This window comes from Durio zibethinus, chromosome 3 (assembly GCF_047325235.1).
Source record: "Durio zibethinus cultivar Kanyao isolate XHJ-2024 chromosome 3, ASM4732523v1, whole genome shotgun sequence".
In the NCBI taxonomy this organism is placed as follows: Eukaryota; Viridiplantae; Streptophyta; class Magnoliopsida; order Malvales; family Malvaceae; genus Durio; species Durio zibethinus.
The window spans coordinates 34,231,533-34,303,621 of NC_143164.1; the positions used below are offsets into that span (position 1 = coordinate 34,231,533).

A 72,089-nucleotide genomic window follows, 5' to 3' on the forward strand; every position below is an offset into this window, starting at 1 on the left:
CTCGATAATAATCAAATCGAATTTGAGTTTTTTTCGAATCGAACCCGAATAACTTGTGAGTACTAATGTATCATTTACACCCTTAAATAAGACAATTTAAACACTATATAAAACTTTATATGCAAATAAAGATTCTCAAATTTTTTCTCACTTCCATACTAATTTTAAGTAAAATACTATCCAGTCCAAGGCTGTTAATCATAACTTTGAATATAAAATTATAAAAAATTAAATATAATTAAAAATATAAGATAATATCATTTTAACATGACTTAATTTCGTGTAGACGTTACTACTACTACTCATGAAAACTCAAAAGGGGTGTAATCCCAAGCCTCCATGTAGGCGTAACCATCAAGTATTAGAAAAGATGACTTTGATACAATACTAATTAATTAGCAATAAATGAAAAGGCTAACTTAAATAAGAACCACCGGTGATTCAAAACTTAAGATAACATGGTATAATACCACTTTAATAAAAGTATTTGAGGCTGACGTAAATGCCTTGTCCATCTGATATAACTGGTATAAGTCTATAATTGCTAATTAGGATCAATCTTAATGGTCCTGCACCTAATTAATTCACAGCATGCAGCTGCACTATTTAATTAATTTTCTCCATACAAAATTCTCTTATAAATTTCTTCAACCTGATCAATTCTTCAATAGGAGGTTCACTTAATTTTTCATCAATTAAGATCGAATGTTTCTTCTTCTTTTTGAGCACTGCGCATTGTTTGCTTCATGAATAACTAGCTATCTCTCTTTTTTTTTTCTAATCCATTAGTCCACAAGGTAATTTCTCCATTTTTTTTAGTTTAAATCTTTACCCATTTAGCTAATTATTCTTTCTTTAATCTTTATTTGTTCAAGTAATTAGTCACTTGGGTTCATAAAAAAAAATTAATTAATCACCTAGGTTCATAAAAAAAAAAATTAGTTACTTGGGTTCTAAGTTTTCATGTAAATAGTAAAAACATTGAAAAGTAACAAGTTTATGTTTTTTAAAGCTTTTGACATCACGAAAAATAGGGTTTTTAATCTCATAAATTCTATTCGAATCAATCAACGTCATGAATGATTTTTAAATTGTTTATTATAATATTTAAATTTTAAAATTTTTTAATACGTTACTTAAATTATAAATTTATTAATTAATATTATATTTTAAAGATTATTTATTCATTATGTATTATTATTTGAAACTAATCATATTATGTGTGAGCATCACAATAATAAACAAAATCATATCTCGAATACTACATTCAAGATTTATAAAGTTCAAATATTAGATTAAACATTTCATTATAAAGTGAAAGAATTTATGATATGAACTCATTTCATATTTACCTTCTAAAGATTCGAATATAAAATTTTTAGGTTAAAATTTCAAATTCTAATAATTCTTTTGAAGATATTTTGATTAAGTATTTGTAATCATGATTAAAATTTAAAATTTCTGGTTAAAATCTCAAATTCTGGCTAGTAATCTTTTTGAGGATATCTTGATTCATATTTGAATCTAAAATTTCCAAGTTGAATTTGCTAACATCTTGACCAATAAGTATTTGTAATCATGATTCAAATCTAAAATTTTCAAGATAGAAATCTCAAATTCTTACTAGTAAGTTTTACGAGGACATTTTTCCTAAATATTTGAACTCAGGATTGGAATCCAAAATTCTAACTTTTAATCGAACAAGTCCAAACTTATTGAAGGGGATTAACTAATTCTTGTCCTCTTGACCCCTTTTTTCTTTCAAAAAGAGAACGAGAGATTACTGATTTTGTAAGCAAATTATGAACAGATTTCATGCTTAGTGCTTGGTTATATTATACATGTTACATGTAAGTAAAATTCAAACTGCTTATTCTTCCTATAATACAATATTCCCCCTATTTGTAAGAAAGTCATATGGACTAATAGATTTTTACTGCTTTGCTACCAAAACACTCCATTCTTTTCTGAGTTTAGAATTATCAGCTAATCAGACGTTCAAATGGCATATAGTTCTTCATTAATTTGGACAAAAGTTGTTTCATATATTTTGAAAGTAATCAAATTTGGGTGTTTGACTTGTCCCTGACAACTTTTTCAACCATGATTGGTTGCTGTAAATTTGGTGACGCATCTCTTCCTGGCTTAAAAAAAAAAAAATATTCAATGCTTTGTTATTCACCATTGGCAATTCAGCTCAAGTGGCAAGTTTTTTCTCAAAAATGTTTTTTTGGCTTCAATTCTATTATTTACCTTATTTAAAATCCCACAAATTTGCTTGCTGTCCATTCTTAAAAACATACATTGAATCAAATTACAACCCCAAAATTAAGCATTCGTGTACCATTTCCACTATATGGAAAATTTTATTTTTGGATAATTAGTAATTTTATTGCCTAAATCAGTAATTCACTATTACCAATGTACAACTCATATAATTTCATCTGCAACTCTAGCTTTTATACAAATATATCCCTTCTTAAATCCCATTTCTCACATAAATCTTTATTTACACTATCAAAAAGAATATTTTTCGGCCCCATCAATCTCAATTGTATCACTTCTTTTATCATTATAAGGATTTGCCCTTCATTACTTTCCGCAGCAGCAAACTGCTTTTTATTTCTTTCATTTCAAATCAAATAAATGTATGCACCCCACGTCTTCCCTCTCAACCTGCTTACAACCCAACGGAATTCCTCTTCCCAGCCAGATACCTCTCTATGTAAGTTGCAGAGCTATAAAACCAGTTTCCACACAACTTTAGAGTAATTGCAATTAAAGAAGATATGGCTCCTAGTCTCATCCTCTTGTTTGCATAGCACACAGCCTTTTTCATTTGAAATCCCCCATGCGTTCAATCTATCCTTGGTAAGGAGTCTATTTAATATCGCCATCCAAGCTATGATTGCATGTTTGGGCACGTGCAGCTTGCACCACATAAGCCTGTGCCACACCACCTTCATCTGTTTTGATCCCAATTCTTCCCATATAGCTGTAACTGAGTTCCCAGTTTCTCCCACATTCCGTCCCATGCCTTCCTCTGTTTGCACTAAAAATCGAGTGACATGTCTCCTCATTTGTAATAGTTTTTTCATGCTCCAACTGCTACTTTGTGTAATAGGCACTTCCCATATGTTGCGTCCTTTAAGCACATAATTGTGCGCCCATGCAATCCACAATGAACCTGCTTGTGAGAAAATAGTTTATAGATGCCTAATCATACTGTAGACACCATTTTACTTATTTTTTCTATTTATTTCTTTTTTTTTTCTCTTTCTTTTTTTTTTTGGCAGCGGCTCTAATAGCCATCTATAGCTGCGTTGCCAGCAAGCTTGACAGCCACTGACAGCCATTCTAACAGCCGGTAGTCGTCCTAATCCTAGACTACCAAAATCCCAGATATTTTGGGATTTTGGTCTTCTTTCTGCTCTATAAATAGAGCAATGAATCAGAAGAAAAAAAAAAAGGGAAAAAGCCAAAAAAACCCTGCAAAAAAAAAAATAGAAAAAATAAAGTAGATAAAATAAAACACATTGCCAGATTCCAAAAAAGAGCTTCCCTTGAAAAAAGAAAAAGAGGATCAAAAACAAAAAAAAATAAAATAGTCCCTGGAACGAGAACGCAACGCCAGCAAAAAAAAAATCACAAAAATAAAAAAATTCAGTTTGGCCGAACCGTCCTAGCTAGATCTACGTAATTCAAGGCTTTTTTTTTTTTTTACGAAACTAAGCTCGGATTCGTGTTTAGGGGGTGAAGAGAAGATTCTTGGAGATTGTGGATTTTTTCAATAACCGACAGACAGCAATCGACGACCACTGACGGCAGTCGACGCGACAGAGCAGTCACCAAATTTTGGGTTGCTAGAGAGAGAATGAGAGAGTCTAAAAGAAAGAGAGAGAAAGAGGAAGAAGAAAATAAAAAAAATTAGTTGATTTGGCTTTTAAATAGGCCTTCAAAATGACGTCGTTTAGGAAAGAAGCAAAACAATGTCGTTTCGACCCCAGAGGATCCGTGCATTGACTGGCCATCTGACTCGGGATCCGTGCACCCGATCCGATGATCCGTTCTCCCTTTGTCTCTTGACCGATCCAGTTGAATCGGCCCAGATCGGACCAGACCGATTCTGAACCGCTAAACTCGAGCAACCAGATTAGACCGAATCGAACCGCTGATCGGCCTAGACCCGCGTTGATTGGACCATTGACCGGTCCGATTCAAATAAAAAATTTTTTTTTTTGAAATATTTATATATTATTTTAAATTTTATTATTAATATTTATGCATATTAAAATGTTTACATATGTTAGAATAAATTTTTGTTGAAATAAATAAAAATATATGATAAAATATATAATAAAGATTTTTTTTATAATTTTGTTAATTTTAGAATAAAACTTATAAATTAATAAAAAAATATAAGAAAAGAAAATTTTTATCAAACGATGAGATTCAAAGTTACTCCGAGTAGTGATACTTACAAAATCTCTAGGTGAAAAGATTTTTTTTTGAATACTATCAGTGTATTGGAGTATTTATAAAAAAAATTTTGATACAATAAAATTTTTTTTTTATAAAAATTGATAAAAATAAAATTAACTAATTTATAAAAAAACTAAAATAAAGTAATAAAAATGAGAAAAAAGAAAATTTTATCCAGTGATGGGATTTTAAATGTATTCCGGTGGTGATGCTTTACAAAATCCTTAAGTGAGAAGATTTTTTAAAATATTACCAGTGTATTGGAATATTTATAGAAAATCTTCAATATAATAAAAATTCCTTTTTCTTCAAAATTTAAATTAAAAATAAAATATCAAATAAAACAATTAATAAAATTTCTAAAAAAGAGAATAAAATGTGTGCATCAACATGACAACATTTTACATTGCATGCATGATATAGTTTTTTGACGAAAAGTAAATTTGAGCCTCCGAGGATGAGATTCTAAGGTATTCTAAGAAGCGATACCTAAGAAATCTCTAGGTGAGAAAAAGTTCTTCTAATGTTACCAACGTACTGGAACATTTTAAGAATTATTTCAATAAAAAGATTCTAATTTATTTTTCTCAAATAAAATTGAAGCACTAAATAAATTAAAATTCCAACAAATGAAAAAATAAAAAAAATTGTTCAAATACTGAAAATAAGACTGTTTTCTATCAAAGTCAAAGGATAACACATAGTTAAGTGGTACCGTTTTTAAGCAGACGCTATGGGAGTGCTAATCCTTTTCCACGTGTAACCGACTCCCGAATCCAGACTATTTTACAAACCATAAAATTATCTTTTTAATAAAATTTTAATTAATTTTAAAATTTTATTAAAAGGATAAATTTTAATAGATGGCCAATCGCGCCTAGCCAAAAAAAGATTGGTGGCGACTCCGTTATGTTTTTATTTCATTTTCAAATTCGTCGAGCAGACAAAAAATCATTACGACAGCTTGATGACTCCACTGGGGAGGTCATTTGTTTTCGAGAGTCAAGTCAAAATTAACTGTATTATCCTCAAATTTTGATTTAAACAGTCTTAGTCAGTATTTAGTTTTTTAATTCTTTTTTACTTTCAATAAAAAAGAAGAAGGTTAAACAAATAAAAAACAAACCACAAAATAAAAAAATTTTCATATGCATTTCTCTTATTATTTTTTTTCATATGTATTATTCTCAATAAATTAGGAAACATATACACATACAATGACGTGATGCATCTTATGTATAAGCTCTATATCAGGGCTCCGTCCCTCATAAGAGAAAGTAAAGTACCTATGCTCTCGTGAAGTGATAACCTCTGCAATGGCAAGTGAAATATTTTCACTCAAATTGAATCTTTTCTGTTCGTAACCTGTAATGGGTGAGGATCATGGTACTTTACTAGTCCAACGTGAACAACAGTAAAGAACAATTTGAGAACTTTTAAACGCATGTCAACCTAAACCAAGCATGTAATAAGCTTAGGAAGCTAACCGTAGGTAGAGCCTTACTCACCTTTTTGTAAAAAATACCTAAGTCCAAAACGTATAACAATAAAAGTTGTGTGTAATACAAAATAAAACAAAATAAAAAATCTCAAAACACAAAAAAGAACATTTTTTAAATCCAAAACCTCACGCTAACTTGATTTTGTTTTCTTTTTCTTTTTACATAAATCATATCATACCGTTCTGCATTGAGGTATTTATTCTAGGGCATCTTTTTCTCAAGAAGTTCATCATAGATCCCATAGAATTATAAATTCATTCAAAACTCATGTAACAAAAGTTGTATGGAATTAATGAGAATTTTTAGTGCTAAAATTGTCCAAAAGCAAATATCTTCTACTTGCATTCATGCATCATGTGCACCATTTTTATTTTTATTCAAAAAATCAAAAATCAAAAAATAAAAATTTTAATGAATGGCATTTTGATTTATGGTAATAAAGGTTCAAGAATAGCTCGCCCACCAAAATTTTAACTCAACCTACCTGCCAACACCAACACTCAAACAAGAATCATGGAACAAAATAGGCTACTCGATTTGAAATGATGAAAAAGGCTCAAGAAGAACTAAAAAAGTATATTGATAAGATCTTGGACATGCTCAAGAAACTTGATAAAGAAAAAACGGTGAAAGAAAATTTTAGCTTTTAAGAGTAATTGCCAGACATGGTGAATCCTATTTACCCTCTAAGGTTTGAGCCACAATCGATCCAACCTTCTAAGAAATTAGAGTACAAATTCTTACTCCCGATGGATATTCCAACCTTTTTTCAGGAATGATATCCACACTTGTTCCAAGATAATTCTAAAATTTTGTTAATCCTATTATGACGAAAAAACCACCAAAGTCAATCTTAGTTCTTAATTTGGATGATCCCAATGAAAGAGAAAAGCTAGGGATAAAAATACTTGAGAAAGTGAAAGATACCAATGCTAGAAAGAAAATGAAGTTATTGGAAGAAAGGCTTAGGGCCATAGAGGTAATGAATTTTTATAACTCCATAGATGCAGTTGACCTTTGTTTGGTCCCAGATGTGATCATTCCATAAAAATTTAAGGTCCCTAAATTTAAAAAATATGATGACATAAAATGCCCAATGACTCATATCACTATGTATTATCGTAAGATGACAGCACATGCTCATGATGAGAAATTATTAATGCACATATTTCAGGATAGCCTTACGAGATCTGTAGCCAAATGGTATGTTCAACTAAACAATACTTATATTCGTTCTTGGCAAGAGCTCATAAGAGCATTCTTTACACAATATTGACATGTTATGGATCTAGCTTCGAATCATCTTTCTTTACAAAACATAGAAAAGAAGGCAACAAAAAACTTTAAAAAGTATGCACAGAGATGGAAAGATGTGATTGCATAAGTACAACTTTCCCTCATTGAGAAAAAAATAACTATCTTGTTTGTGAATACCCTAACAGTACCATACTATGAAAGGCTAATAGCTAATGCAACCAAAAATTTTATAGATATGATGATATCATGTGAAATTATTAAAAATATCATAAAGACTGATAAGCTCAATGCATGAGAGACAAGCAAAGTAAAAAAAGATGAAGCTCTCAAAAAAAAAGAAAATGAAGTCCAAGCAGTGAACTACATTAGGCATCAGTTCAAAGGTTTCACTTCATGCCTTACACCAGTGTATGAAACCCATTACTCTTTTATAAACAATGTTACATTTATCTTTTATCCTTATCAGCCATATCAACTACTACAACAACCAGCTTATACTTTTTATTTTCAGCCATCTTTTTAGACACCTACCAAATCAGAACAAAGATCCAATCCAAGTAGTGGTTCAAGAACTTCAAGAAATACTAAAGAAAGAACCACTTTTGACCCTATTCCTATATCTTACATAAAATTGTTACCCCAACTTATTTACAATCAACTCTTGGAGCTTGTACATCTTGAATCCCTTCAACCCCCTTACCCAAAATGGTATGATCTTAATGCAAAATGTGATTATCATAGTGAAAATTAGGGCCACTCGATAGAAAGCTATCCCGGATTGAAATATAAGGTTAGAGATCTCATTAAGGCTGGAAAAATAAGATTTGAAACTAACAGTGATCATTGTGTCCTTGATATATAAGAAAAAAAGTGAACTAAGGATGTTAAAGCATTGATATGAATGGACAGATGAGGAATTAGAGAATGGTTTTATGGCTTTTCTAGGAAAATGATGGTTCCCATGGTGTTGCAAAGAGGTGGATTGATTCAAAATAAAAAGTAGGCCCTTTTTGTTTTCTTTTTCACTTTTGTATTAGACATGTATACGAACTTCTTGACTTGTATGAAAGTTGAATTTAAATGCTAATTGAGAGAGTTTTTTCTTTCTTTTTTTTTTGGCGTAAGATAAAAAAAATAAAAAAATTCTTTTCTCTTCATAATAAAAGGTCTCAAAATTTGGTGGTCGTTATTATGAACCTATCCAAATAAAATATTCCTTTGTCCTTTTCATGTCCTAAAAATCACCTGAAAAAAAATATTTAATGCTCCAAAGGATACAAGTTTGAACTTTGTAATACCCCTCGTCAAGGCAACAAATACTGAAATGATCAATTTGGAAAAACCTTCTGAGTTTTTTAAAAATTAGATGAATATGATGCTTTGTTATCTATATGTTGGTGAGTTAATAGGTGTCAAGGCTATGCTTCAAACAAAAAGTCACTCAGATAACCACAAATACACAAATGCACCTTTTTATCTAGGGGCATATTGACAGAAGAGAATGATTCTCAATTGTCCCAAAATTACCAAGTTCATGCCACTATCCAATTTGGTGATGATGTGCACAATTGGGACAAAAAAAAATCCTTTCAACATGATTTTCATTGATTTATCAAAATAAGGCAGAGATTGGTTGTCATATGAGTTGTGAAAAAAAAATAAAAAACAAAAAAAAAGGAAAATTTGTTAATGGTTACATTGTATACTTTAGATATTCAAATGATCCTAAAAAGAAAAAGTGAAAAAATTATAAACAAAAGAGAGGTGATAAAAACAAAATTTTGATTTTTCAAGGAATTACTCTTCAGCGTAAGTGGTCAGGCTTGAAATGATGAATGGTCATTTTTTTTTCATAAATAAGAATTATCCATTTGCTACCCCTTTGAGCCTAGTGAATTCTTTTTAAATGAACCTTGATTAAGGATCACCTTTTACATTAAAGAAAAAAAACAAAGAAAGATCTATTTGATGAAGCCATGCTTTGATAACAAATGAAGAATACCTTAAGTTGTAGGAGCAGATGTGAAACAAATTGAGTTTTGAACATATGCAAGAAAAAGCAAAAGTGGAAGCAAAAACAAAAGAAAGAAGAAAGACAAAGAGAAAAAAGAATAAGATGATTGGATGTTACGACTGAAGAAATAAAAAAGAAGAATGTCCAAAAGAAAATCCTTCACATGATATGAAATGATCCTTGGTCTGATCACCTTCAAACACATGTTTTGGGCCTATTTATCCATTCATTCAGAACCTCGAACCCTAGCCTATGTTACATATCTTGAAAGTCCATTTTGATTAAACATGGACACTTGAACTAAAGAATATATTCCTTGCAAAATCCTCATGACCAACTTTGCTTTTGTTTATTTTCTTTGTAAAATTTTCTCTTTCACAAGAGTACTGGAGTGCATGATGAAATCGTAAAAAAAAAAGAGAAAAATAGAAGAATAAAGCTCTAGGGTGAAAATCCAAAAATAGGCAGTCTAGAGTAAAAATAAGATTGCAACATGAAAACTCATTACAATCAATGATTGAGATAGAAAATCTTGGCATTTCCCAATATGATATTGAATTTACCACAGCTAGTCTTGACATCTTTTAAAATACCACATTTTGATAATAAAAAAGGTGTCAAATATGATTTTACTACAAAAGAACCTCCCAAAAGAATTTGTTGTTGAGCCTGGATAAAGATTCAATTTTTTATATCAAGTTGTAGACCTCAATTTGACAATTAATGATCCAAGCCATTTGAAAAGATGAAATTGCTATTCTGTTCAGACATGTACATAATAATTATCACCATTTTCAGAGACTTAAGAGTCAAGTTATTTTATAAAGGTTGACTAAGGTAGTTTTTTGTGAAAATTTTATCACTAAAATAAAATTTTTTGAAGGAAAAAAAAATTTGAGGAAAAGAAATGGCATTATGGAAAACACTTTTTAATACAAAAGTATGTTTAATCAGTTGAGTTTCACCATAGTTCAATGACTTATTTTCATAAATTCACTTTCACCAAGTTCAAATTGATCATATGCATGTTTGATTTGAAGATGAAAAAAATATGGAAATAAAAGTTAGTAAATCCAAATTGTAAAGAAAAAAAAGCAAAAATTAATGAAAAATAAGCAACAAAGAAAATGATTTGGAATTGAAATGAGATGAATGATTCGAGTTTGAAAAGAACTTTGGAAAATTTAAGAAAAGAAGATTTTTGGCAGCTGCATATCTTGACTTGGCGATTTTTGAAAAGAAAATTTTGAGCTTTTGAATCTTTTGACTTTGTATTTGCTTCATTAGCTTGTTCAACATTGATAGGAAAGTATGCATTAGTTTTTTTGAAAAAGACATTTACATTTCATGTGTATTTTTTTAAGAAAAGACATTTGCATCTCATGAGCATCATTTAAGAAAAGACATTTGAATTTCATTTGCATCATAATAGTGTTCACCAATTTTGGAGACATTAAAGAAGAAAAAAGAAAAAAAAAAGGCAAAAACATATTCAAAAGATTAAAATTTTTTAAGAGTTTCAATGAGATAGCACAAGATAAGAGCTTTAAGCCTAATCTAGCTAGCAGTAAAGTTGTTGACCTAGTGAAATCGACATCAATCAAGAAAAATATTATGATAAATTATTTTCAAAGTTCTCAATGGTGATATCTGAGTATTAAAGTATGAATTTCATTTTCTTAGTGGTGATATCCAAGACATTTTTCAAACTACTTGATGGTGATATCCGAGTTTAAAGTTTGAATTTGCACTTACATTTTCTTGGTAGTGATATCTGAGTGTTGAAGCTTGAATTACATTTTTTTCGAAGGTGATATTCGAGTTTCTTTCAGTGGTGATATCTGAAGTCATTTGCATATTCTCGATGGTGATATTCAAGTGTTAAAGTTTGATTTGTATTTTTTTATGATAATATCAGAGTGTTAAAGCTTCAATTATATGTTCTCGATGTTGATATTCGAGTTTCTTTTGATGGTGATATCCGAAGTTATTTGTATATTCTCAATGGTGATATCTGAGTGATAAGGTTTTATTTGTATTTTTTCGATAGTGATATTCGAGTTTCATTCAGTGACATTATTCGAAGTCATTTGCATATCTTCAATGGTGACATCCGAGTATTAAGGCTTAAATTACATTTTTTGGATGGTGATATTCAAGTTTCCTTCGGTGATGATATTTGAAGTCATTTGCATATTATCGGTGGTGATATCCGAGTGTTAAGGTTTGATTTACATTTTCTTGATGGTGATATCCGAGTGTTAAAACTTTAATTTCATGTTCTCGATGGTGATATTCGAGTTTCTTTCGGTGGTGATATCCGAAGTCATTTGCATATTATTGGTGGTGATATCCGAGTGATAAGGTTTGATTTACATTTTCTCGATGGTGATATTCGAGTTTCTTTCGGTGATGATATTCGAAGTCATTTGCATATCTTCGAGGGTGATATCCGAGTATTAAGGCTTAAAGTATATTTTTTCGATAGTGATATTCGAGTTTCTTTCAGTGGCGATATCCGAAGTCATTTGCATATTCTCGGTGGTGATATCCGAGTGTTAAGGTTTGATTTATATTTTTTCGATGGTGATATCTAAGTGTTAAAGCTTCAATTGCATTTTCTCGATAGTGATATTCGAGTTTCCTTCGGTGGTGATATCCGAAGTCATTTGCATATTCTCGGTAATGATATCCGAGTGTTAAGGTTTAATTTGCATTTTCTCGGTAGTGATATCCGAGAGTTAAAGCTTCAATTGCATTTTCTCGATGGTGATATTTGAGTTTCCTTCGATGGTGATATCTAAAGTCATTTACATATTCTCGGTGGTGATATCCGAATGTTAAAGGTTGATTTGCATATCCTTCGATGGTGATATTCGAGTTTCTTTCAGTGGCGATATCCAAAGTCCTTGCATATTCTCGATGGTGATATCTAAATGTTAAGGTTTGATTTACATTTTCTTGATAGTGATATTCGAATGTTAAAAACTCATTTACATTTTCTTCGGTGTCGATATCCGAAGTCATTAACATCTTTTTGGTGGTGATATTTGAGATTACTTATCCTTCGATGGTGATATTCAAAGTTATTTTTGGTGGTTTAATTTCTTTTTGAACATCTACCTAGGATAGGTTTTTCAAGATATAATTTTAAAGTTGTTGAGTATATGCTGAGAGAAGCTTTTTCAAGATAAGAATTTTTAAAGTTGTTAAGCTTATGTTGAGCGGAGCTTTTTTCAAGATAAAATTTTAAAATTGTTAAACCTCTACTTAAATGAACTTTTTCAAAATGAGATTTTAAAGTTGTAAAGCCTCTGCTGAGAAGAGTCTCTTTAAATTTTCAAAAGTCGTTAAGCCTCTACTTAAAGAAGTTTTTTTAAGATGAATTTTTAAAGTTGTTGAGCCTTTGCTTAGAGGAGCCTTTTCCAAGATGAATTTTAAAGTTGTTGAGCCTCTGTTTAGAGGGGCTTTTTTCAAGATGAATTTTTAAAATTGTTGAGCCTCTACTTAGAGGAGCTTTTTCAAGATAAATTTTTAAAGTTATTGGGCCTTTACTTAGAGGAGCTTTTTTCAAGATGAATTTTAAAGTTGTTGAGCCTCTGTTTAGAGGAGCTTTTTTCAAGATGAATTTTTAAAGTTGTTAAGCCTTTGATTGGAGAAGCTTCTTAATTTGAAAAAAAAAAAGTTTTATGCTCAATGTTTCTTCTTTACGAATAAAATGGTTGTCTATTTGTTTTTACCTTATTCTTGATTCTCAAAAATAAGCAAAGAGGGGCAGCTATAGACACCATTTTATTTATTTATTTATTTATTTTTTTGGCAGCGGCTCTGATAGCCACCTACATTCGCTCTGCTAGTAGCCTTGACAGCTATTCTAACAGTCGGTGGCTACCCTAATCCTAGGTCACCAAAATCTCAGACTTTTTGAGATTTTGGTCTTCTTTTTGCTCTATAAATAGAGCAATGAATTAGAAGAAAAAAAAGGGAGAAGCCAAAAAACCCTGAAAAAAAATAACAAAAAAAATAAAGTAGATAAAAAGAAACACACTGCCAGATTCCAAAAAGGAGCTTTCCTGAAAAAACAAAAAGAGGATTAAACAAAAAAAAAAAAAAAAACAGTCCCTGGAACTGGAACTGCAACGTCAGAAAAAAAAACATAAAAATAAAAAAATTCAGTTTGATCGAACCTTCATGACCAGGTTTACGTAGTTCAAGTCCCATTTTTGCGAAACTAAGCTCGAATTCATGTTTAGGGGGTGAAAAAAAGATTTTTGGAGATTATAGATTTTTTCAACGATCGACAGATGATGGCTGGCGACCACCGATGACGGTTGACGCGATGGAGTAGTTATCGGATTCTAGGTTGCTAGGGAGAGAAAGAGAGAGTTTGGAGGAAGAGAGAGAAAGATAAAGAAGAAAATAAAAAAATTAGCTGATTAGGCCTTTAAATAGGCCTTTAAAATGACACAATTTAGGAAAGAAGCAAAACGATGTCGTTTCGACCCTAGAGGATCTACGCATCGACCCGTAACCTGACCCGAGATCCACGCATTCGACCCGACGACTTGTTCTCTTTTTGTCTCTCGACTGTTTCAGTTGAACTGAATCAGATCAGCTCCGAACGGCTAAACTCGAACCAATCGAGTTAGACTGAATCGAACCATTGAACTGGCTGAAATTAGCGTTAACCGATTCGGTTTAAGTAAAAAAAATATTTTTTTTGAAAATTTTTGAAATTTTTATATATTATTTTAAATTTTATTATTAATATTCATGCATATTAAAATGTTTATATCTGTTAGAATAAATTTTTGTTAAAATAAATAAAAATATATGATAAAATATATAATAAAGTTTTTTTTATAATTTTGTTAATTTTAGAATAAACCTTATAAATTAATAAAAAATTTAAGAAAAAAAAATTTTTATTCGACAATGAGATTCAAATGTACTCCAAGTGGTGATACCTATGAAATCTCTAAATGAGAAGATTTTTTTTTTTAAATACTACCAGTGTATTAGAGTATTTATAAAAAAATTTTGATACAATAAAATTTTTTTTTATAAAAATTGATAAAAATAAAATTAACTAATTTATAAAAAAACTAAAATAAAGTAATAAAAATGAGAAAAAAGAAAATTTTACCCAATGATGAGATTCTAAAAGTATTTCTAGTAGTGATGCTTTACGAAATTTTTAGGTGAAAAAATATTTTAAAATATTACCAGTATATTAAAATATTTATAAAAAATCTTCAATATAATAAAAATTATTTTTTCTTCAAAATTTAAATTAAAAATAAAATATCAAATAAAACAATTAATAAAATTTCTAAAAAAGAGAATAAAATATGTGCATCAACATGATAACATTTTACATTGCATGCATAATATAGTTTTTTTATGAAAAATAAATTTGAGCTTTCGAGAATAAGATTCTAAGGTATTACAAGAAACGATGCCTAAGAAATCTTTAGGTAAAAAAAAGTTCTTCTAATGTTACCAACGTACTGAAACATTTTAAGAATTATTTTGATAAAAAGGTTTTAATTTATTTTTTTCAAATAAAATTGAAGCACTAAATAAATTAAAAAAGAAAAATAATTTCCAACAAATGAAAAAATAAAAAAATTATTTTTCAAATATCGAAAATAAGATTGTTTTCTATCAAAGTCAAAGGATAACATGTAGTTAAGTGATACCATTTTTAAGCGGAAGTTGTGAGAGTGCTAATCCTTCCCCACGTATAACCGATTCCTGAATCTAGACTGTTTCGTAGATCATAAAATTATCTTTTTAATAAATTTTAATTAATTTTAAAATCTTATTAAAATGATAAATTTTAATAGGTGATCAATCGCACATAACCAAAAAAAAATTGATGGCGACTCCGTTATGTTTTTATTTCGTTTTTAAATTCGTTGCATTGACACAAAATCGTTACTACACATAAAAACCTGATTCCAAATGAACAAGTCCTTTAACCATAGTCCTCTTTCGGATTTAGGCCTACATACTATATGGAAATATTTTATATATGTTCAAATCACAAAGTTGACAAATTTTGGATACAAACAACAAATATCAAATACATACCTGAAATTGAATCCAAAGTTCAGTTTATTTAGTTCATACTGTCGTATTTAAACGGTGATAATTACTCTCAAACTACAATCTTCTTTATATATATATATATATATATATACATATGATTGAAATTATAGTAGTAAACTAATGTAGGCGAATAAGTTTTTAAAAAAGCATAGGAAGCGCATTTTTTTTTTATGGGGGGGGGGGGGGGAATTCAAAAGTTTGTGAACTCAAATCAAGCAATCACTTGTCAATTCTTTGAACATATTACAAATTTTATATGAAATCTTAACTAAAATATCTCACCATACGGTATTATATATAACTTGAAATTAACATCCCAAAAGGAAAATTCTATAAATACCTGGAAAGTAAAATTGTTAATGCAACTATACGTATACCGGAAGCATTTTACATGTGCAGCTCACCAGCAAATAAAAAGAAAAAAAAAATGGTAGTATTAGAAAAGTAGTGAAGAGAGAAAGGAAAAGGACAGGACTGTCCTCAATTCCATAAATTTTGATGATCCCATGCACCTATTAGCCGGAATCTCTTCGGAAGTCGGTTCTATCACTTGCCTTGTTTCTCTGTACTGTTAAATGCTGTGGTTTTGATACTTGTCTCTCCCTCTCCGCAGCAAAACAAAACATGTTTTCCCATTCCCTTCACCACCACCACCTCTTCTTCATCTCCTTCTCTCCTTCTCCTTCTCCTACTTCTCCTTCTTCTCCTTCTTCTGTTTCCTTTTCCAATAATCATCCTCCCATACCTTTTGCAGGTTTGTTGATTACTTCCACTTTGTATTATTATTATTATTTTGATGTTCGGAATCGTGGTATGTAGAGAGAGAAAAGTATTTGAACTCCTTTTGGTTTTTTAGTATCTGTTTCTTAATTTGCCTTCTGGTTTTTGCAATATTGTTCTGTTTTTGGTTTCTGGGATAACACACATTAGAAGAAAAAACTGTCTGGAAAATTCATAGTGATTGATTGATTGATTGATCATCTTTTACTTTGAAAATCTCGGATGAAAAACTAACATGCAAAACCAGATCATTTTTCTTATCTTCAATCATAAAACAACATGCAATGAATTCATGTTTTTTCTGTAGCAGGGACAAATAACATTGTTCATGTTTCTCTTCTCTCTCTCTCTTTCTCTCTCTCTACCCTCTTGTTGGAAAAACTAATACTATAACTTTTTTTCCCTTTTAATTGTTTTCAATAGTAGTTTACAAAAGAACGGTGTTAAAACATTTTATCAAAGTGGATTAATTATATATATATATATATTAATCTAATGATTTTAATTTAACTATAGGCAATTGGCCGTTATGGGGAAAAGACAAAGGAGATAACTTTGATATTCGCCCCCTATGCTGTGCTATATCCAAACCCCGCACTAAAGGTTCGATGGTTAATTACAATTTGAACATTTTGCATTTTCGATTTTTTTTTGACTATATCGTTATCATTAGATTTGATAGTAATTACAAGTAATATTTGTTATGTGTAGAATATGCTGGCGTGTTTCAAAACGGTCTGCCAGTGATAAAGTGGAAGGACATTGTGGATGATGACATAGAAGAAGGGGAAGCTCTTAAGGTGAATAATAATTTCAACAACCCCCCAAAACATTTTTGTTCTTATATAATCATAAGCAGTAGTGATATACTGATTTATATAAATATATATACGGTGATGTGATGTGATTTGTTTGTTTATTGTCCAAAAAGGTTTTGGAATCGAAAAAGATTAAGGAACGTGTTGACACCATTAAGTCCATGTTGGGTTCCATGGAGGATGGAGACATAAGCAGCTCAGCTTATGACACAGCCTGGGTTGCTCTCGTTGAAGACATTCACGGGACTGGTGCTCCTCAGTTTCCTTCTAGCCTTGAATGGATTGCCAACAATCAGCTTCCTGATGGATCATGGGGCGACAGACAAATATTCGTGGCGCATGATCGATTGATCAACACTTTAGCTTGTGTTATTGCCTTGAAAACATGGGATATTCATCCTGACAAATGCCAGAAAGGTATTGTCAAAATTTTCTATAATTTTTTTTTCTGGTCACAGTTCGGTTTAACCTAACTTCTGTCAGCTTTTGGTTCCTTTTTTTAATGAATACTTTAGGAGTGTCATTTTTCAAAGAGAACATAAGCAAACTCGGAATTGAAAATGCTGAGCATATGCCTATCGGGTTTGAAGTGGCTTTTCCTTCGCTTCTCGAAATAGCGCGAAGTTTAGAAATTGAAGTACCGTATGATTCCTCTGTCTTTCAAGACATCTATGCCAAGAGAGATCTAAAGCTCACAAGGTTGAGTTTTAACAGTTAAATTCTCAAGCTTCCACAATTATTATGTTTGTTACTTTTGACAAATTTTATAAACTAAAAATGAAGTAAAACTTAAAAAAGGTAGCTTGTATAATTTTTTTTAAATTGTAGGACCATTATTCATGATCTTTACATGTATGTAATGTAATTATTATGCGTGTGGGATAGGATACCAAAGGAGATGATGCACAATGTGCCCACAACACTGCTCCATAGCCTGGAAGGAATGCCAGGCTTGGACTGGGTAAAGCTTTTGAAGCTGCAGGGCAAAGATGGGTCATTCTTGTTCTCTCCATCCTCCACTGCCTTCGCACTCATGCAAACCAAAGATAAGAATTGTCTCAGATACTTAAAGAAAATTGTTCAAAGATTCAATGGGGGAGGTAAAGTATATTAGTGCCTTTGTCTATTCATATTTAGAAATCTCACTTTTCGACCTTTTCGAATGTGTTTTGTTTATAATGTAATTTTGCTTATACCTATTTAATTTAGTCCCCAATGTGTACCCCGTTGATCTGTTCGAACACATTTGGACTGTTGACCGCTTACAACGACTCGGAATTTCAAGATATTTCCAGCCAGAAATTAAAGAATGCCTAGACTATGTTTATAGGTATGGCCAGCATATGTTAAAGACACGAAGAAATTAACTTTCCCAAAGTCAAATTGATCATCATGTTTCATAAATTTTCAGATACTGGTCTGAAGATGGAATTTCTTGGGCAAGAAATACTCCAGTTTATGACATTGACGATACAGCCATGGGTTTCAGGTTGCTAAGATTACATGGATACGAGGCTTCCGCTGGTATTAATTAGCTTTGGACCACCATCCCTGCAAATGGATCGTAACGTGTTTTATTGGTTTTTAATACCCGATTCTTGGACTTTATATATGTAACAGACGTTTTCCGACGATTTGAGAAAGGCGGCGAGTTCTTTTGCTTTGTGGGGCAATCTAACCAAGCTGTAACCGGGATTTTCAACCTGTACAGGGCTTCCCAGCTGCTGTTCCCTGGAGACAAGATTCTTGAGGATGCCAAGCGGTTTTCTTACAATTTCTTAAGAGAAAAACAAGCTGCTGATGAACTTTTAGACAAATGGATCATAACCAAAGACTTACCTGGTGAGGTAATATATCGTCGAAAATTTCCTGCCTTTTCTACTCTTTGGTTTCAATTTTTTCATTAACAAAGAGCTCGGACTAAATTTACTTGCCTATTTGTTTTTTACTCTTAGCAGGAGCCTTCATTTATATTTCTTTACACTAACAAAGCAAGGCTTTTGCCACAATTCAATTTAATTCAATTCGTAGTTTTTTTCCCCCTTTTAACTGTCTTTATGTTCTTAAGCCCCACCAATTTTTTATTAAAAAGGCGTACATCAAGTCAATATTAAAAAATTTGAACTTGAACCTATTTTTGAAGTTAACGTGTAGTTAGAGTATGTATAGAATTTTATATTTTGATATATTATTAATATATAAATATCATAAACTGTCACTGAATTATATAATAATATTTTATTAAAAATTTAATTTTAAAATATATTTAAAATTAATTTTTTTTATAAATATTATTATATGATCCATAAAAAATATATAATATTTATCTACCCATAATATATCACTTATAAATCCGTAAGAATTTAATTAATATATTTGACTACTTTTAAAATCTATTCTCACTACTAAATCCTTAACTACTCTGATCTCCTTGTTTCCTTTTTGTTTTCTTTGGCGCACACATTTATGTAGGTGTGTCTTTTATTAAGGGAAATTATAAAATGCGACAAACTTCTTGTGAAGTACCCGTTCGCATCCCCGAGCGACCAGCCATAGAATTAACATCCTGGCCACATCGGTTTTCCAAATGAAGTAGTATTAGTACCAAAAAAGAAGAAAAAATAACTTTGCCACTTCCAAAAGTTAAAAAAAAAAAAGTCATCATCGAATAACAGCACACATTCACGCTTAAGACAACTAGCACTTATTAGTTTATTTTTGCTATGTATATATGGGGCACACATTATGACTATTAGCAGCATATATAGTGGACAGTAAAGCCAAGTTAACTATAAAGACTTTCTGCTTTTATAGATTAAATTTGTTAATCTTACTCGCCATAAAACAAGCAAATTTTCAATATTAATGTGGTGAATAGTCATTGAATCTGAATGATGGAGAAATTAATCAGATAGTTAGGAATTTGCAGGTTTCAGAGTATCATCGAATACCATGATTTTAATTAATTAATTGTGAATGTTAATTAACAGGTTGGGTTCGCATTGAAGATTCCATGGTATGCGAGCCTACCTAGACTGGAAACCAGATTTTACATTGAACAGTATGGAGGCGAGGATGACGTATGGATTGGAAAGACTCTTTACAGGTGGGTTTTCTTTTTCTTTATTTTATATACATATATATATGTATATTACTTTTTCCGTCCCATTTTAAGGTTTGATAAAGTGAAATGAAAGTAGTAGAAAAAAGGAATTATATATTGTTAAGAGATTATTAATTGCTGCAATGACAATTGTATATATCTATGTTGATGCAGGATGCGTAATGTGAACAATAATGTGTACCTTGAGCTTGCAAAACTAGACTACAATTATTGCCAAGCTTTACATCAGTTGGAATGGAACAGTATGCAAACGTAAGCAATGCAATCATAATTATAAACGATATATAGTATTAATTCCCAGAAAAGTGGATAAATATATGGCTACGATTTGTGCAGGTGGTACTCGGAAATGAATCTCGGTGATTTTGGGGTGAGGAGGAGATCCCTTCTCTTAACTTATTTTGTGGCAGCAGCCAGCATATTCGAGCCAGAAAGGTCCCAAGAGCGGCTGGCATGGGCTAAGACCGCCTTCTTGGTTGACACCATCGCCTCTTCTTTTGACGATGAAACAAAACCTAATGAGCTGAGAAAATCATTTGTCCAAGTGTTCAGAAGTGTGATGGATACACGATTTAGCCACATTAATGGAAGGTAAATTAATTTTTAATAATCACATTGTTTTAGCAATTTTATTTTCTTGCCTTACATTACATGGGAATAAATGTTTTCAAATTGGTTAGAAAAATGAAATGCAACTGTATAGATCTTTTTTATTCTTAAAAAAAAGTAAAAAACTGTATTGAAATACTTGTCAACAAAAACAAAAAGGTGTACTTTAACGTAAGTATTTGATTTAGAGGCAGGGTTTTTTCCAAGAAAGCCTGATAAAGAAACTGATGTTTACATGTGATTTTTGTTGCAGGAAGTTGGACTCAAACAGGATAGTACAGATGCTGATAGACACATTGCTCCGGACCCTGAACCACTTATCATTGGACGCACTTGTGGCTCATGGTCGAGATATTAGCTGCAGCATTCGCCGTGCTGTAAGTAATCATTTTATCCCTATGTCCTGTTTCAATTTTGAATCATAACCAGAACTGCGGAGACTTTTGACTGATTATGACAGTAAATTTCACATGCAAACAGTATTTGGTGCCAGAAACTACCAAGAACTCATTCCAATGTGTTAATTTGGTCCTTTCTAATTTCATTTTTTTTTATGGGGAGGGAAAACAGTGGGAAAAGTGGATGCTGATGTGGGTAGAGGAAGGTGATAGGCACCAAGGAGTAGCAGAGTTACTGGTGCAAACGATAATTCTCAGCTCTGGCCGTTGGTCCTTGGAGGAGCTGTTGTCTCATCCCCAAAACGAGCGACTCTCCAACCTCACCAATAGCGTTTGCCATCAGCTTTGTCACTACCAAAAGCAAAAGGTCAGTAGCGTGAAACCAAGAAAATATTGTACCTTAGCTTAGCTACGACAAATGCATCTCTCTCCAATTTTTCTAATCCTTTGGCTGCATTCATTCAGCATCTTCCCCTCCCACTTTTATACTATACTACTACTAATATTCATTTATTGGTCAATTTCTTGAGTCAAGATTTTGGTTTCGGTCCCCCCAATACTAAATAAGAAAGCTTGTACTTCTACCCTCGATCATCTTCTTTCTTTGTTATTTTCTTTTTCACATGGTGTTGAGTTTGGATGACGCCATAAACAACTAGCTAGTGGTTGTGTCCCAACATTTGCAGATAGATGCCAATTGTGTGAAAACAGCTCCATTGGGCTATACATGGTAAATGTGACGCTTCCATTAATATTATAGGAGCAATTCATGTTAAGAAATCCATCTGTTGATGAATTGACAGACTCCCACCCTAAGTGGATGAAATGATAGACTCCCCCCCCCCCCCCCCCCCCTAAGTGGATTCCAAGAAGACTCCCAATTTCAATCGGAAAGGATAAACCATTAGTAGTTGTTACAATTTTGTGAATATAGATTTCCACTTACCAAGCTGATTAAGGTGATTCCATGCATGGGTACTTGTCATCTTTTTCTTCATAAAAATCCCATTTCACCTCAAACAATTAAGCGTTTAGTCATCATTTTTTGTAATAAAATATTTCAGGTGCATGGCAATGGCTGCTATAATACTGATACAGAGCACACCAGAACCCAGAAAATAGAGTCGGACATGCAAGAACTTGTTCGATTAGTGCTGCAAAATTCCTCAGGTGATGTCAGCTCAGATATGAAGCAAACATTTCTTACAGTGGCACGAAGTTTTTACTATGCTGCACACTGTGACTTGGAAACGATCACATTTCACATTGCTAAAGTACTCTTTGAGAAAGTACGCTGATCAATCCTTTTTTTTAAAGGTTGATGTGATAATTCTATCTTGAGCATAAATTGCATTTATGTGTAAAGCCAAGTTGGAAAAGAAAATATGATCAATTAGATCTGATTTCAAGGCCACAGAAAAATGAAGCAAATCTTTTTAGTTTTGAAGTAAAGCAAATAGATAATGATAAAAGCAATGGCTCACAGATGTATACATGCCATTGACAAGATCCACGGTTTGTCGAATTATACAAAATATTTGTCATAAAAGTTGGCGATTAATGAAATGACAATACCAAAATGAAAATTTTTATCATTGCAAAATCCAAAAAATGAATAATTTGATCAGCATAGATGATTATAAAATTCCAAAAAGAAAAATCTGATTTCAATAATATTGGCACAGCAAATCCATAAATTTTGCCAAATAAAGCATGTTTAGATGTCTCCCTCTCCAACCACCAAAATCAATTTCTGATATAACTCCAGGATGAATGAGGTTAAAAGAGATTAATACAAAACTTTGCATAATTTATGGTCTTTGTGATCCCCTATATCTAGGTACCTTTGAGATCAAGACCTCAATTATGAGAACAAAAGCATATGTTTCAACCTCCAACTAATCCAACTCAAAGCTAGTGAAAATGGAAATTCAGTTTTACCTTTGAAAGAATACTTAAGACAAAAGAAACCCAAATCATTGTTCCTAGGAACCAAGATATTTAAGCTTAGGAGACAAAGGAATCACACCTTTTTTACTGATGGCTTTCAAAATGACCAATTGGCAAGTCCACAAGAAAACAACAGAGATTTGCACAAATTTAGATAGTGGATACATGGAGTTAACCACAATAAATTGTTTCACCTCCTTGAGCTTTGTTTGATATAATGCCTTCCCCTACAGTATACCACAGATGGCAGACAGCATGAGATATGAACACATGGCAAGGTCGGTGTTACTTTCAAACATGTGGTGGAAGGAACTTCAAAAATCCCGCAATCCTAGAATAGTTTGATGTATCTGAATTGGAATTTGTAATCAGAATCCTCCCCACCTTCGATTGCTTTTTCGCACATTTTAGTAATAGTAATGCTATAACTACATTTTGGTTTGTCTACATCTAGGTGTCAATATGAACATTTGGTGCTGCGACTTCTTGATTTATTGTCACTCAGTTGTTGGAAATAATGATGATACATAAACAGGTTGTGAGCTTGATCTTTTGGTAATGCAAGCTTTAGTTGCTGCATATAGTGATATCACTCAATTTCGGTATAAAAAAAAGTTTAAAATCTTATTGGAGATTAAAAATTGGATTGATTGAACATGTTATATTTCTTTGGCTTCCACTACTATAAAAAGGTTTTGATTGAACTTGTAAATCTCTTCAGATCAAGCAAATTGCTTGACTAAACATTATCTAATTACCAGTCACATCTTTCTTCTCACAAGAGAAGCTTTCACTTTCAACTTAATTTAAAAGAGGTAATACTATTTTTTTTTTTTTTATTGTGACAGAAGGTTCTTGAAATTTGTTCAATAAATTATTTTTTGGGTCAACAACTCCGCAATCAACTTTTTTTTTTTTTTAAAATACACTCTTCTAAACATTCAAATCAACCGTGATTATACTATTTCCTAGTAAAGTACTCCAGGCAATTATTGAGGAATATCAATCGAAACAGAGTAGCCAAGGTGAAGCAAATGTGCATGGAGTACACATTTTAGATTGTCTCGCATTTTCCACTATGCTGAAAGAAACTTCTTAACAACTTGGGGGGCACAAAATAGGTGCAGGACCACATGATGAGTATCAAAGGGATTGCAAACCCCACAGCCAGAATCCAAATCAAATAATTTGTACGGAGCAGATGTAGCACCTGGAATTGACAATGGGCAGCTCAAATGAAGGAATCAGGATCCTAAAACAGGACAGGTCTACGATTAGAAATGCACACAAATCCCTTACGCATCAACTTTTCAGTGTTTGGCATTTGTGTAATAATGAAAAAGAAAAAAATTGTTAAGCAAAACGTCTCTATCCAATCAAGTTAGTGAAAATAAAATCGAACAATCAATTAATCACACAAAAAACAATAATTTTACGTGATTTGATCCAACTGATAAATGTTTACGGATGAGAAAAAAGATCTACTAGTTATAAAGAATTACAAACATACAAATAAATCATGCATTCATAATTAATATCCCTAGACCCTCTCAATCTCCTTTAATCTTATAAAATATTCTCAATCTAAATATACACATATCTATATGCACCCTTTTAATACAAACAAATACATATCAATATATACTTATACATCATACCTATATGGACCCTTCGAATTTTCTCTAATCGAGTCCCATGTACTATACCTATATAGACTCTCTTAATTTCCTCTAATCCACTCATAAATATTCAAATATCACACTTATAAGATGTAAATCTCTAATAGTCTTATGGGATGTTTATCTTATAAAATCCTATAACTCTCTTACATCTTTTTTTATATCTAACCCTATAGAGACTTCACATATTCATAAGCATATAAATTTACCTATTAAGAATCTATTTCATCTTAAAATTTCTCTTTTACAAGTTTTTTTGTTCATCAAGTAATATCTAACAAATTCCAAATAAATTTCTTATGAGATTTGAGTTATTATTCTCAACAATCTCCACCTTAACTCAAATTCCATCAAATCATCTATTTTCATACTAGATATGCTCGGCTCTACCTGTAATGAAAATCTCGTAACAATCTTCTCTATATGTCGTCATGCTTCTTGCAAACCAATTTATCAAAGCATTAACTCAAACTCTTCCTTGAATTGAGCTCCTCTAAGCGTTCTTCTTCTCTTGTCTTGAACATACTTTGATACTACTTGTTAGGGATCACTGCAGCTTTTATATCACTTGTTAGGCAAAAAACCTCTATCCAATTAAACCAACGGAAGTAAAATCGAATAATAAATTAATCACACAAAAGATAACAATTTAACATCCAATTAAACCAACGGAAGTAAAATTGAATAATAAATTAATCACACAAAAGATAACAATTTAACGTGGTTCGATCAAACTAACCTATGTCCATGGATGAAAAAAAAGATTCACTAATTGTAGAGAATTATAAATATACATTCAAATTATGTACTTACAATTAATAACCATAGACCCTCTCTATTTCTTTTAGTTTTATAAAATATTCTTAACTCACACATACACATATCACTATGCATCCTTTTAACACAAACAAATGCATAACCGTATGCACCTATGCATCATATTTATATAAACTCTTTTAATTTCTTCTAGTCCACTCACATGCACTATCCATCGCAGTCTCTTCTAGTCTACTCATCCACTCATAAACATTTAAACATACACATTCATAAAATATAAATCTTCAATAATTTTATAATATGTTTATCTTATAAAATCTTATAATTCTCTTATATTTTTTTCTCATACTTAGTCTTATAAAAACTCTATCTATTTATCAGCATATAAATTTATTTATTAAAATTTTTTTTCACTTAAAATTTGTTTTTTTGCAAGTCTTAAGCATATTAGCTTTTTTATTAAAAAATTTTTTCCTCTTAAAATTTCATTTTTATAAATTTTTTTATCATCAAATAATATTTAATTAATTTTAAATAAATCTCTTAGGAATTATTCCGCCTTGGCCATGTTGGCTAGAAGACAAAGATACGGAGAATTTCGATGGGTGGAAAACAAATAAAAAGCAAGAAGCGATACAAGCAGAAATGAGTGACGGAGAACCCTCGTTTGGACGAAAAAGCCATATTAGAAATGATCCACCAATATGTGATCCGCTGCTTTGTGACTGGTTCATAATTCTTATTCGATCGGAAAGAGGGCACGTGAGAACCCTGATCTTGCTTGTTTCTTTGTTGTCCAAGCGGCGAACAAGCAGATGAGACGGGACCCATCTCGCTAAGAACAAAAAAGTTATGGCGAACTTCTTACTGGGTCCTCCCACCATTGTTGCCCCAATTTGGACCTCAAAAATAAATCATTTCCTTTGGATAAATATAGGCAGGTAATTTAACTTTTCGTCCTGTCAAACTTTTTTCATGTTTGGCAACTATACCAATCTTACTAGAATAACCAGACAACATTTACTGCTAACGATTTCATTTCAAAGAAGAGATGCATTGGATATTTTTGGCTCATGATAAGTGTTAGGCTCCTTACCTGAAAGGATCATTGGCCCATTGGACGGTGTTAGCAACAACATAGTTTCCAAATGCTTTCATGGCTGTTCAAAGACATGCTAATTTTAAATTTTAAATATGATACAGTATAAAAAAAAAACAAAAAATAGCATAAAATTTTAACATATATAAATTTAATAAAATAAATATTTTATATTTAATGTATTAATATAAATTATGATAAAATAATTTTTATTTTTATTTTTTACCTATATTTGAAACGAATCATACATGGCATTATTACACAAAGTCTTGTGCGCATTTACCCCACAATACTCCAAGTACACACTTGGGCTAGTAAGCCTCTTATGTCATCAACCCCTCTCAAATATGCACACGAACTAGAATGGGCATTGACGGGAACAGAAGTGTTATAAACACAAAGTGATTCTTGATATGCTCACTTAAAGGGGAGCTTTAAGAATCTAATCTGAACTTTAGAAATATGCAAAGCCGGGTATATAAAAGATCAGCAGCATGCACTTTTAATCATGAAAATTGCAAAGCTAGAGATATCAGGAAAAGGAAATTTTGTAGTATTGTAATTTGTAAAGGATAAGATTTGTATAAAAGCATGACCAAAGAGTTAGAAAAATACAAGGTACAATGAAAGATAACGCTCACAACCACATACGAAACACTGAATAATTCATTACTAAGAAAATGTTCTTGTTCCTCATGTTTGGCATACCTAAAGCTCTCTGGTGTCCCACATCTGCATTTCAAGAAATACATGAACATGTTCCGAAGCATCATCATAAAAAATAGTTGGTAAATGTTCCATAGAAAGCGGATCTAATCATACTCCAATTCATCAGGTGTAACAGGTCGTTTGAGGGGTATGATTGATTTCTTTTCAACATCTCTAGATAATGCTTTCCTCATATCTGAAACCAAACCAGAAAATGGAAGGTAAGAGGCGGAATATGCGGACCAAAAAAGAAAAAACCAACTTACCTAACCCATCCTCCTCTCCTGAATAATAGCGTAGCACCCTTCTGTATATTACATACCCAAGCTGTAAAAAAGAAGAAGGTAATTGAGCCTTTCTTGCATTTATACACATTTTCACAGACACAAACACATGGAGACATGAGAGAGAGAAAGAGAGAGAGAGAGAGAGAATCGTGGATACTGGCACTTTCAGATACATGGTGGTTTCCGTTGAAACAAACTGGTTTAATGGATGTCTTCTAGTCATTAATATTTTTCACGTACACAATATATAGAACCCTCTCCATCTCTCGCACTGTCATCCTATGGAACAATAGAAGCATCCTGGCAAGTTCAAATTTTAGGACATGGTCCCCTACTTGCTTGAGGAGAATGAGAAACATCGTTTTCTTAAATTCAAGCAATCTTTTCGTAGGTGTTTGCTTGGGTCAAACTACAAGTGCACACATCGTACAAGTAAATAATAATAATCTTTTGGTGGTCAAGATATCGTTCCATAGAAATTAGGTAAAGATATTTCTAGACTAAATATCTATTATCACCTTACCATTTTAAAGTTGGCTCAATCACAAATTGAGCATGAAAACTAACTATGAGAATAAAAACAAATAAAGTATCAAAATAGAAACTAGTTAAAATGAGAGAATAAACAAAAACAATAGGTAAAATAAATGCTAAAAACGATGTAAAATATAATAGCTAAACTAAAGGAAATAAAATCACAAATCTCAATTAACAAGACAAAACTAAAACTAAGAACAGATCATAAAACTGAGACTACAAGAACAATGAAAACCGTGGGTGCAAAAACCAACCTAAATCTAAATGGCAACAAGACACATGGAATTAAGCTCAAAATTGCAGAAAACAAGCAAAGATCTAGAGTGAAAACAAGTTTGGAGTTCAAATAAGGAACAAGAATTGCAAAAACTCAAAGAAAAAGTTGAAGCCATAACTGCCAAGCAAAATTTTAAAATCAGAATTTTAAGCTACTGTTTTACATCTAAATTGTACTTGATTAAATGAAAACAAGCTGAAATTTTAAAGATCATTGAAAAAACAACATGAGAAATCAATTTGAAAAGCAAAGGTTGAAGAAAAATTGCACCATTCAATAAAAGAACAATAGAACCATAAATAACAACAGCCATGTAATCCGCAGTTCGCTCTACTGTTCCAGGTCTAAATGGTGCAACGACAAGTGATCTTGAGCTGGAGTTTTAAAGATCAATCAAGGAACTAAGAGGAAAACTGATTGGAAAAACAAAAAAATGCAAGAAGATGCAAGAGTTAGCTAAGAAAAACCAAAACAGAATTAGAAATTCCATCCTAAATTCACTAAGTTGATAAGAGAAAAATTAGATCTAAAAGCCTATACTCAAAATGAACTTAAACTGAGCTAAAGAACAATTAATCAACAAGTTTACTATAAAATCTAGCAGGAAAATTACAACAAAATATAGAAAAACCAGCTCATTGAAGTATCTACTCAAGACCTACACAAAACAGAGAAAAACAGATCAGTAAATAAACAATTCATCCAAACAACCAGCAAACTCATGAATTAAATTGTAACAAAATAAAAGTAAGCAAGTAAACATGTAAATATAAGAGATCAAAGGTTAGAAGAAGCAAACAAATCGCCTAGAGGAGAGAAGCTGGATTGCACCTCTTTCAGATTTCCACTGTAACTTGCAAGAATTAACTAGAACGATTGGGAATAAATTTGAAGCTGAAATTTTACTATATTGTAATCTAATGAAATATGAAACTATGAAACTATGAAAAAAAATTGGAGCAAAAACAAGCAAGAAATTAAGGAGTTTCAAACAAAAAACTGGGAAGAGGTCAGGTGCATAAATTCAAATCCAGATTTGAGATCAACAAGAGATCATAAGAATATGAACAGTAAATCAATAGAATTTGCAAAATTCATTGCCAAAATCTTAAAGAACATTGAAAAAGACTTCAGGAAAGTGAAAATTATAACAAAAATCAATTGGAAAATTGGAACTAAAGACTGTTTGGCAAGTAAGAAAATACAGGAAAAAGAAATGCAGAAAATTAAGGAAACAAAAAATGTAAATCCTAACCTTAAGTCAAACAAAATGGCCAACTCTCCTCCTATTTGTAGGCAGGTAAGTGGTCCTTAAACCTCAAAATATCTCTCCAAAATATCTAAAAATGAGGGGCCTTCCGGATCCTTCTTTTCTCCTTGTTGCATCACTTGTTGCAAAATTGTTTTGACGTGCTTATGTTATTCACTAGTTGCAATTTGATTGCACTAGAATTTTAGTATTTTCATGCTTATTTTTAGTGCAATTTTTCTTATATTTTGGCTTATTCCTTGAGAAATTGTGGCAAATATACTCCTAAATACACATTTTTCTCATGTATATGTAAAAATAAAGAAAATGAAAAATTTTGGACAATTTGGACTCAAATTAGAGGATTTTTTATGATGAAAGCTAGCAAAGACCACAACTAGTGCCATTACGGTACTCTATTTCAAGCCTTATTTCTCATAATTTTCATTTAGAACGATCTTCCTTAACTCAAGCTTGCATTAGTACCTTTCTAGTATCTTTATATATGCTTGAAAGGTAAAATGCATTATGGAGATGGAAGTGATTTTTAGTTGATTAAATTTCAGAATTTTGCCAAGATTTATAATGTCAAGATTGTTCTTTCAATGGCTGGAATTGTGGCAGCAAAATGAAGAAAACACCATCTGTATTAGGCACCAAAATGAAGGAACACAATGCAACTTGAGCCTTTGGATGCATGGCTAGGTGATGGATGTAATTGGCGCCACTTCTTGGAGATTCAAAGGAAGCTTTAAGGAGCTGATGACTTCACATTATGGAAAGCTCTTATTGGCCATAATGTGGACTTTTTTGGAGTGACAAAAATGCATGATGGAAGTCACAACTAGTGAAGAGTAAACACATGTCAAAATAATTTTGCAAAAAGTGATGCAGCAAAGAGAAAGGAAGGATCTAGAAGACCCATTTTTTCTAGATATTTTGGAGAGATTTTTTGGAGTTTAAGGCACCACTTATCTTTTTGATCTCAAATTTATATTTGAATTCATGCACCTGGCCTCTTCCTAATTTTTTGTTCGAAACTCCTTGATTTCTTGCTTGTTTTTGCTCCAATATTTTTCATAGTTTTATAGTTAATTAGGATACAACTTAGTAAAATTTCAACTTCAAATTCATTCCCAATCATTCCAATTAATTCTTGCAAGTTTGGTGAAAATCTGGGAAAGGTGCAATCCAGTTCATGTGATCTAGCTTGAGAGTGATTATTTTCTCCTCTAGACAATTTGTTTGCTTCTTTTAACCTTCGATCTCTTATATTTACATGTTTACTCACTTACTTTCATTTTGTTACAAACACAACTTAAGACTCGTCATCAATCTTTTTATTTAGGTGTGATTGGCCTAACTGCGATTGGCCTAGCCTACTAACTGAATATATCCCCTTTTAAAGAGAAATTCTAAACTAGACTCATGTCCCTTAAAATAGTACATAGTCTACAAAATCAAAATGCAATGGTAAATAGTCTACAAAATTAGAATGGATTCAGGAGTACAGTTACATGTAAGAAAAATTATAAAATTCCAATAATGCCCACTCAAAGAATGATACCAGTTGATTTTGTATTTTCTAAAATCTTAAAAGATTTTACCAAATAATCTAATATTGGAAATTGTCTTATAATTACTCTAATATGTTGGTAATAATTTTGACACATTCCCTCACCTCAAGGAGTATTCAAAAAGCCTATTTGTCACACTTGAATAGGTTCCATCGTCAACTTTATTAATTTTTATTAAAAAAAAAATTTTATTCATAAGAAGTAAAAATTTTCGTGAGAATTTTTATGTTAAAATTTTTTTCTAAATTCTGTAATATGTGAGTAAAATTTAAAAAAAAATTCTCTCCTAAAAATTTGCATGGAAATAATTATTTGCAATGTTATTAGTAATTTCATCATTAAGGATTCAAAATCAATTTTTATTTTTGGAAAACATCTTTCAATATATTAGTAAGATTTAAAAAAAAAAAAACCTCCAATATTGTTAGGATTTCATGCAAATTAGTTTCCTTTCCAAAATATATTAATTTTTTAAAATTATTTTTTTAAAATTAATAAGATTTTTCAATATATTAATACAATCATATTTAAGACATTTTAAAAATTACAAAACCTTATAATATGTTGGTAAAGTTTTTATTTTTGTCTTTGTTTTAAAAATTCTTTTCAAAACTTCTAACCTTCAATAGATAGTTAAGATTTTATTTTTCCAAAAAAATTTCTAAATTTCAAACCTTCTAACATATTGGTAAAGTTTTTTTATTTTTACAAAATTCTTTTCAAAACTTCAAACCTTTCAATATATTGGCAAGGTTCTATTTTTATTTTTCAAAAATTATTTTTTTTTAATTTCAAAACCCTCCAATATGTTATAAAGTTTTTTATTTTTCAAATGTTGTTTTAAAATTATCATACCTTTCAATATGTTAGTAAAATTTTATTTTTTATCTTCAAAAATTATATTTCTTAAAAAATATTTTTATTTTTAAATAAATAAATAAACAAACTAAAAATATACATAAAATTTTTTACTTGAGTCAACTTAAGAAATAGCTTGGCTCTAGTGTAGTGACTCGGTTCGACTCAACAATTTGGCTCGACAACACAACTCAGTAGTGGCTCAACAAGTGATGGAGTAGTGGCACGAGTTAGATGCTATGGATCTGGTCAAATTGCATTGACACTTGAAAATTGAAAATTGTTGTTGGAATCTTGAAGTATCATCGGAATCCTATCAGGAACTTCAATGCTCATTGAAAAATGTCACTGCAATATGAAAATCTTGCCGAGCCCTAGAAATCTCACAAGAAAATCACCGGGAACTAAAAAAGGCCTAAAATTTGAATTTGAACTTTCTAAAACTTTTCTAATTTCAAATTCTCCTGTTAATAAGTAATGAATTTTTGGGTATTTATAAGAACTTAATCTTGGTTAAATAAGAACTTTATCTCAATCAAAGATTATTTTAAAAATTATCTTTAAAATAAATCTTAGAATCTCATCCACATCTTCACCCATTTTTCAAAATCAAACTTTTTAGATTTTATCAGCACATTATGTATCTAACGAAGAAATTGATCTTGATACAAAATCTTCGAATTGAAAGAATCCCTATCCTTTAAGAATTCAATCTCACCCATACCCTTTTTCAACTCTTTTCATTTTTTTTTTTAGTTTCAAAAACAAATAAAAATAAAACAAAGTAAAGATAATTAAAAAATAAATAAAGATATATAAGAAATAAATCACTAAATAAAAATTACTAGTGAAGAAAAATAACCTATAAAAATAAATAATAATAAATAATGAAAAACTTCAAATAATAAAAGGAAAATTAGGATTTTAAGTTTAGACTCAAATTGGGTCCAAATAATATAAAAAATCCATGTCCCCAAAAGTAATTCCGAAATTTTAAAACCGGACAAAATTAAGTATTTACAACCCCTATTCAGTCAAGAGATCGAATTTATTGTAGAAACATGAGTTTAATTAGTCAATTTATTAGTGAACAAGGAAAAATCTTATCTATGCAAGCAAATAGATTGACCTTAAAACAATAAAACCAAGCCAAATCAACATGCAACAATGCTATGACACAATATTGGCAGAGTAACTCACAGATGAAATGAAAATGAGAAGCAAGGTGGAGGTATGAAACATTTTTCTGAGAAAGTTGTGCACCATTCAGTAAATGCAAATTTTATGGTATGAGCAGAAAATAGGTAGTTCTATTTGCCACCACATTTTCCATTTAAGTACCCCTAACTGGTCTGAAAGTAACTATGAGTGAGTGATGAGAAACAATAACAGTGAAGTAAAGGTGATTGTGATTTTCTATTCAAACGGCCTTTAACCAATTCAATACAGTTTGGATAACTTGTGGACAAAAGAAAGAGTTTTGCAATTAAAATGACCCAGAAGCAGCAGACTTATTTGAAGTGAGTTCCCAACACTTCCTTTCTGCTACCATCTAAAAGGGAAGCATAGATAAAATGCAAACAATTCCTAAGTTTTAAGTACAGCCAACATTTTAATCAAAATCTAACAAACAGAAGCAGATTGTTAATTCAACAAAAGGGAGTTCTAGAAATTCAACCCCTACCAAAAAACCAGTTCCCTTGCTACACAATAAATTATTAAGCAGCACGCAAACTGTCCAGCATGTAAGTAGTGGTTATAACAAAATATAGTGTATGATGAAATAGATTTGTAGAGAAGAAAGAAAAGCAGCATTCTAATTTAGAAATTACCTAATAATAATGAATCCAAATTTAATTTAGAAAATGCAAGGAATATTTAATAATATTATATCCCAAGTAGAAAGGTTAACTTAAAAAATTATCTCCTCCCGTGGCATCTGAGACATAGGCCAGAATTTTTTGAAAACAAGATGCAAGTTAACATCAAAGAAATGGAAACAGAGGGGATGGTTCACTTGAGAACATATTGAAGTAATGCATATATGGCTGTCTCCCCTACAATGTGAAATAGAAAAGTTTTAATCATTATAGAGTAGTAGTCCAAGTTACTTTTAATTCACAGCTTAAAGATGATACTTCTCATTCCTCCTAATATTATTTATCAAAAAGTGCTATCAATTACATTTGGGGATTCAAAATATAAAATTAACGTGAGAGAATTGAAGATTGATATTCTTCATGAAATACTCTTTTTCTATTACATTCGTGATTGATATTCTTCATGAAATACTCTTTTTCTATTACATTCGTTTCTTCCGGAAAAGAAAATAAAAGGTAGCAGAGACTAAAAGAAATAGAAGATGTTTGGAATTGTAAATAAAGTTCTGAAAGGTATGCAATTTACAGGAAATGCAAGTTTGTGTGACAGGCAATTTACTGGAAATGCAAGCCCACGTGATGGGACATTACAAGAAGTGCATGTCCATTTGTTTAGGCAGTGGGTTGTGATGAATGCCAGGTAATTGGATGTGGCTGAAGGATTACAAAGTAATTTTATTAGGGATAATAAAATAATTCATTCCAAGGGTAATTTTGTAAAAAATGTGCAGTCATGAGTGAAATTGTGGCAGCAAATAAAATTTTCCTTTATTCAATTAATCAAAATGTCAAAAAGGCAAACAAGAAAGATTGGATTTAATGGGATTACAATATTTGCGCCATTCTCAAAACCAAAGAAAAAGGTCTAACGTCAATCTAATGAGTTAGAAGACCATGAAAAACAATTCTGATTATATAAAATTTTAGAGAGAACTTCAATAAAAGATGTTTTAAAACACATATAATTCTAGTGCAATTTCTTGTTTCTTTTTTTTTTTTTTTCCTATTTCTTTCTTTTTCAATGTCTCATACCATGATGAAGAAACCATTAATACTGGTAAAACCATCTATAGTTCTACTTCTAACAGTGAATTCACCCCTGGTTGAGTTTTGTTAAAAATCTCAGTAGTGGAGATAATTTATGAATCTTATTAGCATTTCTTTTATACTCTAAACGTCAAAATTTTCAGAACCTCATTGGTGGCATTGCTCCATCCCACTCAATTTGATCATGACTCAACTTGATCAATTCATCCTCTCTACAGCATCAAAAACCAAACTCATCCCTATGGAACATGCACCAGAAACAAATATGCTTACAAAGACCAAAGATTACAAACAAGATCCTGGATTCAACTTACTGTTACCCACTAGTGAAGGATAATGCACAAGGGACAAGCTAGCCATGTTTCACAAACCTCAATTAAACCTTTTCCTGCTTAACATTTTTGTGATTCTAGCAGACAATTCTTAATTCTTATACAAACATAAACACATGGAATGCTTTATGTAAGTATGAGCATATATCTATATATATATATATATATATATATTTATGTATGTACACACACACATACACATATATTAAACTTCAGAATGAGAATGGCTACATGCCAAAATTTGATACACTTTCAATGACAAGGGAAAATAGTGATTGCAAAAACAGGAAAAAAAATCTGAATAACAGAAACATCATAAATCTCAAATTGCATCCATGTGGTACAATCTGAAGGGAAAGCAAGAAGGATATAGTAAATTCCAAAATGCAAGTTGTAGGACTATTACCTTTTCATACATCTTTATGGCTGGTGTATTAGAAGCCCTCACAAAAAGATCCACAAAATATGCTTTATCACTGCCAAAACAAGCTTTTTATTGATGACTGAGGAGAGAACAACAATAAAGACACCAAAAACAAAGCTAGAGAATGCATCAGGAAAACATTATTACTTGGCACACTACTTACTTATGATGATGGATCTTTTGATTCAATTAAAGGTGAGATTGCGTTTAAAAACACTAACATGTATTAAACAAACATATCATCATGCATCATATACAAGTCTGGCTTATGTTTAGATGTCATCAAGACTTGACTATCAAGAGAGTAATTAGCAAGAAAATATTCATCAAGCACGACCTATTAATGTCAATGTAAAGATAGAAATGCACAGGCTATAAAAAAAATTAAAAATACCCAAAACAAAACCAAAATCCTTTTCAATACATCAAATGAAGCTTAGGACCATGCTTGTGCCAGTACTTCATCTTCAACATTTCAACCAAAAATTATAGCCTGTGTTCAGAAACTTGTATTATTGTCATTAAAGACATCTACTAATAAGCCTTACAACTATTTTAGCAGTTCGTATTAAATAATAAGCAAAGCAGGGCGCAAATTTCTAAAAGGATTAATAAATAAATATTAAAAATTTTAACACTTCGGTAATTTCAAATCTTTTATTCAGCCCTTAAAATGCATGATCAGGGCTAATTGCAGACAAAAGTTACTCAAATAATTGTGCAAATATCCATAATACAAAAATATTCAAAACCAACAAAACCATAAACGTACACCACTCTTACATCTTATCACTGATTTCTTCCAGAAGGTTCATCAGTTTCTTAGCAAGCTGTTGCCTGCGATACTCTGGCGCTACAGTGACTGCTGTTACGTGGCCATGCCAAGACTCACCTTGCCCCTCAACTTTCCCCATAACTGCAACAATTTCAAAGGAATTAGAATCTATATACACAATCGCAAAACAGCACCGTCAATAAGAATCATATCCCTGTTCAAATCAAATCTTGAACATGACCCAACTTCTGAACAACTGTAATTCCAAATTTCCAATTGCTTAAAGTAATACATTAAATATGGAAGGCAATTAACATCAGAATTCGAACCCGATTCTTGTTTTCAAATTATGAGAGTTAAAATTCCTGATTAATAATCTACTTCAAAAAGAAAATGGAAAATGAATATAGGAAAGAGAAAGCAGAAAGCCTACTGTAACCCATTATTCGATTGCCGGGGCCTTCAGCTACGTGAAAATAATCGGGCCATCGTGCCAAATAGGTCATGTAGAATGACATATTAAACTGTAAAATTGACAAATATACCATTAATGGAAACGATTGACAACTCGACCGAGCATCGTTTAACTTTAAAAAAAAAATAAAGGGGAAAAGAGTTGAAAAAAGCTTACGGTTTCTGTTAAGTGGTCGAGGTTGACGGAAGCGAAACGAAGAAGATCGTTGCAGCAAAATCGGCGTATCGTCGTCATCTCTCTGGCACAGCCTGCCGCGACCGGAAGCTTAATGAAATGCAGGGCTGCCGGAATGGTGGTTCAAACTTCAAAGGTCAATTACTCTGCGAGCAAAGTAGGTTCTTTGGATATGGGCCAAAAAAAAGTAGGTTTCTTTGGATTCAAACCCGTGGCTCTTAGTTGACTGGGTTGGCCCATTCAAGTCACATTTTTGGTTTGGACTTGAAAATTATATACTCGGGTTCATTTCAATATTCTCCGGGCAGCCAATAAACAAAAGAAAACGGCCGCCCGTATATCCACCCTTAACCGTCATTATCATCTTTATCTTTGTCAAAACTCAGATCAAGCCTCGGAGAAAACCATAATCAAACCCTAGATGGATCTTCTCAAAGAAGAACTTCTCAAGAAGCGGCAGAGCCTAGCTCAGGAGACTGGCGGAAAGCGCGTGTTCAAACGCTCCGAGATTGAACAAAAGCAAATCCAAAAGCTTCGCGAACAAGAAAAACGCGAACTCGAAGCTAAATCTCGCCGCCAATCCACCACATCATCTTCCACTGCCAACGCTACTTCCGCCAAATCTAAACCCTCGTCTTCCAGCACCGCATCTACGACCGCAACTTCCACCGCCGGTGCCTCTAAATCCCTCACGGATGAACAAAGCATCGATAACCTCGACCTTCCGAGGCAAGAAGTAATCCGCCGCCTTCGCTTCCTCAAACAGCCCATTACTCTCTTTGGCGAAGACGATGCAGCTCGCCTCGACCGGTTAAAGTACGTCTTAAAAGCTGGGCTTTTCGAGGTCGATAGCGATATGACCGAGGGTCAAACCAACGATTTCTTGAGAGACATTGCGGAGCTGCGGAAGCGGCAAAAGACGGGGATTTTGAGCGAGAGGAAGAGAAAGGATAGGGAAGAAGGGGGAGGAGGAGAGGATGGGGAAGGAGGCGGAGGAGAAGAGGAATTGAGTGGTGATGGTGGGTCCAGTGGAGTCGATGTGGATAAGGATTTGAAAAGAATGAAGGCGAATTTCGATGAGTTGTGTGATGAAGATAAGATTCTGGTGTTTTTCAAGAGGTTGTTGAATGAGTGGAATCAGGAGCTGCATGAGATGGGTGAGGCTGAGAAGAGGACGGCGAAAGGGAAGTCCATGGTTGCCACGTTTAAGCAGTGCGCTCGTTATTTACATCCATTGTTCAAGTTTTGTAGGAAGAAGGTAAAGTTATTTTTACTGATTTAAAAGATTGCATTTATTTAATTCTGGTCTTTCTTTTTGTTTTTTCCCCTTATGTTGACGAGTTAGACAGTAGATAGGATTCTAACTAAAAGAATCGAAATTTAACTTGAAACGCCAATGGAATCACTGAGAATTAGATGATTAAAACTAGTCATTAGATCAAAATTGAGGGTCCAAGACTTGTATTTGCAGTAGAAATGACTGTGTCAGAGTTGTGAAATGTTCTGTCTGCTGAATCTAGGGGCTAGATATGGGTGGGCTTGTAGAAACTAGAAACTAATGTATTGAACTGTTATTGCCCTGCTCGTAGCTTATATTCATGGTATCTTCAAGTCGGACTTCTAGTGATCAAAGTGGTAACTGGTATCTGAATGTTTTTGACATTTGTAGGGGTAATGAAATTCATCCTTGAATTGTTCTTAGGGTCGTCAAATTTTTTCCTAAATATACATTCAAGTAGAGCGCATCATCCACTATTTTGAAAATTTTTTTAGTATTTCAGGCTGTCAGGATTTGAACCCATTGGAATTAAGAGTCTAGCACTTTACCAACAGACCACATGGTTGTTGGCCATTATTTTGTAATTTATTCCTTTTGAATGCTCAAAATAGCTGCTGGGACTTGGAAGAAAGAAAGATCAAACTATGTATCTACCAACATCAAATCATGTTGGTGATCTGTAAATTTTATTTATGTTTTTGAATGTGAGTCCAAATCTACTTAAGAGAGTTATGAGCCTATTAATGTGGTCAATAATTTTCTAATAGCAATAACATAAGCAATAGTTAGTTTAGTCCTTATGAAGAACTGTTCAGATGATTTCTGTTAAATGTACAATCAACAGTAAGCCTGGTGTTCGAATTAGATTGAGATTCATCTTGTATTAAGGTTTTGTCAGCCATATTGCACAGCCCAATTATTTTGTTTTTCCGGCCTGCTTTCTAGTTTGATTTAAAGCCAAAGCATGTTCTGCGGCTTTTGTCTTGGTGGATTGCTTCCTGAGTCCCTGTTGCTGATAAATGAAAGTCACTAAACCTGTAGTTTCTCTTCCATAATTGAACTGGTTTAAGCTCCGAAAGAACATACTGCTTAATTATGATTCCATTCACTTCATACTGTGCTGGATGTTATGACGTTAAATCACTCTAAAATATGAATTGATGCCCATGCTATGAACATGCATTATTGCCTCCGTATTAATTGCATGAAATCGGTTTTACGCAAAGCATTGTAGTTCCTTGTGGTTTTATTACTGTTTTAATGTTTCAAAAGTTGCTTTATTTGAACACCCTTGGATTTTTTTTCTTTTTAATCTATCAAAAATTTAAATGGAGAGCCAACCCTTTATTTTGTTGTATTTTTCTATGTGATATCCACTGTAAAAATGAAAACCAGGGAAGGTGGACTGTGGCAGATTAAAATCTGTGGATGCAACTTTGGTAGCTTGGTAACCGATATAATTGTCGGCCATTACTGGATATTTACTGGGCAAACTTTATATCGGCTTTTTAACACTAATTATAAATGATTAGTGGTTCCTTCTCTCTGGTCAAAATAAAAACAAAGTGTAGACATTGCACTATATCTGGGAGTATCCTCTCTTTTGTGTGTGTGTCTACATTTGCATGCCTATGTTTATGGCTTTTTGCACAGAGCTTTGCATTTGTGAGACCCAATATTTAATTTTCACAATCTAATGGCAGGTTCTTCCTGATGATATCCGTCAAGCATTATTGGTCATGGTTGAGTGCTGCATGAAGCGGGACTACCTGGCTGCAATGGACCATTACATTAAGTTGGCCATTGGTAATGCACCCTGGCCAATTGGTGTCACTATGGTTGGTATCCATGAACGTTCGGCTCGTGAGAAGATCTACACCAATAGTGTTGCCCACATAATGAATGATGAGACAACTCGCAAATACTTGCAATCAGTCAAAAGATTAATGACCTTTTGCCAACGACGATATCCTACTCTTCCATCTAAAGCTGTTGAGTTCAACAGCTTGGCTAATGGCAGCGACTTACAGTCGCTGCTAGCAGAAGAGAAGGTTGCTGGCGGTAGCTTCTCAGAGGACAGGCTTAGGTTAATGCCTGCTCCGAAGGAGACCTAGTTATCATTTGCTGATGATGTTTTAGATTGCGATATGCTTTGAATGCATTACTGTTAGGAATACATAATGCAGTAAGCCAGTAAACTCAGGGAAAGCATTGTTTAGAACTTGGCGTCATTGTATTTCTTAGTTTGTCTTCCAGAAGCTTTATTTGAAACTTTTCAACTGTAACATATGTTACGTATAATCTGAAAATTTTTAGTTTCTCCTTAAACTCTTTCATTAAACTGTTTCATATATTTGAGCAATGCAAGAGCATTTCAGGCATTTTAAATCGTATTATTATTCCAAGTAGTGGATTATGCAGAGGAAGACTAACATGTTAAGAAAAACAAAGAGAAAACCTAACTGCAGATTACATCTAACAATATGAATATTTATATCCATTTATTGTATGTTAAACATATATAAAATATAAAAATTATCATATTATAATTATTATAAAAGAATCAAATATAAAATACATATTTTTATTTTTATTAAAGCTATACATAATATTTATTAAAATTTCAAATCATATCATTTATAATTTTTTTTTCTATGATATTAACTATATCATATTTAAAATTATTAAATTTATTGATGGTTCATTCTCTTCAATATAGAATAAGGTATACTACTTACTAAAGCATATATACTGTGTATATTAAATTATGGGATATCAAAAGAAATTTGTCGGATATCAGAAAAAGCGAGAACTAGGCTTAGGTAGGATCAAGCATCAAAATCAAGCCTCCTATTGGTCCAAGTAATATCATCTTATCCATAGACATAAATCCAAATACCACCGGCCATTTACTTTCATGATCCTTCACACAAAATCTCCAAGCCTAGCTCCACCATAAACATCGGCAAAAGCAAACCCGGACTGTAGCTCATACATCCATCATCTACATCCCATGGCAACTCAAGCAGGTCTCTTCACCCCCACAATCATCACCCCAAAATCTCTGGCTCCATGGAAACCATCCCCATCATTTTCATTCGCTACCCCCAAGTCCCTCAACTTCTCTATGGCTCAGAGAACCATTAAGGCTGCAGCTGCAGATGAGGCTGCCACAAAGGAAGCTCCGGTGGGTTTCACCCCTCCAGAATTGGACCCTAACACCCCATCACCCATCTTTGGAGGAAGCACCGGAGGACTGCTTAGAAAGGCCCAAGTTGAAGAATTCTACGTCATCACATGGGATTCACCCAAAGAACAAATCTTTGAGATGCCAACCGGCGGAGCAGCCATCATGAGGCAAGGACCTAACTTGCTCAAGTTGGCCAGGAAAGAACAGTGCTTGGCTCTCGGCACCAGACTGAGGTCTAAGTACAAGATCAAGTACCAGTTCTACAGGGTTTTCCCTAATGGTGAGGTTCAATACCTTCACCCCAAAGATGGAGTTTATCCTGAGAAAGTGAACCCAGGTCGTCAGGGAGTGGGGCTGAACTTCAGATCAATTGGGAAGAATGTCAGTCCCATTGAAGTTAAGTTCACTGGGAAACAAGTTTATGACTTGTAAGATGAGATACTTGGGAGAGTGCTTAGTGAAAAATGATGATGTAACCAGGATTATGTGATTATAGATCGATGTGTCTGTTAATTGTTTTATGTACTTTCCTTTTCTCTTTTTCCTACTGGCCATTGGCCTCCTGTATTTCATCCATTTTGCAAGGCTTATATATGAAATGTTTGCGGAAGTGCTTGATGATTAAATTAACTTCAGTACTTTTTTTTTTTCAAATAGTATTCTTTCTTAAGATCTTCACCATATTTGATAGTGATTTTCATAATAGATTAACTATTTGAGATTAACTTTTTTATTTTAGATAAATTATATTTTGATTATGTTTTGATCATAAGAAATATTCATTTCTTCGTTTTCTTGTATGCTCAGGATCTCATCAGTCATATATCTAATCTAGAACTTTAATTTTTCATTTTGTATTTTGGTGTGACTTCAATTCAGATCTTTCAAAAAATATTACGAGGGGAATTGCTCTAGCATTGGATGGATCAACAGATGAATTTGAAGGTGAAAGAGGTAGAGATGCATTTTGGTTGATGGTCTTGCTGGAAATCCTGGAATATCAACAGCAAATGCTCCAAATAACAACATTATTAACTCTGATATTAAAGACTATATTGTTAAACATGTCACTGACAAGATAGAATATGTATGGGATATCAAGTGTAACGAAGTCATTATTTTCTGTCCGTAAAATTAGTTTATTGAGGTATGCAGTATTTATATTTATGTGTATAATGACCTTTCATTTTTTATCTGATGTGAAATTGAATTATCATGAAACGCATGGCATAACATTTTCCTCCACTCAGTATCATGATGTTCTCGTCACATCAATCACTCTATCTACTCTTCTTTGAAGCATTTTGATGGAGTCAGATTCTATCACCGTACCTTATCCTAACACCTTAGTAAGTGACCTGATTGACCCATCCTACTTACTTCTATTGAGATGCTTGTGTAGAGTGTCTCGTGACGTCGTTGTCATGACTATCACCTTTTCTACTCTCCTTTGAAAGATTTTGGCGCGGTCAAACTCTGCTACTCTATTTTACCTTTGCACTTTGTCAAGTAGCTAGGTTAGCCTACTTTGTTTGCCCTTACTAAGACACTTGGTGTGGAGTTGAATAAATCAAAAGTTGATTTTAATATTAGTAATTATTTTTTTAACAAAATTAATTTATTAAAATATATAATATCAACGTTTATATATTTAACAATTTTTTTTATTTTATTTAAGATTAAAATATTTTACTCTCTTTAAACGTTTGACATAACATCAAAAAATGCTTAAATTTAAAAATAAAAATAGCCATGATGATCAATTTGAAGTTTTAATTGGAATTTAAATCACCTTAAAATAGAAAGATTGAGGGTTTTTTTTTTTTTTTGAAAGGATCCTCTCTTGCATTTGCGTGTTCGATATTCTAAATCACCTTTAATTCACATGGTACGCGATGCATGGATTGGAAGGATTAAGGAAATCTAATGCCATCATATTTTTAAGCATGCTTGCGAATTATTAAGTCTCATGTTCCTCTTGTGTGAGTCATCAAGGTTTTAAAGGCTATCCTGAATCTGAAAATTGATGCACAAAACTTTGATATCAGGTTTTCTACCAAGAGGCAGCAAAGAAAAATTTCAAACTAAATAGTAAGCCATAAGAGGCCAAAATACATAGCCGGGGGTCGAACTAAGGATGATAAAATAATTTATACATAACAAATTTTGATTCCTTGCTATCAATGAATTTTATTAAATTAGTATAAGATTTATTTTAAAAAATTAGAATTGGATTAAAGCTGCAACAGGCCCGCTGGATCAGATTTAAACAGTAGAAAGGAGAGAATCAGACAGAAATTGTGAAATGTTTCTCAAGCTTTTCAAGCTTCTAATTTACTCCGCATATTCTAAGCAATAGCAAGTGGTGGCGCTAAAACGCTAGCTGCGTACCGTATCCTGTGTCAAATTTTCAAACGATGGTAGCTTCTTAGCCTCCGCCTCCCTCGATAAAACCTAATTATTTGGTCCACGTCGAACCTCTCCGTCCTCCACCGCCCCGTTGGCCACTCGAATGGCGTTTCGGACCTTGCCTGGTCATCCTTTGTTTACTTCCTCTAAGAAAATCATTTGAAAAAGGGAGCATACTTTGTTTACTTCCTCGAAGAAAATGATTTGAAAGAGTGAAATCTGCTTAGTTTTTGCTGATGTGAAATTAACGTCTTCATTTCGTAAGACATAACTACAAAATTTGCATACAGCCCGAGAATAAGCAAATCATTGATTCTTCCTCGTACCAAATACATCTTATATACCATTCATCACCATCTCTGGCCGCTCCGCTATCATGTCCATATAAACCTGACAGATGAAAAGGCAAACTCTTCTCATTTCTCACTAAATAAAACAGACACTGAAAAATAGCATGTTTTGGATCCAACGTAAATTAGGTTGACTAAGCTCTTACAAAATCCACGCAACCCATTGTTTGTAAATTTTTTTTCTTTTTTGGTATTTGAGATTGTAAAATTTGAATCCTTTATCACTAAAATCCAACACTTTATCAACAATATTGCAGCATTTTCAGATGCCTTAAAGTCAAAACCATGGTCATTTTCAGATATGAAACTCCATCCTTTTTTAGGATGTAGTCCACTAGATCTTGACTTACACATCATGAACCAACAGAACTTTAGCTTTATAGGTTTAATTCTAAAAGATGTTTATCGGAGTTCAACCGCAAGAAAATACATCAATAAAAGAAAGATTGTAAATCATTTTCCATGCCATCCAAATATCTTCAAAAGTTGAAGATAACAGTAAAAAAAAAAAAGTGGAACCAAGAATGTGTAGCTTAGGATAAGAATGTAGGAAGATGTACTACCATGTGCATATCCCTAAAGTTGGAACAGCTGTGACCACAAGTGAGTGCAAAATTAGCCAACTAGAGGCAATCACCAACAAACCCAGTAAGGCAAACGGAATCGTATTCGACAGATGGGTAGTTGAGATAACCATCCATGTACTAAACGACACCGTTTTCGTCCGAGAATACATACTCATTCCAAAAGCCACCGTTTGGATCGAAGCTTTGAAGAGGAAATGGGAAAAGTAACAGGGTTATAAAAATGTGTTTTGCCTTTTCAGAGCAATGTGATGGGATGATTTCGATGCTGCATAGACTGAAAGTTATTTTTAATACGTGACATTTAATAAATATAAAATTTATATTTTAATATTTATAATTTTTTTTTTCTTAAACTCTTATTTATGTAAAAATATTCTTGAGAAAGGGAATAAAGATGATAGCGTTCTCATGTTTTTTCGAAACAATTAAAATTTTGGCTAAAATACTTTAAAAAATTCTTGAGTTATTTTTTGTAAATAGATCTTTATATTTTTATTTTATTCAAATAAATTTTTATATTTTAATTTGTATCCAAATAAATTTTTATTTAAATGAAAAAGTAATTTATGGTAAGAGTTTATTTAATACAAATTAAAAATTTAAAGACTTATTTAAATAAAAATTAAAGATTAAAAATTAAGAAATTATTTGAATATAATAAAAACATAAAAAATTACTTAAATAAAATTATAAATTTCAATGATTTTTTATTATTTTAACCTAAAATCTTCTTATCCGGGACAATTATTGATTTGAAAATATAAATAAACGATGACGTCTCAAGAGGTTTTCAGCCTATTTATGCACTTCTCTTTTTGTTAACAGCAAAAGGAAATAATTTTCGTCTGCCTTTTATGTTGCTTCAAGTTTTAGTATTAGTAAATTGATTGAAGAAATTTTGATCATACTTTAAGTTAATATTTGGGATTCTCATAAATTAAATTTTAATTATTAAAATTAAAAATACAATATTCTATTATTAAATCACATAATTATTGATTGAGAACAAAACCCTAGTACAAGTAAGGGAAAAGAAAGAAGCTTGACTCGAAATTAGACTTTTGATGTCTCTTCAAACGTTTTTAGCCACTAAATCAAAAGTTTGAGAACAAGAGGTTTGAATTAAAACCTTAAAAGAGGAATAGAATTTAAGCCATGTTACATCATTGCCTATAAATAAAATTGGCTAAAATATTAAATGAATTTATAATTTTTTGTTGTACTTAAATAAACTTTTAATCATCAATTTATATCTAAATAAGTTTTTATTCCAATCAAAAGATTAACTTTTGTTAAAATCAATGCCAATTAGATTTTTTTTTTTTCACATAGAAATTGATATAACATGATAAGGTGGCTTAAAATTAAAATTATAAATAATTTTTTAAAATTTTTAGTTTTTTATCTATGTCAAAAATATATTTTTTCCAATTTCAATTTTAGTACATATCATCAAACCACGTCAGCATCTGTGTGAACAAAAAAAATCAAGACAGTGTTAAGTGTAACTTAAATGGACTCTTTGCTTCAAGCCTTATTTAAGATGATGATTAAAAGTCTATTTAAATTAAAAAAAAAAACATATAAATTTTTTTTTTGTTATTTCAGCCAATAAAATTCTAAAGGTAACTTTTTACTGATTATTTTTTCAAAAGATAATAATCCATAACTAGAAGAAAAATATATAGTAATACTCAAATCTTATTACCCTTTTTTTAGAACAAATCTCATTATTTCAATGTGGTAATGTATCATTAAATATAAAAATTTTAAAAATTGAAAATATGGTAGTGTTTTGACAATCTATCCTTGTTTTGCTTCAGGTTAACAACATATTTGTTTCATAACTTTTTCAATATAAATGAAAATACATATTTACAAAATAATATTTAATTGTTTACAAATCAATGAATTTATTCAATGGAAATTTTATTGATTTATAAATTAAAAATAAAAATTAATTTATAATGATTCAAGATCAATAACTTGTATTTTTATAAGTTATTGAAACATAAAAAAATTGACATATAACCATCTTGGTTTGATTTATATGTATTTGTATTATTTAATAGATATATTAAACTTAAATTATGTTAAATATTAAATATATTCTTTCATACTTAATTGGGTTCGCGAATTAGTTAAACTATTCATGATGTAATTTAAATTTAATTTATGATTTTTTTTATTTTTTTTGTAAGAAAAAATTTAAAATAATCGAAATAACTCAAACAAATGACCATTAATAGAATTCAAATTCAAAATTTTTTTATCAAATAAAATAAACATTAACCAATTAAATCAATCATTTATTGGTTTAAATAAATATTAAACATTACTTGTTAAAACAAAGAATAAATAGTAGCATATCCAATTTCAAATTCCAACCCCAACGGTACAAGGACTCCTAACCTAATTTCTTCACTTACGATATTGTAGTTAAGAGTATCACAATTTTTTCCGCCACTTTTGGATTTTTTTTTCTTTCACTTGTCCATGATTGTCGTCTTTTAACAGTCTCGATTTCTCTGTTGAAACAAAAAAAAAGATTGTGCGTTCAGGTTGGGAATCATCAGCAGATCAGAGTATGGATTTAGAAAGGGAGATTGAAAAGCTCAGAAAATATCTGCAACGCGTAACAACATCTGCAACACCACACCATGCCCCATCAGGAACACTTCCCCAAAATCATTCGGGCGTACTCCCTGGCCCCCCTGCAGCTGCTACGTGGAGAGGAGATGCCAAAATGGGCTTCATTACCTGGGTTCTTTGAATTTACGAGGAATAAAGATGATTTCGGTGATAACGATTGAGCAACAAGACGGCAATCGAGCTTTTACCTCTAGATGGCAGCCAACTGGTAGAAATTAGGAAAGCAGTCTTGCTCGGACTGCAATCTGGAATACCGAGGCAAGGAATTGGAGAATTGTTTGTTTTGGCCTTCAACCTCAGATGTTCCTGAAAAATGTCTATTTAAAACTCCGTCAGACATTAAATATTCGGATATGGACAACGAGAAATTGGCTGCAACAGCAAGATTGACAATTTCTGGAACAGAACAAGAACTAGCAATAGCGTATTGCTTCTTAGCTACGTCGGTCTTGAGGGTGCTCACCAAATCATCTGAAAACTTTTGCAAGGCGTGGGGACACATACAGGAGGGTCATCGAACGTACTATGCAAGACAATGCCCGATATCTGGAATTGCACCGAGCTCTGTGGTAATGGAAGCAATTCATAAACAGGTTTTTTTTTTTTAGGCTTTGCTTTGACAGGAAGGATGGATGGACGAGGATGGAAATCTAATTAATCTAATGGTTAAAATTGATAACCACTTTTCTACTTTGTAACTTAACCATTAGATAAATTAGTTTTCCATCATTATAACTTTTTATCCTCCCGGCCAAGCAAAGCTTTAACACTGTCTTTAAGATAACCCTGTATAGACTATTATACTAGCCAATGAGAGGGATAAAGATCCAAGTGTGAAGAGGTTTTTGTACGACATACATCTATCTCACACGGGGATGCATATTCTTTCCGTATTGTTTAGATTGTGTTCCACATTGAATTGTTCTAATGAGACCTTGTTACAGGGAATTAGGTCCAAGGCATACCAGCCACATATAGATAATCTTCAGAAGCTGATTATGTATATTACAGATCCATCAGATGCACATAGAAGGCAGCAATGGAGATATGGTAGAATATTTGACCAGAACTTTGTCTATTTTACAAACCAGATCCTGTCCAAAGCTTGTTGCTATATTGGCATCAGCTTTACAACAAGTAAGGCCTGAAGGAGCAGAATAAACATAACTGAGATAAAACAGCTTGAAGACATTAGTGAGTCTGATAAGGAGGAATGCAAGATTGCAGCAACAGTTCTCGCCAGGATGATTAGAAGCTCAGGACTGAAATACATTTCCTATCTTTGATGTAGTCAGTAAGCTAATGTTTGGTAAGCTGAAAATTTTCAACGACAAATTAAGTAATATTAAGTATTGAATTTTTAGTTTTACTGAATTATTACTGTCGTACTGTTGTTCCTTTGATATTCTACTGAAACCTGAATATATGTATTGATTTTGTTATCAAACGCACAAAAACAATCATTCGAGAACTTACGGAGTAGAATAAGTATGTGTAAGCCACGCACCTCCTTGAAACCATCAAGCCATGAACTCCCATTAGCTCACGTAACATCACGGGACGATTGGCTACTGGAAGCACTTACTGTTAGGAAAATGGGTCCAGTCCCATGTAAGTGGTTTTGGATCAAGTAAAGGTCATGGACCTTGATTTTTTATTTTACACAGAGCCCTAGCTACTTAATAAAAAAAAGGTGAGGTTGTTTTAAGTGTGTGTCGAAAACCAAGCAGAGAAAGAAGAAAATCTATGAAAAGCAGAGAGAGAAAAAAGAGAAAAGAGAGTTGGTTGAACGGAAGTCGATCCGTGGTCCGATTGAGTTGAAACATTGTCAGAAGGTTTATGATTCAGAGTTCTACATTCTGAACGGTGAAGATCGGGTTTGAAGCTCTCTAGGAACAAATCCAGGGTGTATTTGTTGAGTCACTTATTTGGTGAGATTTCTCCAATTGTTTCTCTAGTTGTTGATTAGCTCTAGTTTTAGCTAGAGAAGAACTTTGTATAACTATTATTTGATAATGAAGATTTTTCTGGTGGCCCGTGATTTTTTCCCTCTACACTAGAGGGTTTTTCACGTAAGTCTTGGTGTGCTTTATTTTTCCTACGTATTTGATTATTGATTGTTGTCTATTGCTTCTGTATTGTTGTGATTATTGCTTCAGGCGCAACAAGTGGTATCAGAGCGAGGGTTATTTTGAGACATCGATACAGAAGCAACCCACGATAGAAGTAAATTCTGTTTGAGATCATGGAGGGTGATACAGGTTCCATGATAAAATTGACAGCATCGAATTATTCAATTTGGAAGCCTATGATGGAGGATCATCTATATTGCAAATATTTGTATGAGTCAGTATTGGGTGATTCGGCTAAACCAGCAGATATGAAAGATGAAAGCTGAAAGAAGCTAGGTAAAAAGACGCTGGCTACAATCAGAAAATGGGTTGATATCAACGTGTTTCATCATGTAGTGCAGGAGTCAGATGCTCACATTGTTTGGAAAAAATTGACAGCATTGTATGAGAGAAAAATAGGTATGAATAAAGTTATGCTTGTTAAAAAGATTGTAACTTTACAGTACAGGGATGGACGATCTGTTACAGAGCACTTGAGTGATTTTCAATATATATTTAATCGGATGACTACTATGGAGCTTAAGATGATGATGAAATGAAGGTATTATTTCTTTTGGGTTCATTGCCAGACAGTTGAAATACTCTAGTTGTGACTGTTCTTAATTAAGCTGCTGATTATAAGGTGACATTGGAGATGGTAAAGGACAGTATGCTTAATGAAGAAGCAAGGCGAAAAGATGTAGACCCTGGGAATCAAGCTTTAGTCATAGAGAATAGGGGTAGAAACATCGACAGAGATTAGGACTCAAAAGGCCGTGGTAAGTCTAAACATAGATCCAAGTCTAGAGGTAAAGTGAAGTGTTTTCATTGTGGTAAGGCGAGTTATATAAAATGAAACTGTAGAATCTTAAAGCAAGAGCGAAAAGATGAGAAAGGCAAGAGTTCAGATAATGGCAATGTTGCAGCAGTGAATTCAGATAGTGATTCAGTTACTTTAATTTGTACATATGATGATTGTAGTCATGTTAGTGATCCCGGCATTGAGTGGATAGTTGACACAGGAGCGGCATATCATTGTGTTCCTAAGAGAGAGTTTTTTACAACTTACAAAGTAGGAGACTTTGGTTGTACCAAGATGGGAAACAAGAGTGTGTTGTAGATTGTTGGGATTGGTGATATTGTTGTACAAACTAGTACAGGTTGTATGTTGACTTTGAAGAATGTCAGACACATTCCAGATATGAGAATGAACTTGCTTGCTATTAATGTCTTTGATAAAGAGGGATATGAAAGCCGATAAAAGAATGGACAATGAAAGTTTCTCAAAGGATCTATGGTAGTTGCAAGGAGAAAACTATGCTGCATAATGTATAAGGCATGGATGCAATTGAACGGTAATTAGGTAAATACCGTTGAAAATGATGCTTCAGCAAACTTGTGGCACAGGAGGCTGGCACACATGAGTGAAAAAGGGTTACAGGTTTTGGCAAGGCACTCTCTCATTCCCTTGACCAAAGGTATGTCTTTCGATTCATGTGATTATTGTTTGTTTGGTAAGCATCATAGAGTTTCTTTTCGTAAAAGTTCTCAGAGAAAAGAAAATATATTGGAATTAATTTATTCTGACGTATGTGGTCCCATTGAGATTGAGTCATTAGGTGGTAGTAGATATTTTGTTACTTTTATTGATGATGCTTCACGTAAGACTTAGGTGTATATGTTGAAATACAAAAGTCAGGTACTGCAGTATTTTTAAAAATTTTATGCCATGGTTGAAAGGATGAAAGGGTTACCCTTAAAGTGTATTCGAACTGATAATGGTGGGGAATACACATCTAAAAGCTTTGAAGAGTATTGTTCAAAGCATAGGATCAGGCATTAGAGGACAGAACCTAGAACACCGTAGCATAATGGTATAGCTGAAAGAATGAATCGCACCATTGTGGAAAAAGTCAGATGTATGTTGAGGATGGTAAAATTACCAAAGCCATTATGGGGTAAAGCAGTCAACACAGCTTGTTATTTACTTAACAGGTCACCATCAGTTCCTTTGGGCTTTGACATTTCAGAAAGAGTGTGGATAGAGAAAGATACTTCATACTCTCACTTGAAAATTTTTGGGTGTAAAGCATTCATGCATGTATCGAAAGAGCAGAGATCAAAGCTTGACAGTAAAACTACATAGTGTGTGTTTGTAGGATATGGTGATGAGGAATTTGGCTACAGGGTATGGGATCCAGTAAAGAGAAAGACAGTTAGAAGCAAGAATGTGGTCTTTCATGAAAAAGAAACCATAGCAGACCTTAAGAAAAATGAAAAGACTACACGAGTTATTGTTGAGTGTGATGTTTCAACACCGACAGAGATTCCACAGGAAAGAGCTACAAATGGTGAAAATGAGCAAGAAACAGAACTTGAGGATATGAATGAGCCAGCTACAGTTGGTGATGAGCCAGATGCTATTAGTTTTGAGTAGGGGGAGCAATCCTCTCTACCTGAGAGTGTTGAGCAGGGGGAGCTACCTTCGACATCAAGTGATATAGAGTCTCAGCCCAGGAGATCTACTAGAAAGCGCAGGCCATCTACCAGGTATCCAAGTTCAGATTTTATTTTAGTTACTAGTGAAGGGGAGCCAGAAAGCTTTCAAGGTGTGCAGGCTACTCCGGATAGAGAGCACTGGTTAAAAGCAATGAAAGAAGAGATGTAGTCATTACGAAAGAATGGTACTTATAATCTTGTTAAACTTCCAACAGGGAAGAGGCCATTAAAGAATAAATGGGCAAGTTGAAAAATGATGGTGACAAATTAGTGAGGTACAAAGCTTGATTGGTAGTAAAAGGTTTTTCTCAAAAACCAGGCATCGATTTTGATGAGATTTTTGCTCCAGTTGTAAAAATGAGTTCTATTCGAGTGGTACTGGGATTGGCAACTAGTTTGAATCTTGAACTTGAGCAACTTGATGTTAAAACTGTATTTTTGCATGGTGATTTGCAGGAGGACATTTATATGAATCAACCTGAGGGTTTTGAAGTGAAAGGGAAAGAGCACTTAGTTTGCAAATTGAAGAAAAGCTTGTATGGCTTGAAACAAGCTCCGCGACAGTGGTACAAGAAGTTTGATTCTTTTATGGTGAGTCATAGCTATAAAAAAATAGCAGCTGATTCTTGTGTGTATGTTAAACAATTTCCTAATGGTAACTTCATTATCCTATTATTTTATGTTGATGATATGTTGATTGTAGGACAAGATGCTAGTATGGTTTGCAGGTTGAAAGAACAATTGTCTAAGTCTTTTGATATGAAGGATTTAGGTCCAGCAAAGCAGATTCTTGGTATGAACATTATCCGGGATAGAAGAGCTGGAAAGCTGTGATTGTCACAGGAAAAGTATGTTGAACGAGTGCTTGGTAGATTCAACATACAACATGCTAAATCAGTTAGCAGTTCACTTACCAACCATTTTCATCTAAGTAAGAAATCTTGTCCAGTGTCTAAAAAAGAGCAACTAGCTATGTCTAGTATTCCTTATTCTTCTGCAGTCGGTTCTTTAATGTATCTTATGATTTGTACAAGGCCTGACATTGCTCATGTAGTTGGTGTAGTGAGCAGATTTTTTTCTAATCCAGAGAAGGTTCACTGGGAAGCAGTGAAATGGATTTTTAGATATTTGAGGGGTACCTCAAAAATGTGCTTAACTTATGGAGTTTCACAACCAGTTCTAGAAGGGTTTACTGATGCTGACATGGCAGGCGATCTTGATGGTAAAAAATCTACTTCAGGGTATTTATTCACTTTTGCAGGAGGAGATGTATCTTGGCAATCTAAGTTACAGAAGTGTGTTGCTTTGTCAACTACAGAGGCTGAGTATATTGCAACAACCGAAGCATGTAAAGAAATGCTTTGGATGAAACGTTTTCTTCTTGAATTGGGGTTGAATAAAAAAGAGTATGTGGTATTTTGTGATAGCCAGAGTGCTTTAGATTTGAGTAAGAATACCATGTACCATGCTAGAACAAAGCATATTGATGTTAGATATCATTGGTTACGTTCAGTGATTAAAGAACAGCAGATGTTATTGAAGAAAGTCCATACTGATAAGAATGTAGCAGATATGTTGACTAAGATACTTCCCAGGAAAAAGCTTGAGTTTTGCAGTAACTTGGTCGGAATGAGTTCCCTGGCCAAGGTAAGTTCCAAATGAAACTGCTATGGTGATGAATCTCTTCCTAATGGGGCTGGAGGGGGAGATTGTTAGGAAAATGAGGTCCAGTCCCATGTAAGTGGTTTTGGACCAAGTAAAGGCCATGGACCTTGATCTTTTATTTTACATAGAGCCCTAGCTACTTAATAAAAAAGAGGTGAGGTTGTTTTAAGTGTGTGTCGAAAACCAAGCAGAGAAAGAAGAAAAGCCAGGAAAAGCAGAGAGAGAAAAAGGAGAAGGGAGAGTTGGTTGAACGGAAGTCGATCTGTGATCCGATTGAGTTGGAACCTTGTCAGGAGGTTTATGATTCAGAGTTCTACATTCTGAACGGTGAAGATCGGGTTTGAAGCTCTCTAGGAACAAATCCAGGGTGTATTTGTTGAGTCACTTATTTGGTGAGATTTCTCCAATTGTTTCTCTAGTTGTTGATTAGCTCTAGTTTTAGCTAGAGAAGAACTTTGTATAACTATTATTTGATAGTGAAGATTTTTCTGGTGGCCCGTAGTTTTTTCTCTCTACACTGGAGGGTTTTTCACGTAAATCTTGGTGTGCTTTATTTTTCCTACGTATTTGATTATTGATTGTTGTCTATTACTTCTGTATTGTTGTGATTATTGCTTCAGGCGTAACACTTACTAAGAGGTGCAGACGGGAAGAACTAAGTACTTGTAGCATACTATCATGAAACTAAAGCTTTTAGAAATTAAGTTCCACTTGCCTAGCTATTGTAGGGCTCTATATAAGTTTTTGAAGTTCCTTTTACATCTTTTTCTCCCTATAACAAAAACTAAATAAATGCAAAGGAGAAAATATATCACACCTGCTCCATGCCTCTATTAATATAGTGCATAAAAATATTCATTCAATTTGCATCTATCCCATATGCTCAGGGCCTTCATTTCCAGGATTTATAAGCCTGCAGTAACAGAGGACATGCTTCTTGCTAACATTCATTGTCAAGAAAGAGCAAGTGCGATCTTACAGCAATGCGGCTGCATTTTACAGTCATTGATTTTGATTGCAACTAGATTCTTGCAATCCATTAGTCTCCACAACAGCTCTCAATAGAAATTAAAACACAGGTTTATGTCATAAAAGCAACCAGAGCAATTCATTTATGCTGTTAATATAATATAAGCTGCTGAATAAGAACTGAAAAGGAACAAATGAATCATAACTTCTAGGTTCTATGTACTATATTTCAATCACATATCTGTGAAAATCATAGCAGAAAGTATTTTCTAAATCTCACAAGTGAAAATTTACATTTCTATTCATGCTTCCAAGCATACAATATTAATGAAAAACCAAGACCCTGTGCTTGGTGATCTCTAAACTTTTGAGAGGAAGACCATGTCAATACAGATGGATCAAAAATAGACTGGCTTGCCCACAATTTCTCAGCAGAGAGGCAAGTTTGAAACATGAAAACTGCATTGCCCATCGCATTGCCAAATAGCCAGTTGTGCACATCCCAAAACACTTCCACTGGCAGTCCATCCACCAAAATGGTATGGTTGCCACGGAACTTCCAATTGAGCCGCTTGACCTGCATCACTGTCTTACTATCAATGCGGATAACAAGAAATGGATCCCTAAGATCGATGGTGTCACACTCGATAATGATATCATGCATCTGTCCCTTGTCATAAAACTGAGCCTTGGCACTATAAAACTTCTTCCCAAAAATGTGCTCTCTCTTTGCAATAAAAACAGCATCTAAATTGAGAGGAAGAGCACTAGTGTCAATCTTCTTGCGTGCTTCCTTTTTCAAATCCCCAAGAAGTAACACAATTTCATGGTCAAATGCAACAGCCAAGTAAAATCCTTCGACTGGCTCAGGCCCAGAACCAAATCTAGCATTAGACAAATCCCAACATATATAAATTTTACCAGAATCTACATCTAAATTCTTTGATCCTTTTCTCTTAGAGAACAGCCAGGGTTTTATATCAACTTTACATAAACATTGATTGGTTGAATCATCAATTGCAACATTAAGGCCTTGACCCATCAGATTCTTGGTCCATGTAACCGTAATTAAGCATGAACGACCATGTAATTTACAATGATAAACACAAGTCACCAAGTTTTGAGCAGCTTTAGCTGCAGTTGACGATGATGAATCAGCTACTTGAACACCGTTTTCACCAAAACAAGATGGAAAGTCCCTCATTATAATAATCATAAAGGGCAAAAAAACTTTTCTTTCTTTTTACTAATTCTCTATACCAAAAGCAAAGATTTTGGTATTCCTTTGCTAGAAAAAAAAAAAAGAAAAAAAGAATGAATAATATCACAATAGTCCTACCTCAGATAATTGATGATGAGCTCAAAAACCCACTTCCAAAAAGACCTTCAAAACTTAGCTTCTCAATGCTTCAGTTTAATCTGGGTGTCTCGTTTTGGACAGCCTAAGATTGTAAACAAGTGAGAGTAGATAGAGAGGACTTAGATTTGCTTCCTTGTCAATGTCTGTTTCGAGCCCTCAGGAACGGCCAAAATATTTATTTTAATAAAAAAAATGAAAAAGAGACATTACAGAAACACACACAGAGAAAAACAGCTAAAGAGAGAAAGAGTTGAGCCACATGGGAGGAGAGGGGAACTGGGGAAGGGGCCCAAAAAATCAAATTATGAAACTCGAAAGAAAACGGCAACTGGTGTATTCGTTGGAAAAAGGCTGGGTTTTTATACAACATTACACAAAAGGGTGGGGTCTTTCATTCACGTATAGGCATTTTATTTATTTATTTATTTATTTTGTAAATTTTGTTTTTTTCTACTTCTTTTTCTACATTCCTGTTTCACAGGCAGAAAACTAGTTTTTTCTTCTTTCTTGTCCATAATTAAAACAAAAGTAATTGACCCTTTACTTTAACTGACATTGCACATGCTTTCATTACAGAAGGAAAAACAATCCAAAGCTTAGAATCCAGAAACGCAATTTTTTTTTTTTTTTGAAAATCTACATCACCAATGGACTTTACGGGTTTTTTCATTTGTACATCGCCCACCCAATCTTTGTCAGATAAGAAGGAAGATAATTACATAGCTGGATATCATAAAAAAAAAAGAAAAAAAGAAAAAGAAAACGAGATCCTTATCCCATGAGGAAAATAAAAGGATGACATGGACTAATGTTGAGAATGAATTAATTGTTAGAAATTTTTAGTGAGTTATTATTAATTCGTGATCTTATAATTTAATAAAATATAATGATAATTTTAGTTCTAATGCAAGATAAGTATTAAAGTTTAAATAATTAATTATGATTAGTTAAGTGTTTTTAACTTTTATTAGGTCAATCTGATTTGATAGTTGTATAGGTTTTTAACCTGATAAATCTTTGATCGGGAGGTTTCTAAGATTTTAATACTATATGGTTAATATTTCCTCTTCACTTCTATGTAATGATATATATCCATTGAGAGTCACCAATAAAAGAAGAACGAAGAGAAAAACTTAATTTCTTCATAAAACTATAGTTGTTTTCATTTATCAATTATGTCTACATAAATAGGTATACAATATAATTAAATTTGATGTTTTAATATTCACATATAGTATCAGAGCCTTTTTATGTGAAATTAAGACCCAAATTTATTATTTTTAAATTTTAATTTTATATCAAATTAATTTTTGAGCAAAACTTTGTGATTGTTGCAATACAATTTTTTGATCTTGTTTATCCAAAATTAATTTAGGATTTTTGTTCTTCTCTGTGAGAGAATTAAAATTATGTATGGAACGTTTCTTAATTCATCTTATAGATAAAGAAATCGAGATTTAAATATTTGAGTTCAAGATTTGAACAAATTCAAGATTTAGTTAAAACCTTGATATTTTATGTGTTTTAATCAAAATAGGTTAGTGAATATTGTTACCTATGTGTTTTAAACTTGAAACATGTGTTTTAGTTGCATGTAATTTGGGTTTTAATTAATTGATTATGAAAAAACCATAATGGAAAAATCATGGTATGAAACCTAAATTATTTTCATTTGATTAAGTTTGATTCATGTTGTTTTAATGTGATTTAATGCATGGGTTTAGTAAATCTGTGTTAATTAAAGTTTAAAACATTTAATCCAAAATCAAAGAAAATCATGAAAATTTGAAAAAAGCTTAAAATGGGTTAAATATGGGTTTAAAATTAAGTTTTTTTTGGTCAATTGATCTTGTTTTTGTTGTTTTTTATGAGCTTTTGCACATAGGTTTGATAAAACAATAGCTTAATTAAGTTTTAGAAACTTTAATTTTATGAAAAACACAAGAAAAAAATCAAAATTCAGCTTAAAACAAGAACCAGACCTGAACGGTTCAAAGTAGAATCCAACCAGGTCAAGCTAACCTAACTAGAGATTGAAGCTAACCTCCGAACAAACATAGGACAGTATACTCGCGGCTAGTGGCACGTGTAACTTACCTTGGTGATCATTTTCATTCTAGTTTCTTCTTGTCTTACTTGAAATTTTATTTCTAATTTTTATAATTTTTTTTGTTATTTTTTTATTACATGAAATATTTATTATATATAATATTCATGCATAATTCATTAATTTTTATATGTTATGCACATGTTTTCTGAAAAATTATTTCATGATAAAATATTTTGGCATGCTAGGAGTCCATTGGAGGCATATACTCTTCCCATATGTTATTTAAATTTTACATACTCTTAACCTGAAGTTATGTGCTTAATTGAATAAATTAAGAAAATTTTATTTTACTAATTTTTAGATTTTTGTTTAAATGCAACATGGATTGTTAAGGCAATTTAGATTTAAAATCCACAAGGTTTTGGTACCACTAATATTTTATTGGTTTTTTTTTCATAATTAGATAATATTAAATCGTATTTATTTGAAATAATTGGAGTTTAAAATTGTTGTCTTGATTTAATTTTCCAATGACAATTTTAGAGTTATGTGTTATCATTAATTTGTGAAATTTATATTGTAATAAATGATACATAAGAATAAATTATGGATTTAATATAGATTTATTCATGAATTTCAAGACACTTCGATTTTGAATGCAAAAATTATTTGTTGATCTAAAGAGACACATTCGGTTTAAGTATCTCACAAAAAGCAATCATATCTATAATGATCCATTCGGTTTAAGTATCTCACAAAAAGCAATCATATCTATAATGATCCATCGAGATATGCATTGATTATTAATGTCTTACATAGAGTAATCGACTTTTTAATTACCTAAAGAAATACATTATAGTCAGGTGTCTCGCAAGGAATAGTCAAAATGCATGTGTCACGGTCCATGAGAAATACGAAAGGAAGTTGATCATGAATTATCAATAAATCTAGAGTTGATTCTTCCCGGGGTCAATGTCTGAGTGGTTAATGGGGATGAATTGTAAATTCATCGGTAATATGTCTACGCTGGTTCAAATCCAGCTTGGCCCAATAATTTGCTAATCCACCATAACATAAAATGCCCTTTTTTTTTATATTGTTTTTCAGAAAAGCCAAACAAAAAAATTAGAAAAGAATAAAAAAGTCTAATTTTCTTATATATCCATCCTTACGTCGGATAAGTCCATTCTTAGGTCCTAAAGTCACACGTGTCGGAACTTGAGTCTTGGCCCATGACACATGTACTTAGCTAAGTATGCAGGACTATAATTATAAGCAATCTTAGTTTCTTGGTATGAGAATATAAAATTGGTTAATATGGGTGTTTGCAATAGCAGATCTTGACTTTTTTATTTTGGAGGGGCCAAATAATATTATATATAATTTTAATTTTTTTTCAAAATGAAATAGATGAATAAAGAAATAAAATGCATCAAATAAATAATTATATTTAAAATTGTAAGTAATTATTTTTAAAAATATATAAATAAATCAATTGTTAAATAATATATTTTTATCAAAAATAAGAAAAATAAAATACACCATTAAATGAGTAAAGTTGAAAATTTCAAATTATAAGTTGAAAATTTCAAATTATAAGTTAAAATACTTTATAATCTTTATAAATTGCTTTCAATCTTACTTTTTTATAAAAAAAATTTGCATGACAACAAAGACAGAGATTTAATGTAGAATATTTGAAAGTAAACAATTATATGAAAAATAAAATTGTAGTCCCCAAAAGGAAAAGTAAAACATGTTTCAAGATTTGAAATCTTGTTGAATTAATCAAGTTATAATATAATAAATTAATTTTAAATTTTTATAATAATGAAATGAAAATAATAATCATAATTGTCATAACATCTAGATTCGGAGATCTATCGCTAGACATTGACTTGAAGGAATCGCCACCAATCTTTTTTTATCTAGGTGCGATTGGCCACCTAAAGAATATGTCCTTTCAGGGAACACCTAAGTTTAAGGGTCCCTAAAATAATAGGTTCAAGTCTACTAACCAGAATAGGGTTCGGGAGTTCGGTTACGTGTGAGGAAGGTTATAGCACCCTCACAACGCCCATCAAAAGATAGTACCAACTTAATTTTGTGTTATCCAATAAGCCTTAAAATTTTACCAAGTAATTAACTATTGAAAATTATTTTCAATTGACTCTAATACTTTTAGCAAAAAAATAAAAAAATTCTCTCACCTCAAGAGTATGCAAGAAAACTATTGTTTCACTTGTAGATGCTCTATCGTCGAATTATTTAACATTAAAAAAAATAAAAAGAAAAAAATGATTGTTTTTGTGCAGGAAAAATTGATACTTTCAACTTTTCCTCCAAAAATATTTTTTTGTGGAAAGCTTATTTTCAAGGAAAATTGATATTTTCAACTTTTTCTCAAAAATCCCTTTGAAAATTTATCTTTAAGAAAAATTGATACTTTCAATTTTTCCTCAAAAATATTTTTTGAAAACTTTAATTTCGAGGAAAATTGATACTTTTAACTTTTCCCCAAAAATATTTTTTGGAAACTTTTAATTTTGAGAAAAATTAATTTTTTCAACTTTTCCTAAAAAAAACCTTTTTTGAAAATTTATTTTTAAGAAAAATTGATCCTTTCAACTTTTCCTCAAAAATATTTTTTGAAAACTTTTAATTTCGAGAAAATTGATACTTTCAACTTTTCCTCAAAACCTTTTTTTTTGAAAATTTATTTTTAAGGAAAAAAATTTTTTTTTAACTTTATTTAAAAAAAATAAAATAAATAAAAATAAAAAATAAAAAACGAAAATAAAAAAATAAAAATATTAAACAATCCTAATATAATAATAATAAATAAAATAAAAATAAAAATAAAAAAACGAAAATAAAAAAATAAAAATATTAAACAATCCTAATATAATAATAATAAATAAAAAAAGCGAAAATAAAAAACCTGGGAACAACTTGGCTCGGCTTGAGGAAAAAAAACAGCTCGGAGACTCGATTCGAGATTCTAACACACCAAAACCCTTTTTTAGCTTCTGTTTCTTCTATGTGTCTGTTTTTTTTTTTTTTGTGTGTTTTCTTCTGTTCTTTCAGCACCTATTTATAGAGATTGATCAGAAGAGTTTCTGATTAATCCCAACTCTTTCTGGGATTTGGATTCAATTTTTGAATCCAATCCCAACTCTGCCAAGTCTCAAATCACAGCCAAATTCATTCCAAATTTTTTTATCTTAATCTTAACCAAAAATTAATCAAAATAAAAAGATAAATATATTAATAGATAACCAAAAAAAAAATTAGATAAATAAAACTATTAATAGATAAATAATAATAATAATAATAGATAAATAATAATATGTATATCAACAGATAAATAATAAAAATGAAAATAAAATATATATATTAATAGATATTAATAATAAATAATAAGTAACTAAGATACAAAAAATAAAAATACCAGAATAAAAAAAATAAAACGGGCCTACCCATTTGGATCAGGCTCAATTGATCCGGGCCTGGATCAAATTGGGTGTCTACAGCTACCCTTCTTTGCACATTTTCTGTGAAACAGAAATTGCGCAAAGACGTAGACACCCATTCAAGGCTCCACTCGACCCTTTTTTTTGTTTTTTTTTTTGTTAAAATTTAATCAAAACTCCTCTAAGCAGAGGCTTAACGACTTTGAAGAACATAAACAAAACCTCTCTAATAAGAGGCTCAAATACTTTTGAAAAATAAACAAAACTCCTCTAATCAGAAGCTCAATGACTTTTTAGAAAATAAATGGCTCCTCTAATCAGAGGCTCAACGACTTTTGAAAAATAAAAGGCTCCTCTAATTAGAGGAAAATTTTTTTATTTTTTTTGTTTTTTTGTTTTTGTTTTGTTTTTTTTTTTAAAATTGATCAAAGCTCCTCTAAGCAGAAGCTCAACGACTTGAAAAAATAAACAAATTCTCTAAGCAGAAACACCATGACTTTAAAAATAAATGCTCCTCTAAATAGAGGTACCACAACTTTGAAAAGTAAATTGCTCCTCTAAATAAAGGCAACCACGACTTTGAAAAATAAATTGCTCTTCTAAACAGAAGCACTACAACTTTGAAAAGTAAATTACTTCTCTAAACAGAGGCAACGACACTTTGAAAAATAAATTGCTCATCTAAACAGAGGCACCACGACTTTGAAAAGTAAATTGCTCCTCTAAATAGAGGCAACGAAACTTTGGAAAATAAATTGCTCCTCTAAACTGAGGCACCACGACTTTGAAAAGTAAATTGCTCCTCTAAACAGAGGCAACAAAACTTTGGAAAATAAATTACTCCTCTAAACAGAGGCACCACGACTTTGAAAATTAAATTGCTCCTCTAAACAGAGGCAACGAAACTTTGAAAAATAAATTACTCCTTGACAATCATGTCCAAATGAGTTATAGATCGTGATTGAAGGAATTTTGTAATGAAAACTCAAAGATTCACAATTTGAGTTCAATGTTCAGAGGTTCAGATTCGTAAGAACCTTCTAACTTCGTAAGAATTTACTGAAATTTGATTCTCAAAATTTCAGTTTTGTTCAAATTTACAAGATCTCAAGATTTGCATTTGCAACTTGCAAGACTCGCATCAAATATCCTCATTTGAATTTTGAAGGTTCACATCCAAAAGTTTCAAGCTTTTTAAAGGTTCACATTTGGCAAGCTTGGGATTTTCATCAAAAAATTTAAAGCTTCTCATTTGAGTTTAAAGGCTCAGTAATAAAACTTAGAGTTTCACATCTAAGTTCAAAGGTTTTAAAAAAAAAAATTTAGAGATTCATATCCAAAAAGTTGAAGCTTTGTATTTTGGAGATTCACATCTAAAAGTTTAAAACTTTTCATTTTAGTTCGAAGATTCACATTCGACGAATTTTAGGGTTTCACTCCTCAAAGATTCTTATTTTGAAACTCAAAGATTCTCATTTGAGTTCTCAAAAATTTTCATCAAAATATTCATAATTTTTTTCAAATGACTCAAAAATTTACATGAATGAATGTTATGACTAAAGATGCAAATGCCTTCTTAATGATACAAATACGATAACCTATACTCTCATAGTGCCATGCATGTCCAATCAAATTATGTGCATGTATTATTCAAGCAATGATGCCCGTAATGCAGACGTCTATGTCATAAAATTTTAAATAATTATGGTAATATGGCTCTCAAAACTCCACCATTTCGCATGTCTTTCTTGTTCAGTTTCTCAATACTTTGAAATAAGTTTCATCAATCGATCATCACTTGATCACCATTCATAAACTTCTCAGCACTAACAAATTTTAAAACAAGTTTCATCCATCATCACTGGGTCATTACTCATAGATGTCTTAGCATTGACCATTCCAAAACAAACTTTGTCCACTGGTTATTTTCACCATTCAGTCATAACTTGCAAGTCATATCGATCAATTCATCCTTGTACTCATCACTTGGTTATACCATTTTTTTAGATTTGCCCCATCTTCATTTTATTGTCTAATCCATCATCATATTCTTCATTTGGTCACATCATATATCCTTCCAAATCATCTCTTTTAGGTTTTTACCATTTTTTCATTTTGTTACCACCATCATCTTAGATTTCTCTTTAAAAGAATACAAGATCTTTTTATGCACATTATCATTCATTCATCATCATTTCCATTCTTGACAAATATAATGCACTCATACATTTTCTTGATTTATTCTAGGGATGTAACAATAAGATAACACAAGGTGAATTATGGTAAAGATAATCAATGAAGATTTATTTTGGTACAAAATAAATGGAAAAGGAAATAAATTGGATACATGTCATTGGGATGAATGGTATGTCCAAACGATGAATATCCAGACAATTCTCAACATTAATCTAGGATTTTTTTTTTCAAAAACTCATTTCATTTACTGTTGAAATCATTTTGAGCTTGGCGAACTTTACCCCAGTCTTTGAAGGATCTTCAGATGTCTTTGATCTTCCACCCGTGTGAACCATTTGACATGATCTTTTTCTACCCAAATCACCTTTTCAGGTTTTCAATTTGAATCTTTTTTTCATTTTTTTCTTTCTTTCTTTTTTTCCTTCATTTTTTTCATTTTTTTTCATCATTTTTTTTCTTTTTCTCATTTTTCATCCATTATTGATATCTTTCCGCACATCAAACTTTAGAGCAACGTAGCATGATTCCATGCCTTCGCCCAACATATGATCATTCAAGTTAAGCATTCACGTTTGATCCAAATGAACTTTTCAATGGTTATAATGTAGGTCAAGGTGAGGGCTCATAAAAGGAATGGATATAATAGGCTCAAAACATGTATTAAAAAGGTTCAAGACCAAAGGATCATTTGATCTAACTTGGTATTTTGCCCTCACATCATTTCACTACTTGTTTTCTTTACACAAAAGATTCTCAATATTTTACCCCAAATCATGTGTGACATTTATTTTTCTTTTGCTTTTCTTTCTCTTTCCATCTTTGAGACCTTTTATGATATTTTTTTCAAAAATTACCTTTCAGTGTAGATGGTGATCCTTGGTTGGGGTTCTTCAGAAAAAAAAATCATAATAGGCTCAAAAGGGTAGCAATAAATGATTTTTTGAATGGTAAAAAAAAGATGGCCATTTTTCATCTCAATTGTGAATGCCTTTCTTGAACATCATCTATTGAGCAAATCTCATGAACCTGTATAAAAGATTACACATCTTCAAGACATATCTATTTCACTTTCGGTAATAGCTTAATTTTTGCTCAAATCATCTTCTCATATTAATGTGGATGAGTTCTCAAAATTAAATCCTAGAATTATTATTATCATTTGTCTAAATATTCATCATCTGAAGTTTGAGAATGGGAATGTAAAGTTATGAAAGGTAATAGGGCATGAAATAATGATCGAGTGAAAGAGAAAATGTAATGAAATGCATTAACTTGCCCTTATTAAAATGATAACAAGTGATGTCATATTGCAAAAAAAAATCTAACATTACTCGAAAAGAAATCCTAAAATGATAAAAAAAAAACCTTCAACCAGCCTTATCTCCATTCTTCAAAATTGTCCCCCTATGTGATTAGGTGAAGAATCTCTATTGACATCTTACCTCTCAATTCATTGTGACTCTCTGAACCTTTTCTGCTCTTGACTTTCACTCAGAGTGCTAACATTAGGTATTGTTACTTTTCCTTGATCAAAACTTACCATTCCATCATTGATCAACTGTTGCACCTTATGCTTTAAAGCAGTGTAATTTTTAGTAGAATGGCTAGTAATTTCATAATGGTAGTCGCAGTGAGCTGTAAGATCATACCACTTAGGATAGGGTGACTTAAACGGCTCCATATGGCTGGAGGTAATCAAATGGTTATTATAGAGTTCTCGATGTAACTCCGTATAAGTCATAGGGATTGGATCAAATATAAATTTTTCTCGAGTAGTCCGTTGTTCTCGTGAACCACTTGCTGGATTAGTAAGACGAATTTAGGTTCTTGCAGGAGCTTGAATGTTAAGGCTATATGTAAGATCTTGAAGGCTAAAAATTGATCGATATGTGGATGAATAAGATGGTTGTGGAGCTAGCTGGTATAGGTAGGATAAGGCATTATTTACAACAAGATAGTATGAAAAGTAACCTTGGGGTGGATAGGGTTGATAATCCCTGAATTGTTGTCTATCAAAGCTCACAGCTTGAGCTTGAGCTTCTTTCTTTTCTAATGCCTTCTTAGTTTTTCCTCCTTTCAACTTGCCATTTTTTATAGTACTTTTAATAATTTCTCCAAAGATCACCATATCGACGAAATTTTTTTTTGCATTTCCTATTATCTTTTCATAATAGGGAGACTTCAAAGTGCTGACAAACAACACTGTAGTTTCTTTCTCAGTCAGAGAAGATTGTACTTGAGAAGCAATATCCCTCTACCTCTGGGCATACTCTTTAAAAGTCTCATTGGCCTTTTTTTTCAAGTTTTGTAAAGACAAACGATCAGAGGCCAAATCCATGATATGTCGATATTGACTGAAAAAATCATGGGCCATATCGCTCCAAGAGTGAATGCGGGTTCTGTCCAACTGAATATACCACCTGGTCACTGAGCCTGAAAGGCTATCTTGAAAGACATGCATCAAGAGTTTTTCATCATAAGCATGAGTGCCATTTTTCGATAATACATGGTGATGTGGGTTTTGGGGCACTTCGTACCATAATATTTTTTAAATTTTGGTACTTTTGAACTTATGAAGAATGACCACATCAGGGACTAAGCAGAGCCCAATAGCATCAACTGAACCATAAAAACCAATTTCTTTCACAGCGCGTAGCCTTTGTTCTAGCATACTAATTTTAAAATGTTCCTGAGTTTTCACTTTTATCTTTTCTTTCTCTTTCTCTTTCAAATCATCTAGATCAGGAATTGGTTCTACTGTCTTTTCAGTAAAGATAAGATTTACATATCTATTATAATGCCCTGGGTTGGAAGCTGACGGTATTTCAAGATATGTTGGATATGTAAAGTGTTACGGTGAAAGCTCTTGAGCAGACTGAGCTTGAGGTGAGCCAAAACTTGAGGGATACAAAGGGTCAGCCACTTCTTACAATGAGAGAACTTGTTGGCTTGTATCTTCTTCAACTTTTTTTTTCTTATTCAGCTTATTAAGAGCATCCAGAATCTTGCTTAACTCACTTTCAATCTTCTCCTATGCTTTTTCTATCTTTTCAAATCTGTGAGAATTTTTTTGCTCCATTTGTCTCACTCTAGATCTTGTGTTGTATCGATGGGCAGGGTTCTCACTAGATGGAGCTATCCTTGAACCTTTAGCACCACAATTATGATTAGAAATGTTATGCTATGCTTTATGTATGATGTTTTGATGCACAAATGAAATGTACATTTTTTTGAATGAAATCTAATATGAAATAGATGCAAATGATTGTGTTAAAACATGATCATGAAAGTAATACAGATGCATAAAATTAAACAAACAACATAGTTAGTTTCATGGATGAAATGAAAGTGATGCTAATGCATAATGTTACATATGATAATGAAAATGATGCACAAAGTCAGACAATCAAAATGATTAGATAAACACCCTTTTTGTGTCCTAATTTTAGGGTATATCTATCATTGGGTAGAAAGGGCTCTATCTTAGGTTTAGGCACTTCTAATGTTCACTATATGTGGTTAAAGGTTAAAATTCTAAAGGTCTCCAAATTGCTCCTTACATCATTGTCCATCACAGACTAGTAAGGCACTCTAATCCTCACCTATTACAGGCTACAAGTGAAAAATGTTCAATTTGAATGGGAGTATTTCGCTGGCCACTGCGGAGGCATTAAACCTCACAAAAGCAATAGGTACTTTACTCCCTCCTAGAGGGACGGAGCTCGGGTATAGAGCTCATGTTATGTATATGCACATGAATGACATAATTAATAAAGTAAATAACATGAATGAATAAAAAATCTATACAAAAAGTTTAATTTTATTAGGCTTTTGGATAACACAAATTTATTTGTTGGCCTGACTCTAGGACGTCCCTAGTGGAGTCGCCAAGCTGTCATAACGTCTAGATCCGGAGATCTATCGCTAGACATTGACTTGAAGGAATTGCCACCAATCTTTTTTTATCTAGGTGCGATTGGCCACCTAAAGAATCTGTCCTTTCAGGGAACACCTAAGTTTAAGGGTCCCTAAAAGAATAGGTTCAAGTCTACTAACTAGAATAGGGTTTGAGAGTTCGGTTACGTGTGAGGAAGGTTATAGCACCCTCACAACGCCCATCAAAAGATGGTACCAGCTTAATTTTATGTTATCCAATAAGCCTTAAAATTTTATCAAGTAATTAACTATTGAAAATTATTTTCAATTAACTCTAATACTTTTAGCAGAAAATTAAAAAAATTTCCTCACCTTAAGAGTATACAAAAAAATTATTGTTTCACTTGCAGAGGCTCCATCGTCAGATTATTTAACATTAAAAAAAATAAAAAAAAATAATTTTTTTTGTGCAGGAAAAATTGATACTTTCAACTTTTCCCCAAAAATATTCTTCTGAAACTTTAATTTCGAGAAAAATTAATACTTTCAACTTTTCCTTAAAAATTCATTTTTGAAAACTTATTTTTAAGGAAAATTGATACTTTTAACTTTTCTCCCAAAAATATTTTTTTGTGGAAAGCTTATTTTCAAGGAAAATTGATATTTTCAACTTTTCCTCAAAAATCCCTTTGAAAATTTATCTTTAAGAAAAATTGATACTTTCAACTTTTTTTCAAAATATTTTTTGAAAACTTTAATTTCGAGGAAAATTGATACTTTCAACTTTTTCCCAAAAATATTTTTTGGAAACTTTTAATTTTGAGGAAAATTGATACTTTCAACTTTTCCTCAAAAAAAACCTTTTTTGAAAATTTATTTTTAAGGAAAATTGATACTTTCAACTTTTCCCCAAAAGTATTTTTTGAAAACTTTTAATTTCAAGGAAAATTGATATTTTCAACTTTTCCTCAAAACCTTTTTTTTTGAAAATTTATTTTTAAGGAAAAATATTTTTTTAACTTTATTTAAAGAAAAAAAATAAATAAAAATAAAAAATAAAAAACAAAAATAAAAATAAAAAAATTAAAAATTCATAATATAATAATAAATAATAAATAAATAAATAAAAATAAAAAAACGAAAATAAAAAAATAAAAATATTAAACAATCCTAATATAATAATAATAAATAAATAAAAACGAAAAAAAAACTGCGAACGGCTCGACTCGACTTGAGGAAGAAAAATAGCTCGAAGACTCGGCTCGGGATTCTAACACATCAAAACCTTTTTTTAGCTTCTGTTTCTTATCTGTGTCTGTTTTTTTTTCTGTGTGTTTTCTTTTGTTCTTTCAGCACCTATTTATAAGGATTGATCAGAAGAGTTTCTGATCAATCCCAACTCTTTCTGGAATTTGGATTCAATCTTTGAATCCAATCCCAACTCTACCAATTCCCAAATCATAACCAAATTCATTCCAAATTTTTTATCTTAATCTTAACCAAAAATTCAAAATAAAAAGATAAATATATTAATAGATAACCAAAAAAAAAAAATTAGATAAATAAAACTATTAATAGATAAATAATAATATGTATGTCAACAGATAAATAATAAAAATGAAAATAAAATATATATATTAATAGATATTAATAATAAATAATAAGTAACTAAGATACAAAAAACAAAAATACCAAAATAAAAAAATAAAATGGGCCTACCCATTTGGACTAGGCTCAATTGATCCGGGCTTGGACCAAATTGGGTGTCTACAATAATACTAAATTAAATTTAAATTTTAAATTTAAATTCAATAAATAAATATAATAAAAAATTATCTAAACCAATTAAAAGAATATTAAGTAAGAGAACTTAAAGAAAGGAATGTGAGTGCAAATTTACAAGTTTTGGGATAATAAAAACTGCAAATAGATTTCAAAGAAAAGTACATAGTGGTCCAAACAATATAAGCAATTTTTTGATTTGGTGTCGAAAAAACATGAAGTTGCAATATAGATACTATGGTTTTTTAAAACTTTTGGAGAGGCCTATAGCTTCTATTATGGTTCACCCTTAGGTGTTTGGTTGTTAAAATGACTCATTCATTGAGATTTACAATATTTTCTCATGCGTATGAACAAAAGTATTTTCAAATTATCTTATACAATAGCTTGTTCAAAAAGTGTTATTGTGTTTGGTACTTTGGAGTTGACATGAAGTATTATAGTTGAGAATATACTAATTTAGACTTTTTGAAAACTAAAATATTTTCATATTGACTTCATGTGAAAAGTGTCTAATAGCATATCACATTCTCTACCCAAAAGGGAGTTTGTGATAATGTACTTGGATTTTTCAATTTAATTATAAACAACATATCATGCGCTAGTGTTATTTATAAGGATTATTGTTTATATGTGAAAAGTTGTATTCGTTTGTCTTGAATATTACAATTGGTTTTAGTGATAAAGATTAAATAACTCTAATTAAAAATGATAAAGGATGATCTAGAGCTTAATTAAGTCATAGGTATTTTCTTGGATTTAATCGTTAAGTTTTGAATATTCTTATTTATTATTATTTGATTGTTAAAATGTTACATTTTGTGATTATAAAATATTATCTAATAATATGAATCCATGAAAATAATTGTCACATTCATTATCAGTAAATTTGTTATAATGCTTTGTTCTAATATATCATTATTTGAAAAATTGACTTTATGAGCAATCATGTTTATGTAAAATGTGACATGTGCAATTAAGCTTGATTATTTAAGAGCATATGTTATGTGTGATAAATATGTTTAGCATGCTTACAATGTTTTTAATTTTATATATCACATAATTGTGATTTGAAATTTTAGCCATTAAGATTAAAGTTAATAAAGTGCATAATGTGATATATATTTTAGAAATTTTATTTTTCATAGACATATAAAACAATATTATTGGCTATAATGATTTATGAAAATCAACTTGGTTTTATGTTAGTCTATTGAAATAGTGAGAGAGTATTGTTGTTAAAATTGTGCAATTATGTTATGAAAAATAACATGTGTTAAATAATTGTATAGGAATTTTATTTCACATAAATTATTAGACTAGTTTGTAAAATCTTTTACTTTTATAAAATACTTACTAAGTCAAGTGTGTTTTCATAAGATATTAATTATTTTCTAATTATGATATTTTGAGAGAGCAATGAGTAAAATTTTATTTCTTAGTAGGTACTTAGAGTGTGTTTTTAATATCATAAAACTTGGTAAATATTACTATAAAAATCTTGGGTAATAAAAAAAATAAGTTTTTAAAGTAAATGGATATGAGAAAAAGTTTCAATCTGTAAGAGTAAATAAAATTAGTTTTGTAAACTTCAAAATATTAATAGTTTTTATTGAAATGTAATGTTGTTAAGACTTAATAAGTTAATTAGCCTTAATGTTTTTTTCTCATAGCTCGTGTTTGGTAATATTAAAAATTTTATATTCCTTACATAAACATAAGATTGATTTATACCATAATCATTATTTGTATATGATTGTTTAGAAAAATATGCATTATTGACATTCATCACATACTATTATATTGAGATTTGTGGTATAAAGATTGTAAACTCTATTGAATTTCTTATATAGAGTACTTGCATTGGTGGCCAGTTAATTTTTAATTTTGAAATTTCTTGTAGTTATGCTTGAAAGATTGAAATGACATAATAAAGTATTATTAATTGTTAAAACAATTTACTTGGTAGTGTGGCATGCTAAGTGATTATATTGATTTATAGCATGATTATAAAACATGACTTGAAATTTTTAAAATGCATAAAATGGAAATGGACATTCTAAGTTTTAAATTTTAGTGATTCATACAATTACATTTAGATTAGTATCTTGCTTGGAGTGATTACTTGTATAAATAAACATAAAAAAATCAATAGAAATATAATTATTATGAAACTTTTTATGCTGATATGGATTGTCTCTAAGTTATTATATGTGATTACCTTCCCAAATGAGGTGATTATATGTTTGTAGTTTAGAGATAATTATGAAATATTTTTATGAAGTGAAAATATATATAGAACTAGGGAATTTATCTGCCCAAAGGGGATATATTTTTTAAAATCTTTGTATTTTTCATTGTTTTAATGTGTGATCACACAAAGGGATAATATTTTTTTGAAAAGAATGTCCAAAATTAAATTTATAATGTGGCACCTT

The 72,089-nt window shown here is 31.7% G+C and overlaps 6 protein-coding genes and 1 long non-coding RNA gene across 7 annotated transcripts; 4 read left to right on the forward strand and 3 right to left on the reverse strand.

The window, feature by feature from the left end:
• The first annotated feature begins 15,810 nt into the window (after positions 1–15,810).
• Positions 15,811–22,543, forward strand: LOC111283716 (ent-copalyl diphosphate synthase 1-like). The gene is made up of 15 exons (XM_022872312.2): positions 15,811–16,123; positions 16,666–16,752; positions 16,861–16,949; positions 17,081–17,384; positions 17,483–17,666; positions 17,853–18,067; positions 18,177–18,297; positions 18,379–18,491; positions 18,588–18,814; positions 19,958–20,073; positions 20,245–20,343; positions 20,428–20,682; positions 20,954–21,077; positions 21,271–21,465; positions 22,163–22,543. Exons 1-15 carry the CDS (start codon positions 15,994–15,996, stop codon positions 22,394–22,396), a joined length of 2,493 nt encoding a protein of 830 aa, XP_022728047.1. The 5' UTR covers positions 15,811–15,993; the 3' UTR covers positions 22,397–22,543.
• A 1,343-nt stretch (positions 22,544–23,886) lies between these two features.
• On the reverse strand, positions 23,887–26,666 carry LOC149519775 (uncharacterized). The gene is made up of 3 exons (XR_016341023.1): positions 26,601–26,666; positions 25,118–25,277; positions 23,887–24,300 (listed from the first exon to the last, which is right to left on the reverse strand). It is a non-coding gene; the product is annotated as an uncharacterized LOC149519775 (long non-coding RNA).
• Positions 26,667–27,135: 469 nt separating this feature from the next.
• On the reverse strand, positions 27,136–37,360 carry LOC111283323 (N-terminal acetyltransferase B complex catalytic subunit NAA20). The gene is made up of 6 exons (XM_022871767.2): positions 37,186–37,360; positions 36,988–37,078; positions 36,563–36,695; positions 35,762–35,831; positions 27,578–27,638; positions 27,136–27,507 (listed from the first exon to the last, which is right to left on the reverse strand). The coding sequence occupies exons 1-6, from the start codon at positions 37,261–37,263 to the stop codon at positions 27,416–27,418; spliced, it is 525 nt and encodes a 174-aa protein (XP_022727502.1). The 5' UTR covers positions 37,264–37,360; the 3' UTR covers positions 27,136–27,415.
• Positions 37,361–37,484: 124 nt separating this feature from the next.
• LOC111283322 (uncharacterized) lies at positions 37,485–40,810 on the forward strand. The gene is made up of 2 exons (XM_022871766.2): positions 37,485–38,461; positions 40,186–40,810. Exons 1-2 carry the CDS (start codon positions 37,625–37,627, stop codon positions 40,594–40,596), a joined length of 1,248 nt encoding a protein of 415 aa, XP_022727501.2. The 5' UTR covers positions 37,485–37,624; the 3' UTR covers positions 40,597–40,810.
• Positions 40,811–41,279: 469 nt separating this feature from the next.
• On the forward strand, positions 41,280–42,282 carry LOC111283755 (photosystem I reaction center subunit II, chloroplastic-like). Its single transcript, XM_022872367.2, has one exon. It carries the CDS (start codon positions 41,496–41,498, stop codon positions 42,102–42,104), a length of 609 nt encoding a protein of 202 aa, XP_022728102.1. The 5' UTR covers positions 41,280–41,495; the 3' UTR covers positions 42,105–42,282.
• Positions 42,283–47,405: 5,123 nt separating this feature from the next.
• Positions 47,406–49,044, forward strand: LOC111283656 (uncharacterized). The gene is made up of 2 exons (XM_022872230.2): positions 47,406–48,239; positions 48,615–49,044. The coding sequence occupies exons 1-2, from the start codon at positions 48,024–48,026 to the stop codon at positions 48,816–48,818; spliced, it is 420 nt and encodes a 139-aa protein (XP_022727965.2). The 5' UTR covers positions 47,406–48,023; the 3' UTR covers positions 48,819–49,044.
• A 5,595-nt stretch (positions 49,045–54,639) lies between these two features.
• On the reverse strand, positions 54,640–56,575 carry LOC111283655 (uncharacterized). The gene has a single exon (XM_022872228.2). It carries the CDS (start codon positions 56,128–56,130, stop codon positions 55,213–55,215), a length of 918 nt encoding a protein of 305 aa, XP_022727963.2. The 5' UTR covers positions 56,131–56,575; the 3' UTR covers positions 54,640–55,212.
• Positions 56,576–72,089: the final 15,514 nt, after the last annotated feature.

What these genes read in the sequence shown, in the direction of transcription:
- LOC111283716 (XM_022872312.2), top strand. Translation starts at nt 15,994, where the DNA reads ATGTTTTCCCATTCCCTTCACCACCACCACCTCTTCTTCATCTCCTTC. An exon ending in TCAAAGATTCAATGGGGGAG is followed by an intron (nt 18,068 to 18,176) that starts GTAAAGTATATT and finishes TATTTAATTTAG; the next exon opens with TCCCCAATGTGTACCCCGTT. An exon ending in TTTAGCCACATTAATGGAAG is followed by an intron (nt 20,683 to 20,953) that starts GTAAATTAATTT and finishes TTTTTGTTGCAG; the next exon opens with GAAGTTGGACTCAAACAGGA.
- LOC111283323 (XM_022871767.2), bottom strand. Translation starts at nt 37,263, where the DNA reads ATGACGACGATACGCCGATTTTGCTGCAACGATCTTCTTCGTTTCGCT. An exon ending in GAAGAAATCAGTGATAAGAT is followed by an intron (nt 35,832 to 36,562) that starts GTAAGAGTGGTG and finishes TTGTTTTGGCAG; the next exon opens with TGATAAAGCATATTTTGTGG. An exon ending in CCATAAAGATGTATGAAAAG is followed by an intron (nt 27,639 to 35,761) that starts GTAATAGTCCTA and finishes TCTTTTTTACAG; the next exon opens with CTTGGGTATGTAATATACAG.
- LOC111283322 (XM_022871766.2), top strand. Translation starts at nt 37,625, where the DNA reads ATGGATCTTCTCAAAGAAGAACTTCTCAAGAAGCGGCAGAGCCTAGCT. An exon ending in TCAAGTTTTGTAGGAAGAAG is followed by an intron (nt 38,462 to 40,185) that starts GTAAAGTTATTT and finishes ATCTAATGGCAG; the next exon opens with GTTCTTCCTGATGATATCCG.
- LOC111283755 (XM_022872367.2), top strand. Translation starts at nt 41,496, where the DNA reads ATGGCAACTCAAGCAGGTCTCTTCACCCCCACAATCATCACCCCAAAA.
- LOC111283656 (XM_022872230.2), top strand. Translation starts at nt 48,024, where the DNA reads ATGGACAACGAGAAATTGGCTGCAACAGCAAGATTGACAATTTCTGGA. An exon ending in GAATTGCACCGAGCTCTGTG is followed by an intron (nt 48,240 to 48,614) that starts GTAATGGAAGCA and finishes ACCTTGTTACAG; the next exon opens with GGAATTAGGTCCAAGGCATA.
- LOC111283655 (XM_022872228.2), bottom strand. Translation starts at nt 56,130, where the DNA reads ATGATTATTATAATGAGGGACTTTCCATCTTGTTTTGGTGAAAACGGT.